Below are 70,480 nucleotides of genomic sequence, written 5' to 3'. Positions count from 1 at the left end.
TTTTTGTGGGGTGAAGGCAGCCAAAACCTACATCAGTCCTCCTGTGGGTGAAACTGGAGTGTGAGGTGGAATGAGGAGGTTCCCATAGAGGTGGACACCCACTGCTCATCCTTTACTTCATCTTTAGGTATTATACTGGCACCTAAAACTCAAAGGGGAACTGGCTGGGGTGCAGGGTACTGGGGTTGTGAGCCAGTCCTGCTGATGATTTGGGATCACTCAATTTCAACTTACACTCCATGAGATATTTAGTTCTCCCCTATTTCTGGCAACAACCCTTGGGGTGATTTAGGGATCCTTTCGTGCCACCAAACAGCTCTGGTATGATTTATGTTCCCACTGTGCATCAAATCCCCACCATGAACCTGGGGTTCCCATCACACCCACCATGCAGGATGAGCTGTTCATCCACTGGGATGAGTTTGGGTCCCCCAGAGATGTTCTGGGAGTCCCCGACAGTGGCTATCTGAGGCCCCGGATTATTAAGCCCCTTAAAGTATTCTGGACTTGCAATCGTTACCCCTGGCTCTAGGGGGATTTCAGGTGCCCAAGGTTGCAGCCCCCAAACCGTGGGATTACTTGGGATCCCCTATCACAGCCCTGCAAGCCAGAAGGAGTTGGGATCCCCAGATGAGGTGGGGGAGAACCAATCACAGCTCCTCCACCTCCCTGAAAAAGGTGGGGGGTCACCAATCCCACCACCCTCACACCCGGGGATAGTTTAGTTCCCCCCTTTCACCCATCCCCCTCCCTCCTCCATCTTGTGCTGCTCTCCCCCAGGTTGGGCAGTACTGGGATAACCACCCCCCTCCCATCACTCCCGGTACCTGCAGGGGGGCACAGCCCAGGCCGGTGGGCAGGGGGGGGCGATGCTCTGGCGGTCACCAGTTAGGGGGTCCCGGCTGCCGGGGCGGGGGGTGTGGGTGCAGCCCCGGGGAGGCAGAGAGAAACCTCCCGGGAGCTGCAGCGCGATCGCGGGAAGCGGCGGGGGGAGGAAGAAAAGGTGGGGAGGGGCCTCGGGGGGAGGGACCCGACCTGGGGGTGAGGTTGGAGTTGGCAGGGGAGGGGACACCAGGGTTGTGTCCTGGGGGGGTTGGGGACATCAGGCTTGTGGCTGTTAATTCACTGCTTTCAGGTGTCAACTCAGGGGGACAGTGACCAACCCAGGTCAGGGTTTCTGGCCCTGAAGGTTCTTCCTATTTTCATTTCCATTTCACACTCAGCTTCATTGGAACCAGAATTCACTCTGAAATAAGTTTTTTTCCTCTTCAGAGCACCTCGAATTTTGGGAAGCTGCAGACTCCAACTAAACAAGTGGCAGGGGAGATCAGAAGTGTTGTGTTGGGTTCTCCACAGCTCTGGAATGAGGGATCCATGTGACCATGATCTTAAGTCCAGGGCAGCTGCTCTGACCTGGCCAAACCCCAGTGTTCCACAGTATGACCACCAGTACCCTGCCTGTAGAGCAGGAAGTTGGACTGGATGACCTTTAGAGGGCCCTTCCAATCCTAATCATCCTCTGATTGAAGTTTGGGGGGATGGCTTGGTTTCTTCCATGGCTGCCTTCCCATCCTACCAGTGGGTCCCATCCTACCAGACAATCTTCCCATGCCTGGGACCTCCTCCTCCACTTGCTGTGGCCATCACCTTTCCACTGGAGGCATTGTAATCACCATTAATTGTAACTCATTATATTAATTTTATGCTATCAAAGCACTTTTAATTTCAACCCTCGGGGATTCATTCCTTCTCCCCTTTCCCCTCCAAGGGAGTTTCCAGTGATTAAAAAACCTTTTAAACTGCAAGGCTTCTCCAAAGGGGTCGTGAGCTTTGGGAATGATCCCTGGCACCCCCTTCATCACTTTTACACACATTTTATCACAGAATCATCAAATGAGGAGGGATGAGGATGAAATGTTGGCAAGGGCTTGGAGTGACCAGTCAAGGGGGAAGATTCAAGGCCAGGTTGGATTGGGCTTAGAGCATCCTGGTCAGGTGGGAGATGTCCCTGTCCATGCAGGGGGTTAGACCTAGATGATCTTTCAGTCCCCCTCAAACCCAAACCATTCTGTGATTCATGATGCTACAAGCACAAAAGTGAATGTTATGGGCTGTGTAAAAATACTTCCCAGGAGTCTCAAAGGGGGGATTTGTCCTTGAAAGAAAAGGATTAACAGCCACAAAAGTTATTCCAGGCTTAAAAACATGAAGGGCTGGTTTAATGTTGGTGGGGAGGAGGGAATGGAGGACACCCTTCCTGACCTGAGCACAAAACAAAGACCTCAGGAGCCTGGAGATAAGAAGCTGTTGAATCCAGTGCTGCCAGGTGTAAATCCAGGAGGACAGTGACCAAGGCTGCCTTTCCCTGCCCTGAAGGTTCTTCTGTGTCCTTTGGTCTGCACAGCAAACCCTAAAGTCTTCTCCAAAGGCTTCAGGCTTTGGGGAAAATGTTTCCTGGCACCTTTTCTGGGAAAAACTTAATAAACCAAATATCTGCACTCTGGGTGGGGACTGGTTTTTGAATCAGGAGACAACTGACAGAAGCCTGACTGCAGGCTGCTGGAGGCATCCTGTCTCATGTCCCATGGTGTCACAGAGCTTTTCAGGAGAGCTCATGAAGCATCCCTCCTGACAGGCAAGGAGCAGTAACGCTCCTCTGAAGAGCTGTGGCCAGCTCCTGGAGTCTACAGCCCGGCAGAAACCCCCGTGCCCCACGCTCCCCAGGCTCCCTGGCAGCAGGACTGAGCAGCCACCAGAAACACTGCCTGAACAAAAACCAGGGGATTTTGGGGAGGAAAAACCTCAGAATCAGCTCCTCAGACACCCAGAGCTTTTGCCAGCTGTGGCTACTCGAGCAATTCAAGCCACACCCAATGCAAACCCAGCTCTCACAGCAGCCACAGTGCCTCTGCCATGAACATCTTCAAGCAGGGAAAGGAACCGCTCTGAGAGCTGGCAGGGCAGAGGCAGAGGGGCAGCTGAGAGCAGTCCCCGAGGGGAGAGCAGTGCTGGAGCAGAGACACCTTCCCCTCTCGGGGAAAAGGAGAGAGGAGAAGGGAGAGAGACTGAGGGGCTTGGAAACTCAACTGCACAGCTGGCATGGAACAGCCCTGCTGGAAAGGAAAAGAAGGACATCTAGAGACAGAGAGACAAAGGCATCTCACCTTCCTGCCCCTTGCCCCAGCCATGCTCACGTTGCTCAAGTGTGGCTTTTTTCTAAAAATTGTATGTATTTTCAGTAAAAAACTGACATCACCCTGGTACAGAGTGCTCCCTCCATGAGCTGCAGATCCAACCTGCCCCTCCGTGCTCCTCCATGGGCTGCAGGGGACAGCTGCCCTCTCCCACCAGCCTGCAGGGGAACTTCTGTTTCTGGCCCTTCCTTCAGTCACTGACCTTGGGGTCTTGTGGAGGGCTGGCAAGCAGGCTTCCACCTCCTTCTCCAGGGACATCTTGGGCATTTTTCTGCCACAGACATTCCATGCGTCACCCAGGGCATCTGCTGACTCCTGAGGGAGGTGCCTCACCTGGTAAAGGGCACCCCAGCTCTCCACACCTCTTATGTAGTGGAACAGAGCGACGCAGGTGCCTCTGATCATCAGGAAGTGGGTGTGAGCTGCTATCAACTCCACCTGTGCCCAGCCAGGGCAGGGCCCCTATGGAGCATGTGCAAGACCATGGGGCCAATAAATAGTGAGGCTCACACCCACTGAGGCAGCTCATTCTAGAGCTAGCTTAGAGAGCGGCTGGTTTCTTCCATAGCAGCAGACCATCTTTTCAAGTTCCACTCTGTGGGCTATAGACTCGGATCACATCCTACGAGTCTGTCATCGTATCGACGCTTCATCCGGGACAAGGGACTCGTTTCCGGCTACATCTGGTGGAGAATGCGGGCAGAGACTTGGTCTAGTCCAAATTTCTGTCGGATCGAGAAAAGCAGGACCTGACCCAGGGGCAAACGACAACCGGCATTTGGGTAAGAAGATCCATTATCCTTCAATTATCACAAAAAATGGGACTCTCTTCCAGCACCCCCTCTGCACAGGGACCTTCCTACTCCCCATCCACTATTACTGCATGGGCACTTTGGAGGGAGATCAGAGACTTGCTGAATGAGCTCCACGATCAGGAGGTCCAAAAGAGTATAGCGGGGGTAGAGGCCACCTGGAAAGTGATGGCTAACGCCCTAGAAGGGATAAAGAATGAGGCAAGGGCTGCCGTCACCGCAATAGCGGCAATGCCACCAAACGGCAGCTTTATTAAAACACCGCTTCCTGAGGTAGAAACCAGCGTGGTTCCCTCGGCACCCCCCACTGCCACCCGAGGACGAAGGAGCCCAGAAGGCATTCCCTATCCTAAGTAACAACAGCTTCGCCGTCAAGGGCATGAGAGGGAAGGTACATCACACTATAAGCCGAGTTCCTCTCTTGACCTCGGATTAAAGGAAGAAAAGGCTCCAGACAATGTAAAGCCATCAACATGTGACCCTAGCGCGCGATGTAAAAACCTTCCCTACCATTACCTCCCAGCCAGAAAATAAGTGTGACAAAACAGCAGTCACTCCATCAGCCGTACCCGTTGGGCCAGAATCAACGATAAAAAACATTATTAGAACAATCCACCCAAGCAATGAAATCCTTAGAGAAGAGAATATTGAACCTAGAACAACGATTCATTTCACACCTACCGAGACCCACCCTCCCTCCCCGATGATGATGAGGAAAGCATACCAGCACCACTGTTGTCAAGGGCAGGCAACCAGGGCATTGGCAAATCCCGACCCGGGAAGATGGTCCGGCATCATTCGTGATGCCATCATCGAAGGAGATTGGGAGCCTAACACCGTAAGCCTACCCTATCTTGTATGATAACAACAGGCTGCCCATCTACGGAGCAACACAGCTGGAAGACGCTCCAACAGGCGAAAAAGACCCTGAGGGAGGGGGAACTGAGATCGGAAAGCGGCCAAGCCATCTTAGACTGGTTATTCACCGCGGACACAACTGTCCTCATGACTGCCGGAATCTAGCCAGGTACCTGCTCACTCCGTCCAACAGATTGTATGGGTAAAGGAGTGGGGAACGCCTGGCCCACGTAGAGGGCGAACCGCCCGCGAGGCAGCCGGTGACCCGTTAGTAGGGGTAACCGGTGAAATGCTCACGGGCGCAGGACAGTACGCGGACATACAGTCCAGCTCCAATTCCCGGCCGTACTACATCATATTACGGCGCGCTTGGCCCGCCAGGCGTTCCAACGTAGTCCCTGAGCCTACCCCGCTCCCTTCATTTACTGCCGTGAAACAAGGGATAAACGAGCCGTACCAACACTTCGTTGACAGACTCTGGCAGTCTGTCACGCTCAATCTGAACTAGGGGCCGAGCAAAGGGACTCAATGTTCAAACTTTTGGCATTTGAAAACGCCAACCCGAAAATGAAATCACTATTTTCTACATTACCAAAACAGCAGGGGTCTCGGACATGCTGGAGGTTGCTGCCAGAGCCACCCAGACGCAGCAGCACAAGGGATGGCCAATGGCTTTTTGCTGCCGCCTTAGAGCCCACTCAAAGCTTCTTGCGGCAGTAGCGCAAAAACTAGGTGGAAGAAAAAAACATTTTAAGAAGAGAAATCGACCGAGAAATCCCATCCCCGTCTGTTATCGCTGTGGGACATCGGGCCACTCAGCAAGGCAGTGTTCAGCCACCGTCTGGTGTGACCACTGCCAGATGGATAATCACAACGACCAGGCATGCTGGTACAAAAAAAAACGGACGGCACAGCGCGCAAGGCCCCCGCGCCATGACACAAGTGGCAGGGCCAGCGCTTTACAACAACTCACCGCCCCAGCCACAAGAGGGAGCTTGGGCTTCGATGTGCCCTGTGCAATAGATATTACATTGACAACAAACCAGGTCTACCAGCTACCGTCAGGGATTCACGGACCAATCCATCAAGAAAATGGCACGGTTGGGGCATTGCTAATAGGGCGTTCATCAACTGGAATGGCAGGACTTGTTGTGCTTCCTGGAGTCATAGACGCAGATTCAACAGGGGAGATAATGATTACATGTTTCACGTTAACACCTCCCCTAGTAATCAAGGCAGGGAACCCGAGTAGCGCAACTAGTCCTCCTTCCAAAAATGAACATAGGGAAGAACGCCCACACGACGCGAGCGACCGAGGTTTTGGGTCTTCGGGAGGCACGATAGTAAGCTTAGTACAACAGATGAAGACTAGACCCATTATTGTTATAAAAATGGTCGCCGAAAACGAGGCAAAGACACTTTCAGTGATGTTGGATACAGGAGCCGATGTCACAATTATCAATCTCAACGTATGGCCACGTCACTGGAAGCTCGTCACAGCCCGCGACGCCGTCCAGGGAGTGGGTGGTGGTTCCACCCCCAGCAAGCCTAGAACCGATTCAACTCCACTTTCCTGAAGGTCAAAAGATATCCGTGCGTCCCTATGTGCTAGCCTTGCCTGGGACAACTCGGAGGTTGATCGGGGAGAGAAGTGATGAGTCAACTCGGAGCCGTCCTTTCCATTCCCGAGCCCACCCGATCCCTCCAGAATTTTCAGTAGGGGCCACTGCAAGAGTGCCGCCAACACCCAGACTAAAATGGAAATCAGACACCCCTGTCTGGGTGGAAGCAGTGGCCTTTACAGAAGAGCGGCTACAAATTGCTAAAAACTTAGTAAAGGAACAACTGAATGCGGGGCACATCCAACCATCAGTAAGCCCATGGAACACACCAATATTCGTGGTTCCTAAAAAGTCAGGTAAATGGAGACTAATACAAGATCTACGAAAGGTCAATAACCAGATGTGGCCAATGGGCGCCCTCCAACCCGGGCTGCCCCTACTCACGATGTTACCAAAAGACTGGCACCTTCTGGTTATCGATCTCAAAGATTGTTTCTTTAATATTCCCCTGGATCCTAAAGACACAGCGCGCTTCGCGTTCACGATTCCGTCCATCAACAAAAGTGAACCTGCGGAAAGATACGAATGGGTTGTCCTGCCACAGGGGATGAAAAATTCCCCGACGATATGCCAGATGTACGTGGCCTGGGCATTATCGCCGATCCGCAATGAGATGCCAGATACATTAATATATCACTATATGGACGACATACTGTTTTTGCCAAAAAGCCCATTCCCCGAAGATTTCAGTCAAACAGTGACCAACCGACTAAAGACCAAAGGATTAATAGTGGCTCCAGAAAAGGTGCAAACGAAATCGCCTTGGAGCTACTTGGGGTGGAAAGTCACCCACGCGACGGCAAGACCTCAAAAATTGGAAGTGATAAGTTCAATCAAAACTTTGAACGATGCTCAAAAATTAGTGGGTGAACTCCAATGGGTCCGACCCATAATAGGTCTTACCAATACAGATATCCACCCCTTCTTGTCACTGTTACGGGGCACGCATCCAGGTACGTTAGTACGCTGGACAGATGACCACACCAAGGCATTAAAGCAGGTCGTCCATAAACTGGCAACCAGCTACGTGGATCGGCGGGATGCCGCACAACCCATTGGGATCTGGGTATGCAACCATCCATCATACCCATTCGCGCTACTACTCCAGGACTTCTGCTGGAATAAGGAAAATGGGGAATATTCTCACGCCACCGAAAAACGTCAACATAAGCAGAGGTCCCCAACTTCGGACTCTATAGCCATCTTGGAGTGGCTATTCACACCACACACTCCACAGAAGGGTGTTTGGCAGCAGACCGAAATAATAGCACTTCTGATACGGAAAGGACGGCAGCGTTGTTTAGAAGTAGACGGTCAGGAGCCGGGATGGATTAGCATCCCCATAAAAAACAGCTGATTTCGACTGGCTATTACAACGCTCCGAGCCTCTACAACTGGCACTATTCGGTTATTCTGGGGAAGTCCGCCACGGAGGCCCAAGACATAAACGTCTGCAAGCGATCAGCCAGTTCCAGTGGATCGAACGTCCATCGGTTTCAGAGCGCCCAGTGTCTGGCATTACGGTATTCACCGATGCCGGAAAAAGATCAAAAACGGCCGCCTGCGTATGGCAAGACAAAGGTCGGTGGAAACATCATCTGATTCCAGGCACTGCGGAAGACAATCTACAAACGCTGGAACTACTGGCCATCATTTGGGCTCTCACACAGTGGCAACGGGCTCCCCTCAACATAGTCTCCGACTCACAATATGCAGTCGGAGTGGCAAACCGTATTGAAGATGCTATTATTAAACCAGTACGGAACAAGCGTCTGCTAGAACTCTTTTACATGTTACACCGAGCACTAAAAGTCCGAACAGAGCCCTGCTGTATCCTTCATATTCGAAGTCATAAAACATCCCTGGGACTGGGTGAGGGAAATGCAAAGGCTGACTCCCTGGTCAGCCTAGGGATTCAGAGCCCGGTGAGACAGTTTGCAAAGGCTCGGGACAGCCACTCCCTATTTCATCAAAACGCCAGGGCATTAAAGCGCATGTTCTCTATACCATGGGAGGATGCTAAAGGAATTGTTAGAGCCTGCCCCCAATGCGCGCAATTTGTCCCGGCCCTGGGTATGGGAGTAAACCCGCGTGGATTGCAAGCTGGCGAGACGTGGCAAATGGACGTCACCCATGTCCCAGATTTTGGACGATTAAAGTATGTCCATGTAACAGTGGACACTTTCTCTGGAATGATTTGGGCAACAGCTCAAACGGGGGAGAAAGCTCTACATGTGGTCCGTCATTTAACAAACTGTTTTGCTGTCATGGGGGTCCCCCAAGTAGTAAAAACCGACAACGCACCCGCCTATACAGGTGGGAAAGTCCAACAATTCTTTGCTACTTGGGGGGTAAAGCACATCACGGGAATCCCCCATTCGTCTTCAGGCCAAGCGATCGTAGAAAGAGCTCATCGCACCCTGAAGACATACCTACAGAAACAGAAGGACAGCAAGGAGACGGACCCACAGATGCGGCTGGGCAAGGTACTTTTCACACTAAATTTTCTTAGCCCAAGCCGCGACTCAGAGCAACCCCCCGTGCTGTTGCACTATTCTTCACAGAAGATCAATCGCATGCCGGACGTACAGATCTATTATAAAGATCCTTCAACAGGCCAGTGGCTAGGGCCAAAACCGCTCCTGTTCACCGGGAGGGGTTATAGTTGCGTATCCACAGACCACGGACCCCTCTGGGTGCCCAATAAGTGGACGCGCCCTGCCACAAATAGACCTCCAAGGAACGACCAACATACCTAATTCATGACTTGTGATTATGCCCCCCCCCCCTTTTTAACAAAACCAAAAAAAAAAAAAGAGGAAAAAAAAAATATTTCCCCTTAAAATTGTCATTGTAAATAAAAAAAAAAAAAAAAAAAAAAAAAAGAGAGAGAGAGAGGGGGGGAAACGTAGTGGAACAGAGCGACAAGGTGCCTCTGATCATCAGGAAGTGGGTGTGAGCCGCTATCAACTCCACCTGTGCCCAGTCAGGGCAGGGCCCCTATGGAGCATGTGCAAGACCATGGGGCCAATAAATAGTGAGGCTCACACCCACTGAGGCAGCTCATTCTAGAGCTAGCTGAGAGAGTGGTTGATTGCTTCCTTAGCAGCAGAACATCTTTGCTAGTTACACACTGTGGGCAATAGATTCAGATCACATCCGAGTCTATATCACCGTATCAACGCGTCGACTCCGGACAAGAGACTCCTTTCCGGCTAGTTTCTATGATTCCATTCTTCCCCACCAGCATCTTCTGGAACACCTTCCAACAGCAGCTGGGAACGGTTCTTGGGATCATAATCCTAGAACCATGACAGGGTATGGTTTGGAAGGGACCTCTGAAGGGACCTGGCCATCCCAGCAACCATCCAGTCCAGCAGGAGCCAGGAGAGCAGTAAGGAGGGCAGCATGGGCAAAGCCGTGAGCCGGCCAGGCTGTTTCTGCTGGAACTGCTGTTGCCTGGGCAAGGGCCAGCAGGAGGATGAGGACTTTTAGGAGGAGTACATGCCCCAGAGGTTGATGCCGGCACCAGTTTCAACACAGAGCCAAGCAGAGCTCAACAAGAAGGCAGCCAGACGGCCATCATGGAAAGTCTGGAAAAGCAGGAGGGCTCCTGTGAGCCAGGTGTTGGAAGTGTCTGTCTCCAACCCTTCCCGGTGGGAGTCGAGCACCATGCTCACCCAGCATCGCCTGGGCCAGCCTGGTCCTGGCAGCCACCTCCATCCCACACCTCCTCCTCCTCCTCCTGCCCACAGGAGGTGGGCCACAGGCAGCAACCAGCAGTGCTGCAGGGTGGCAGCCAGAGCCAGGTCTCGTCCCTTGATGGGGACAGACTGCCAGAGCTGCCCTGCCCCAAGAACTCTCAAGGCAAGGCCACGGGGAGACACCACGTCCAGGTAGGGAGCCCAAGGGCAATGGGCATGGACATCTTCCCAGCCCAGGAGCTGTTGGGCAGCTGGGAGGTGCTGGAGGGAACAGGCTGGGCCGGGAGGCTGCAAGGGTATCCTGGCAGAAGGACCTTTCAGAACTGGGACGTGGAGCCACAGGAGCAAGGGCCAGAGTCATTGCAGTCTCTCCTTGGTTTCTCCTGCAGTCGGGCAGCCTGGTAGGCAGGGCGACAGAGGAGGAGACAGCTTGCCAGCCATGCCGGCTGCCTCTCCTCAGGCAGGATGTGGCACCCAGGCATGCACTCACAGCTCAGCCCTCAGGAGCTGCCAGCACTTGCTGTCAGAAGCCACGTCCCCCTCCAGCTGCACGCTCCACACCTTTAGGCAGGGGCAGAGACAAGGCTGCCAGCACCTGCTGCAAGCTGCCCCATCTGCCAGCTGCACCCTCTACATCATCTTCTTCCAGAAGCAGTTACAAGGCTGCCAGCACCTGCTGCAAGCTGCCTCCTCTGCCAGCAGCAACCTTTGCCAGAGGCAGAAACACAGCCAGCAGCGCTGCAACCAGTGGCCCCCAAGAAGTTGTCTCCCCTGCCCAGGGCACGTGGGGTGACCAGGGCACATCTGCCAGGGTGGAGAGCTGGAAGCCTGCCCTGCACGGCCCTGGAGCCTCTGCCCCAGCTGGAAAGGGGACAGCCTGGCACGTCCCCAGTGAGCCCCAGGACTAGGTTTTCACTGGGCAATGGCAATGCTGCAAGCAGCCAGCAGCAAGGCAGGACCGGGCTATACCAAGAAGAGCAGAGGAAGTCTGGGACGCTGATGAAAATGTCCCCTGCCTGATCTCCACAGACGTGGGAGCACTGGTGTTGCCTGCAGCACCCCTCGGAGAGCTTCCTTGGATTGGGACGCGGGACCAGCATGCTGTGGACAAACGGCACGACGTGTCCCAGAAAGGTTGACAGTGAGTGTCAGGTGCCAGCCCAATATCAGGTTATCCTGTGACCAAGGGGCTGCTGCAGATCGTTTGACCATCCGGTCTGTCCACACGGAGCATCTGGAGGACCAGGAGAGGAGCTGCCCGGCCCAGCCCAGCGCAGCCACCCAACAGTGTCAGCAGGGTGGCCTGGAGGCCAGGCAGCTCTGGTGGCAGGAGAGCGAGGAGCAGCAGGTCCTCCTGACAGAGTCGTGGCAGCTCAGTGTCAGATCCAGGAGGGTGAGTACCAAGTATAGCATGAGATTGGATGGGATGGGTTGGGTCTGGGCGGGACAGGACAGGACAGGGGGGATGGAGCCTCCCTCTGCCTGGATCACGCCGCTGCACCGCACAGCTCCGGCCCCATCATCTCCCGTCTCTGACAGCAGCCGCATCCAGGTGCTGCTGGGAGCCAGGCTGCTTTTACTAAACCCCTCTTTCCTTCCAGACCTGTAGAGTGAGCTTGAACCTGTGTCAGCCAGAGGCGAGGTGCAGGGAACTCCTGCATGATGCCACCAGCAGAGAGGACATGCTGGAATCATAGAATCATAGAATCATCAAATTGGCTGGGTTGGAAGGGACCTTAGAGATCATCGATTCCAACCCTTGAACCAGCGTTGTGGTTGCTAGACCATGGCACTCAGTGCCACATCCAGTCTCCTTTTAAATATCTCTAGGGACGGAGAATCCACTACTTCCCTGGGCAGCCCATTCCAATGCTTGATCACTCTCTCCGTAAAGAAATTCTTTCTAATATCTAACCTAAACTTCCCCTGGCACAACTTAAGACCCTGCCCTCTTGTCTTGTTGAAAGTCGTCTGGGAAAAGAGTCCAACCCCCACCTGGCTACAACCTCCTTTCAGGGAGTTGTAGAAAGCGATGAGGTCTCCCCTGAGCCGCCTCTTCTTTAGGCTGAACAGTTCCTAAGCCAGCACAGGGTGCTCGAGTCCAAGCTGCGGGCTGACAGCTTTTTCAGGAGGATGCTGTGGGAGATGGTGTCAAAGGCTTTGCTGAAGTCCAGGTAGACCACATCCACAGCCTTCCACTCATCCACCAGTCGAGTCACCTGATCATAAAAGGAGATCAGGTTGGTCAGGCATGACCTGCCCTTTCTAAACCCCTGCTGGCTGGGTCTAATCCCATGGAGTGCATGGAAGCCCCCGAACCCAGCCAGCAGCAAGTGGGGGCAAGAGGGAGGAGATTCCTGACAGTGCTGGAGAACAAAGCAGGGGACTTAGACCAGGAGGGGAAGAGGACAGTGACGGAGATGACATCATCTGGCCCACTTCCCAGGACTTCTTTCAGGACCTCAACTTTGTCCTCCAGGAGGAATCCAGCACATCCAGCAGCATGGGCACAGAGTCTGAAGGACAGGAAGATAATTACCAGCAGAGCACATTTCCTAAATCACTGGAGCTCACGGACATGGAGCCAGCAGGTTGTGACTGGGCCAGAGCTCTTGAGAAAGAGGGGCACCACTTGCCTCTGGCTCCTGTGGCACAACAGAAGGCAAAAGCACCAGCTTGTCTTGCCTTTAGTGAGCTAGACAAAGCAGTGGAGGCAGAGAGCCTGGCACCTGCCCCCTCCAGCCCCACAGAAGATGATCTGGCTCTGGTGGACACCGACCACTTCTTTGTTGGCAATGCTGTGGCCAAGGCTGTGCTTGTGACACAGGGACCAGACCAGCAGGACACCACAGCAGAAGCTGAGAGCCTGGCACCTGTCCCCTCCAAAACCACAGATGAGGATCTGGCTCTGGTGGACACACACCAGTTCATTGTCAGGGAGTCTGTGGCCAAGGCTGTGCTTGTGATACAAGGATCAGGCCAGCAGTCCACAGAACAGCAAGACCTCCTAGAAGGCATGGGCCATCATGGTGTGTGTCCTCCTGCTGCCATCCCCTCCATCCCTCTGCTCTTGCTCTCCCTGTGCACGTGGCCTCTAAGACCAGAGGTGACACTCCGCCCTCCTCCAGTCCCAGGGACATGCCCAAGGCTGACCCAGGTACGTCCCCGAGGCGAGGGCAGGCCTGGCCCAGCAGCCATCCTGGTGAGCAGCACTGGGCACACGGGGACTGGCGGTGCCCCGGCCACCTCTCCCTGGGGAAAGGCCACGCTGGCAGGGGCAGCCAGGAGCCCACCCATAACCCACCCAGCCCCTCACCTACAGCTCTCTTTCCTGCAGGCACGGCCACACCCCCACAGGCCACAGCGCGATGGAAACGGTTCTCCCTCTTCAGAAGGGTGTCCAGGGGCGTGCGCAGGGTTTTCCAGTTCTTTCGTAGAGCACGTCGGAGAAAGGAACCCAGCTCCCCTGCCAGCACCGGGAGGGTTCCTGGAGGTGGCCACCAGCCCTGAGCACGCCCCACCATGCTGCCAGCTGCCTTTTACCTGCCTGTGGTTTTTTTGAGCCTAATAAAAGCTGACAGCTCCCCACAGTGCTTGGCTGTGTCTGGTGCCTCCCGCGAGAAGTGCAGAGCAAGGGGAACCGCTTCCAGGCAGCTGCAGCAGGAGCTGGGCTGGCAGGAATAAGATTTTAACCCCTTGTACCCCAAAGCACAGCGGAGCCAGCAAAGGCAGGGTGGGGGTACCCTGGTGAGGCCAGGGATGCCTCCCCTGCTGGGGGACGCTTTCCCTGGAGACAGAGCAGCAACAGGGGCTGCTGGTTCCACGGTGTCCCATATTCTCAGGCACTGACAAAGTCACTCCTGCACAGACAAAGAGGCACTTGGTGAGACAGTGGCAGTGCCCTCACTTGGGGGTTCCCACTGTGCAGCCCATGCCCAGCAGCTGAGCCAGCAGCCTCACCTCAGCCTGGCTGAGGGTGGCCCAGGGGAAGCAGAGTGGCCCTGGTGCCATAACCAGGCTGGTCAAGGAGGACATCAGGCCACCACACCTGCAGCACCACAGCTTGTCTCTGCCTTCCTTAGCACCACGCAAACCCCCTTGACTGCTGCTCACCCTCCCTTCTTCCAGGCTAAAACCAGGACTTCTGTCTGGCTTTTTTTTTCCCTTCAGTCACCTCTCAAGACCCTGAATCAAGGTACAATGGGCTCTGCAGCACCATGCTCCTGTTGTACTTACACAAGCCCACACAACCCTCACTGCCCAGGTGCTTTGCTCAGGGTGTTAAGTATCAACAGCAGACTTAGAAGGGCCTTAATATCTCCATCCTCTGCTAGGGCAGGCAGAGGGGTGGCACTCTGCAGCGGGGGCCTCCTGGTAGGACAGGTGAATTTATGATTTGTTCTGCTCAATGAGCTGCAGCCCAGGGTGAAGAAGGAACATCTGAGGGATGAAATGGCCAAAAATGTCTGGTTTATGCACACACAGGGCAGGGAACCCTGGATATACAGTCTGGGCCACCAGAGTCCCCAGGAACTTGCTTTGTCATTCCACTGAAGTAGCTTGTGCCCTGAGTCCTCCAGACCTCCCAAAAGGTGCTGAGGAGCTTTCCTGAAGCCTTCCTTCTAGTGCAGACTTAAAGGAGGATCTCCTCTGCTCTTTCTGTACAGCTGCAGCTTTGCTGATGACATCAAGCATCCAACAGTTGCTGCTCTCGTCTGCTATCATCCCACCCAGCAAGCACTGGAGAAGTTGGGTATCATCAGGACTCTGTCATCACAAACAAAATCAATCACATGCTGCTAACGGGTACTCTCCTGACCAGATCAAGACACCCTGGGACCTGCAGACCAGAAGGACTTTCTTTGCTGTGTCTTTTGGATAAGGCAGCAGCAGAAGAGGAGGCTGAGTGTACCCCACTGCATGAGAATGAACAGTCCCATAAGGCAGCTGAAAGCAAGCAGCACCCCAAAGCCCAGCTGGTCCTTGCTATGGGCTGCAGGCATGACTTGCAAAAAAAGGGAAATACCGATCCTCTTGCCACAAAAATAAAACCCCAGATCCAATGCTAGTGCTGTGGAATCTCAAGCCCCCACTTAAGGAACAGCAGCAAGACACAGTCCCTCCAAGACATGCAGGTAGGACTGTGTCCCTCACACAGGCAGACGGATTGCTTGCCACAGTGGCCTTGTTCCACTCTGCAAGAGCAACTGGGCACATCTGTACGAGGTGGAGGATCACTGAGAGAGACCTCGGCTTCCATGGGAAGGCTGGCAGATTTCTGTTTCTTTTCCCCTTTCTGTAAGAAGAATCCTCCTGGATAAAGAGAACTGGAAACAAAGCAACTTTGTTATCTTGTGTTTCTGCTCTCAGAAGATCAGATGTGACTGTTTGGAATTAACAAACATGCAAGGAACACTTAGATTCCTCACAATAACTGTTCCCACAGCAGGGAATAAAAGCTCCATCAGTCAGTAGGGCTTTGCAAATAGGACACAAACACTCATCAGGGATGGGATTATCAGAAGAGGAGGAGGATGAGGAGGATGGCTCTTCGGATAAAGAGAAAGGCTTTTCCTTCTTTCCTCTGGCATATGCTTCCCTGGAAGCAGGATGGGGAAGGAAAAAGACAAAAGTTCAAGATGGGCACAAGGAAAAATTTTCCAAGCTTTGGATTGTATCAAAGGAAGTAAGAGATGGAATTTCTGGGTGAAATTTTATACTGGAAAGCCCAGTATCTCTCAGCCCAGGAAACCATATTTCTTCTTTGAACTTAGGACACATTGCTGGCTCACGATCAACTTGGTGCCCACCAGGATCCCTCCCAGCCTGTGCTGAAGGTACAGAGAGGATCCAAGGCTGTGTCATTAGATACAGATTATTTAAACTGGCAGACTGCAGGGCATGAAGAAGCAAGAGTGGAAGGGCTGGGACAACTGAAAAGCTATGAGACAACGTTTTCTGTCAGAAATGATAGAAATGAGGGACAGGCATCAGTGACAATGTTGATGTTCAGCAAAAAAAGCAAAACAATTCCCAAAGGGGCCACTGAGACATTTCACTTCACTGCTTGATAGGAGCTGGAAATACATCAAGAGTAAATTCACTGAAGAGATGTTTTTGTTGGTGGTGATTTTCACAGCTGAATCAGCTACTAGCTGCCTTTTCCTCGTGAAAATAGGGAGAGAAGAGGGAAAAAATATGAATGGGTGCCTGAGGGCTTCCTGTGGCAGGGCCGACTCAAGAGGGAGCTCCACGGCTCTTCCCAGCACCCGATGGATGTGGATTCTGAGGAGCAGGTGGCAGCTGCTGGGAAAGGAGCAGAGGGGAACAGCAGCCCAGCAAGGAGCAGGAGGAAAGGGGGATGGGCTGCTGGGCTGCCTGACTTTCTATAGGGTGTGGGCAGGAGATGGAAGGGAATAGTGACCCCTCTCAGATCCCTCAGGCTCACAGACCCTCCTTCTTTACTTCTCCAACTAGGACAGGTACCTTTCTTCCACTCAGTGGGAACCTCACCAGACCACCATCACCTCTCCAATAGGATGGACAGAGGCTCAGCAACTGCGTCTGCCAGCTCCTCAGGACCCGTGCATGGACCCCGTGAGGTCCCATAAACTTGTGCCCCTGCAGGTTCTTCAGATGATCACAAACCTCTTCTTCTCCCCCAGTGGGGGTCCTTGGTTGTCCCAGGCCCTGCTTTCCCCTGCTGTGGCCTCTGCAATGAGGCAATGAGCACTTCCCAGAGGAGACTGAGGCAAACAAGTCCTGGAGAACCTCAGCATTCTCAATATCCTGTGGAGCTAGGTCTGACATTTCCTTCAGGAGAGGGCCTCCATTTGCCTGGCTTCTCCTTTTATTCCCACCTAGGTACCTCTCAAAGCTTTTCTTCTTGCTCTTTCCATCCCTTTGGCCACAACAACCCCATGGGGAGCTCCAGGCTGGGCACAGAGTGGCTGGAGAGCAGCCAGACAGAGAGGGATCTGGGAGTTGGGATTGCCAGGAAGCTGAACATGAGCCAGCAGTGTGCCCAGGTGGCCAAGAAGGCCAATGGCATCCTGGCCTGGATCAGGAACAGCGTGGCCAGCAGGTCCAGGGAAGGGATTCTGACCCTGTGCTCAGCTCTGGTGAGGCCACAGCTTGAGTTCTGTGTCCAGTTCTGGGCCCCTCAGCTCAGGAAGGAGATTGAGGTGCTGGAGCACGTCCAAAGGAGGCAACTGGGCTGGCGAAGGGATCCAGCACAAGTCCTGTGAGGTGAGGCTGAGGGAGCTGGGGGTGTTCAGCCTGGAGAAGAGTAGGCTCAGGGGAGACCTCATCACTCTCTACAACTACCTGAAAGGAGGTTGGAGCCAGGGGGGGGTTGGTCTCTTTTCCCAGGCAACTCTCAGCAAGACAAGAGGGAAGGATCTCAAGTTGTGCCATGGGAGGTTTAGGTTGGACTTAAGAAAGAATTTCTTTAGGGAGAGGGTGATCAGACATTGGAATGGGCTGCCCAGGGAAGTAGTGGATCCTCCATCCCTGGAGATATTTAAAAAGAGCCTGGATGTGGCACTGAGTGCAATGGGCTGGGAACCATGGGGGGAGTGGATCAAGGGTTGGACTTCATGATCTCTGAGGTCCCTTCCAACCCAGCCAATTCTATGATTCTGAGATTCTATGAACAGCTGGAGTCATGGCCATCAGGACAGCTCAGTCTCTCTCTTCTCCATCAGCTCTATCTCCTACCTCTCCAGTCACTGTGCTGGAAGCTGCTTTACCCCAACCCCAGGGTGGGACAAAGAGAGGGGGCTTTGGGGAGGGAGCCCCAACCTCAGAGAACCCAAAGCATTCTTCAACCCTTTGCACCCCACCAGCCACGAGGGATTGCTCCTTTCTACATTTGTAACATTTTATTGAGTATCTTATTAATAAAAACAACCAAGTGGTATCGAACCTCAGGCTAGTGTGCCCCCACCCAGATATGCAAGACAAATTTATGGCTCTAAATAAAAAAGACCCTTGTGAAAAAGAATTCTTTTCACCTCAAAATCACACAGCTCACGTTTTCTTTCCAAGTCCCACTGCAAAGTCCCACTAAAATGTTCCACATGGCTGTTCCCTACCAAAAAACAAAAACAGACATGGTCCCATCCTGCCCCATCCCTTGAGGAGCGTCTCATAGTGATAATCACTTCCTTCATTGTGCTTTATCTGGGTAAAAAAGATGTCCAAGCATGGAAACTCTCAAGCTTGACCGTGCCCCTTCATTCCTGGTGATGGCTGAGGTGGGTTTGGTGGTGAGAGATGAGATCGCAGCTCTGGTAAAAACTCTTCTCACACTGGGAGCAGCTTTAGGGTCTTTCACCCCTATGGAGTCGCTGATGTCTCAACAAGTGGGAGCTTCCCCTGAAGCCCTTCCCACACTGGGGACACGTGTAGGGCTTTTCCCCAGTGTGGACATGTTGGTGACGAATCCAGGAGGTGCTGTTGTTGAAGGCTTTCCCACAGTGAGTGCAGGGATACAACTTCTCTCCTGTATGCTGTGACAATGCAGAACTGTGGGTAAACTCCTTCCCACACTCCAAACATTTATAGGGTTTCTCTCCTGTATGGATGCGGTGATGCTTTGATAAACTGGAACTCTGGGTAAACCCCTTCCCACACTCCAGACACTTATAGGGTCTCTCTCGCGTGTGGATGCGGTGATGCTGTGATAAATTGGAACTCTGGGAAAACTCCTTCCCACACTCAGAACATTTAAAGGGTTTCTCTCCTGTATGAATACGGTGATGCTGTGATAAACTGGAATTCCGGGTAAACTCCTTCCCACACTCCAGACACTTATAGGGTTTCTCTCCTGTATGGATGCGGTGATGGTTTGATAAATGGGAACTCTGGGTAAACTCCTTCCCACACTCCAAACATTTATAGGGTTTCTCTCCTGTATGGATGCGGTGATGCTGTGATAAATGGGAACTCTGGGAAAACTCCTTCCCACACTCAGAACATTTAAAGGGTTTCTCACCAGTATGGATACGTTGATGCTGGATAAAATTACTTCTCCTGCTAAAACCTTTCCCACAGTCAGGGCAGGTGTAGGACATGGTGTCTGTGTGATGGTGTCACCGTTGGACCAGATCCGAGCTGTCGCTAAACCGTCTCCTGCAGTCAGGACATCTCTGGGGTCTCTCACCCCGATGGATTTTCTGATGATGGAGATTGGCCAAGAGGATCCTAAACCTTTTCCCACATTCCTGGATGATGTCAAATGCTTCTCCTGGATGGATTCAATGATTTCTCAGTAATGTGCTTTGACCAAAAGCTGTCTGATCTTTGGGGTACCCAGAGAGGTTTATGCCCAGATGGAGTCACCCTGTGCCTGTGAAAGAAGCCATAGTGCAGTGACAAAGTCGGGGTGGGCTTTTTGTGGGGTGAAGGCAGCCAAAACCTACATCAGTCCTCCTGTGGGTGAAACTGGAGTGTGAGGTGGAATGAGGAGGTTTCCCATAGAGGTGGACACCCAGTGATCATCCTTTACTTCATCTATAGGTATTATACTGACACCTAAAACTCAAAGGGGAACTGGCTGGGGTGCAGGGTACTGGAGTTGTGAGCCAGTCCTGGTGTGATTTGGGATCCCTCATTTCAACTTACACTCCATGAGATATTTTAGTTCTCCCCTATTTCTGGCAACAACCCTTGGGGTGATTCAGGGATCCTTTCGTGCCACCAAACATCTCTGGTATGATTTATGTTCTCCACTGTGGCATCAAATCCCCACCATGACCTGGGGTTCTCCCATCACACCCACATGCAGGATGAGCTGTCATCCACTGGCATGAGTTTGGGTCCCAGTTTGGGAGTCCCCGACAGTGGCTTCTGAGGCCCGGGATTATTAAGCCCCTTAAAGTATTCTGGACTTGCAATCGTTACCCCTGGCTCCAGGGGGATTTCAGGGTGCCCAGTTGCAGCCCCCAAATCGTTGGGATGACTTGGGGATCCCCTATCACAGCCCTGCAAAGCAGAAGAAGTTGGGAATCCCCGGATGAGGTGGGGGAGAACCAATCACAGCTCCTCCACCCTCCTGAAAAAGGTGGGGGGTCACCAATTCCACCACCCTCACCCCGGGGATAAGTTTAGTTCCCCCCTCTCACCCATCCCCCTCCCTCCTCCATCTTCTGCTGCTCTCCCCCAGTTGGGGCAGTACTGGGATAACCACCCCCCTCCCATCACCTCCCGGTACCTGCAGGGGGGGCACAGCCCAGGCCGGTGGGCAGGGGGGGGCGATGCTCTGGCGGTCACCAGTTGGGGGGTCCCGGCTGCGGGGCGGGGGGTGTGGGTGCAGCCCCGGGGCGGCAGAGAGAAACCTCCCGGGAGCTGCAGCGCGATCGCGGGAAGCGGCGGGGGGAGGAAGAAAAGGTGGGGAGGGGCCTCGGGGGGGAGGGACCCGACCTGGGGGTGAGGTTGGGAGTTGGCAGGGGAGGGGACACCAGGGTTGTGTCCTGGGGGGGTTGGGGACATCAGGCTTGTGGCTGTTAATTCACTGCTTTCAGGTGTAAACTCAGGGGGACAGTGACCAACCCAGGTCAGGGTTTCTGCCCTGAAGGTTCTTCCTATTTCATTTCCATTTCACACTCAGCTTCATGGAACAGAATTCACTCTGAAATAATTTTTTTCTCTTCAGAGCACCTCGAATTTTGGGAAGCTGCAGACTCCAACTAAACAAGTGCAGGGGAGATCAGAAGTGTTGTGTTGGGTTCTCCACAGCTCTGGAATGAGGGATCCATGTGACCATGATCTTAAGTCCAGGGCAGCTGCTGTGACCTGGCCAACCCCAGTGTTCCACAGTATGACCACCAGTACCCTGCCTGTAGAGCAGGAAGTTGGACTGGATGACCTTTAGAGGGCCCTTCCAACCCTAATCATCCTCTGATTGAAGTTTGGGGGGATGGCTTGGTTTCTTCCATGGCTGCCTTCCCATCCTACCAGTGGGTCCCATCCTACCAGACAATCTTCCCTTGCCTGGGACCTCCTCCTCCACTTGCTGTGGCCATCGCCTTTCCACTGGAGGCATTGTAATCATCATTAATTGTAACTCATTATTATTATTACGCTATTAAAGTACTTTTGATTTCAACCCTCGGGGATTCATTCCTTCTCCCCTTTCCCCTCCAAGGGAGTTTCCAGTGATTAAAAACCTTCCAAACTGCAAGGCTTCTCCAAAGGGTTGTCAGCTTTGGGAATGATCCCCTGGCACCCCCTTCACCACTTTTATCACACATTTTATCACAGAATCATCAAATGAGGAGGGATGAGGACGAAATGTTGGCAAGGGTTTGGAGTGACCAGTCAAGGGGGGAAGTGTTCAAGGCCAGGTTGGATATGGCTTAGAGCACCCTGGTCAAGTGGGAGATGTCCCCATGTAGGGGGTTGGAGCTAGATAATCTGTCAGGCCCCCACAAACCCAAACAATTCCGTGATTCATGGTTCTACAAGCACGAAAGTGAAGGTTATGGGTTGTGTAAAATACTCCTAGGAGTCTCAAAGGGGGGAATTGTCCTTGAAAGAAAAGTGTTAAGAGCCACAAAATTTTTTTTTTTTTTTCCAGCTGTGCATTTCAAGCACACCCAATCCAAACCCAGCTCTCACAGCAGCCACAGTGCCTCTGCCATCCACATCTTCAAGCAGGGGAAAGGAACCGCTGTGAGAGCTGCAGGGCAGAGGAGAGGGGCAGCTGAGAGCAGTCCCCGAGGGGAGAGCAGTGCTGGAGCAGAGACACCTTCCCCTCTGGGGAAAGGAGAGAGGAGAAGGGAGAGAGACTGAGGGGCTGGAAACTCAACTGCACAGCTGGCATGGAACAGCCCTGCTGGAAAGGAAAAGAAGGAAATCTAGACACAGAGAGACAAAAGCCATCTCACCTTCCTGCCCCTTGCCCCAGCCATGCTCACGTTGCTCAACTGTGGCTTTTTTCTAAAATTGTATGTATTTCAGTAAAAAGCTGACATCACCCTGGTACAGAGTGCTCCTCCATGAGCTGCAGATCCACACCTGCCCCTCCGTGCTCCTCCATGGGCTGCAGGGGACAGCTGCCCTCTCCCCACAGCCTGCAGGGGAACTTCTGTTCTGGCCCTTCCTTCAGTCACTGACCTTGGGATCTTGTGGAGGGCTGGCAGCAGGCTTCCACCTCCTTCTCCAGGGACCTCTTGGGCATTTTCTGCCACAGACATTCCATGGTCACCCAGGGCAGCTGCTCACTCCTGAGGGAGGTGCTCACCTGATAAAGGGCACCCCAGATCTCCACACCTCATATATACCCCGAGGCTCCCCACAGAGACCTCCATGACAATGGTGTCCAGGCACCAGACCCTGCATCACAAAGCCCTGGTGGTGGCTGTGGAGATGCCCCAGGCCTGGAACTGGCTGGGACTGTGTCACAGAACAATGGAATCATGGAATGGGTTGGGTTGGAAGGGTTAAAGATCATCTAGTTCTAACCCAACCCATTCCATGATTCCATGATTCCACTCAACTGAAGCCAACCCTGCCCCTGTCACCATGGAACTCCCTTCTTAATCCCACCCACAGCATCAGCCTCACTCAGCAGTAGTGTCTCTTGGAGCTGCAGGAGGATGAGCTTCCCATGCTCCTCCTGCTCCATGATCCTACAGATCATTCCCATGACCCTCCAGATCATTCTGAATCCCAGAATACCTCAGGCTGGAAGAGACCCCTGAGCATCTCCTTGTCTGAGTGCCCTGCTCAAGGCAGGATGAACCAGATGAGGTTGCTCAAGGGCTTCCCCAGCGTGGCTTCATCCACAAAGGGCCTGAAAGTGCCTTTTGTCCCAGCCCACATGGGGATTATAAAGACACCAAACAGTGTTGGCACAAGTGCTGGACACTGAGGCACCGTCACTGCGTGCCAGGAGGACTTTGGATCCCTGATGGCACTGTGACCCTCATCATCTCGTGAACTTCCCACCCACCACATCACCCACCTCTTCAATCCAGACATCCCCAGTCTGGCTACAACAGGACAATGGTAGAGCATGGCAAAGGGCTTGCTAAAGGCCAGGTGCACCCCATGCCTTTCTGTGCCCTGCCCACTCTGCTTCAGCAATCCCCTCTTTGTCTTTTCACCTGCAGAACACAGCACTACTCACAGAATACCTCACAGAATACCTGAATACCAACCCTTTGAAATTTCCCAAGGCAAGGGTCTCATTTCCTTGCAGAGGAGCCCTCTGGATTTCCTCACACTGGAGTTAGAATTATCTCCCTTGGAGACCTGGGTTCTTCAAGGGGTGGACTTGATCTCAGAGGTCCCTTCCAACCCAGACGATTCTATGATTCTATGATAAAATTAGTCAAAATCTGAAGTGGGCTGGAGAGAATTAGCTAAAGTCATGTTGAGCCCAAAAATCTATCACGGTTTAATGCTGGGCCAGCAATTAATCAAATTACAGATGCTCTCTATTAATCCCCCCTACAGTTCCAGATAAAGAAAGGAGAGAGGGTAACGGAGAGAGACTGATGGGTTGGGAACTGAACTGCACAGCTTGAAATGAAACTGTAATGAAAGAAAGGAAAAATTTCTAAATCTACACAAATAGACAGGAAAATTGATACCACGGTCCTGCCCCCCTCTCCCCCAAGAACTCTCACGTCACCACCGAGGCTGCAGGGCGGCCCTGGGAAAGTCCAGCCTGGACTCCTGGACTCAGCAGTGCTCGGGAGCTGGAGGAAAGAACACAGAGATTCAGGCTGGCACAGCTCAGGAACTCCCAGGATGCTGAAGCAAACAGGGAGAGGAGAAGGGAAGGGAGCATCACAAAGCCCTGGTGGTGGCTGTGGAGATGGCCCAGGCCCGGAACTGGATGGGACTCTGTCACAGAATCATGGAATCATGGAATGGGTTGGGTTGGAAGGGTTAAAGATCATATGGTTCCAACACATTCCATTATTCCATGATTCCATTCAATTGAAGCCAACCCGGCCCCTGTCCCCATGGAACTCACTTCTTCATCCTCATGCCAGTATTGCCATGTCAGGCCCTGTGAGCCATGGGAGGTTCCCCCACTTCTGGTGGGTGAGTGTGTGGACACTGGGGGCCTGGGCTGCCCACGCCAGGAGGCAGCAGCCAGGGACCCAGCCCCGTCACAGCATCCCCGAGCAGGGACCCTCCCTGCCTCCCCTACCAGCGCATCCCTCTCTCCGGCGTCCCGGGGCCCCCTCCCTCCCTGTGCTGCCATCCCTCATCACACCCTCATCACACCCAAGGCTGAGGGGGGTCAGAGGCAGCAGCACAGCCCTCAGGGCAGGGGAGACCTTGGCTGGGCAGGGGGATGCCCAAGAACACTGCTCCAGCTCTCTGTCCTTGGGGATGCTCCAAAGACACCTGGGTGGCCCAACTGGATCCAGGACTTGGACCCAACACCACTTATAGGTCCCTAAGTCAGCTTGTGGTTCTGGGATGGGCACAGCCCTTCCCACCACAGACCCTGGGACCTCTGGGTGCTGACTGGGGAGGGGGTGCCAGGGGTAAGGCTCCCGGGCTCTGCCAGCCCCTCGGGCTCCTGCTGAGCAAAGGAGACTGCCCCATCCTGACCTGTCCCACCCAGCTCTGCTCCCCAGGAGCTGCTGGAGGAGAAGCCCATTGGCCTGGACACCACAGTGAAGCCATCACCTCCATGGGCTACCTGCCCCAGCCCCCAGTTTGGTCCCCCTGGTGCCCAGTGGCCCCAGCAGCACAGGGCCCAGGAGGGGGCATCCCCAATTCCTTGATCCAAGAAGGAGGCAGACACTGGGCCAGGGGGTCCCACTGGGTGTTCCCTCCAGAGATGACTGTCAATGCCATGGCCATTGAGATGTCCCCCACGGCATGGGGATCAGCCCAGATCTCCAAGTCTGGGGTCTGTCTCCTCCTTGCCTGCTCTGAAGAGCATCTCTCTGTCCCTGGAGCAGAGAGGGGCAGCCTCCTGCAGGCCTGCTTCTCCAGCATCTTCCGTGTGAACACCCAGGGCCCCGAGGCTGTCCTCTGCTCCAAGGGATGCCATGGGTTTGTCCAGCTTTGAGGACAACTCTTCCCTTTCCCTTTCAGGGAGAGAAGAAGGGTGAATAGAGAGCACCTGTCATTCCTTTAAGTGCTGGCTCAGCCTTAAACCGTGACAGGGATGAACCACAGGGAGCTCCCCAGGACTGAGACCCCTTCCTGGGCACACTCACAGCTGCCCCCATGCCCGAGGATTCCAGGGCTGTCCCCAAGCCTCTGATCCTCAATGTCCACACTGGAAACCATGCTGCAGAGCTGGGACACAGCACTGGTGACTGCTCCACCCTGGTTCTGCAGAACTTCTCCCAGCTCTGGCCTCAGCACAGGGAACCACCTCCCCAACCCTGCCCAGCTCCTGGTGCAAGGAGGGGGACAGAGAACATCCCTCCTTCCCTACCAGCCCCCTGTCCCCCGACTGCTGCCAGAGCCCTTTCTCCTCCCTCTTCAGTGCCCCCCACCCATGCACCATGACCCCCTCCCAGATGGACTCTGCCTCACTAGCAAGGGGACCCCAGCCCCGGGGCTTTCCCCCTCTGCCTTTACCTCTGGCCAGAGCCAAGAGCCCCCACCACAGGTCCCCAGGGAGGTGGACACCCCTTGGGAAAGCCTTGGGGGATGTTTCTGGGGGCAGTGAGTGGCTGGCAGCAGAGGCAGCAGCAGCAGTGGGATGCAGTGACCCGTGCCCCATCCCAGGCACATCAGCACCTCCCAGCTCCTGCTGCCCTTCACCACGTCCCATCCAGAAGATGGCTCTGCCAGCGACTTTTCTGCCCGGGGCTCTCCCTCTCAGCATCCCGGTTTTCCTCCTCCCCTGGAAGGTCTTCCCGGCTGCCTGACCCAGGGCTGCTGCAGCTCCAGCCCTGTGGAGAAGCCTCGCAGTCCTGGCAGCCTCTGGAAGTTGAACATTCCTGAGAAATGCTCTGGGTAAGAAATGCCTTTGGCTCCTCCTGGTCTGGTGGGACAGTGTGAGCGAGGGGACCCCCAATGGATGAGTGGGGATGTTGGGGACTCACCCTGCTCCAGAGCAGGGCCCAGGCAAAGTCTCCCAGCAAGCTCCAGTTCCCCATGGGATCCTGACCCCCATTTTCTGTCTCCTCCCCAGCAGAGCCTGGCTCTCCATCCCAGTCTCATGACAACGGTGAGATGTGCTGGGTGATGCTCGAGGTGACAAAGCTCCTCTCTCCTTCCTCCCACAAATGTTCATGAAATAGCTCCAGCCCTCCCATCGAGTAGACATCATCCTCATGGCCATAAAGAACATGAAAGGCCCAGGGCAGTACAGCAGGAGCTGTCTACCTACATGGTAGACATCCTTGTGAGCCAACCTGTCTTCCATACACAGCATGTGAGTAGCCCGTGGGGGGCAGAGCTGATGCTCCAGCCCACTGGGGACGTCTCCTTCCCTGGCTCCATGCCTGGCCAGCACTGGGATCCTCTCAAGCCGGTGGACTGCAAGGGGAATGGAAGCAGCTCCCTGTGGCAGCTGGGGAAATGGTTGTGCTCTCCCTGCTGCACCAAAGGCCTGATGCACAGGGCCCTGGGGAGGAGGAGCAGCAGCAGGGTCCTTTCCCCCCAAAACTGCCCTGGCACCTCCTGCCCTGTCTTGGCCTCTTGCAGGGATCAGCAGCTGCAGCCGTGGCTGCCCTGCAGTGGGTGAGGACAGGGCTGGGCACCCTGCCTGGGGCACCAGGGCTCAGCCTGTCCCTCCAGCATGCCAGGCTGGCACTGGAGCAGGACTGGAGCACAGAGGAGCCAAGGAACAGAAACCTGCTCTGAGCCGGGGGAACAGAATGAGCAGAGCTGTCTGCTTGTCCAAGGGAGACTGCTGGACAAGCACAGTATCCTCAAGACTCTCCTGGTTCCTGTATGTCCACATGTAGCCCCAGCTGGTCCCACTATTGCCCACGTACTGTAGGAGCCTGTCTACATGGGGCTCAGGTGGGCAGCACCTGAGTGCCACCATGAGGAGATCCACCAGGAGACCCCACAATGATGCTCAGCTCACACTGCCCCCTGACACAGGGCACCCCTATGCTGGGACAGAGCACGTGGAGACCTCTGTGTCCAAGGATGCTGCTGCCACAAACACAGGGGAGGGCAGGCACAGGGATGAATTCATGTTGGAAAGGGATCTGTTTGGACTCTTTTTCCCCCAGGGATGACTTCCCCTCCACCAAGCAGCCCATGCCCATGCCAGCAGCTATGGGAGCAGAGGCAGAAACCAAGACCTTGCTCCTCCCGTAGCCGCTTTCACTCCACCTGGCTCAACCTGGACTTGCTAAAAGCCATTCAACCTGCCAGGCTTTGGCAGGATGGATTTTACCATCCACCAGAGTCAGTCTCCTGCAGCATCCTCTCCTTTCTTGACCTGCCTTCTTCCATGGCACACAAGCCAACACAGCTCCAACACCAGCACAGCACAACCCCACAGCACCGTGTCTGCTGGGGATGCAACCACCACGCGCTGCCTTGGACCATCTCCTGAGGCCCCAGAGAGGTGGACACAAGTCCAGGGCCCAGATTAAGGACATCCAGGAGCAGTGCTTACTTCTTTACTGTACCCCTCACATCCTCATCAGTACTGAGGGGCTGTTTTTCACAGCTTCAGCCACTGATTGCATTCTCCAGCACTAACAGTGCAGTGAAGAAGAGGCCTTTCAAGACTGCTGTAGCTGGAAGGGAACCTAGCAATTATTTTTAAAACCTTGAAAACACTGATTTCATCGGCTTAAAAATAAATTCTTCCTAACCTATGTCTCCTATTTTGTTTTTCTTTTCTCTTCTAAACAGTTTCCGCCTTTTCTCCATCTTGTGCCTTGCCACTTAAACACTGTACACTGGTAAGGATGAAAGCAAGACCCCAAAACTATTTTTTTCTTCATTTCCAATTTTGTCAACATGGAAACACAAGAAAAAGGCTCTCCCAGAGTTTTTTTATTTTTTATTTTTTTCCATTTAATGAAAGGCACTGGAGCAAGGGAACCATAACTGAGCAGCTGTGTTTCCACATCCTTGCCACACAGCCATGTCTCACTCTTTGGCATCATCAGTGGGAAATCACCCACTGCATCTGGCATTTGCTGCCCCAAAGGGTCTGGGTGGTGACATGGTGACACCAGGCTGGCTGTGATCACCTGGAGCCCCTGTGTTGTCCAGAACAGAAACCTGTCCCAAGCCCCACGCAGCAGCAGCACGGGTCTGCAGCTGGCCCAAGGGGTGTCCATGGACGACCACGGTTCCCAACACTCCTCCTGGCTCCTGGGAGTCAACAGGCAGCCCCACTGCAGCTCCTCTGGCCAAGGTGCCCTTCTGCCCCAGTGTTCCCTGAAGAGCAACCCCGGGGTGATGGGCTGCAGGCCCCCCTGCTCCCCAGGTCCCCCACAAGCTCCACTCCCCTCAGTCCCCCTGCTTCCCCTGCTCCCCCACAGGCTCTGCTCCCCCATGGGCACGGTGCTGCTGAAGCTGCCAAGTGGGGACTCTGGGGGCTGCCACATCCTCCTCACCACCCATGGCCACACGTGGGATGGGGTAAGCAGGAGGAGTGGCAGGGGTCTGCAGGGGGCATGGCAGCCCCAGCATGGCACAAGTTGCTCCTGGGAAGATTCCAGGTGGACAACAGGAAAATTTTCCACTGGCAGGACAGTGGAACATTGGAATGGTCTCCCAGGGGAAGTGGTGGATTCTCCCACTGGGAACAGTTTCAAGTCTCAGCCCAACAGCGTGCTGAGACATCTCATAGGAACTGCACTATTACCTAGAGGGCTTGGACCAAAGGATCCTTGAGGTCCCTTCCAACCTGACATTCTATGATTCCATTCTTCCCCACCAGCATCTTCTGGAACACCTTCCAACAGCAGCTTGGGAACGGTTCTTTGGATCATACTCCTAGAACCATGACAGGGTGTGGTTTGGAAGGGACCTCTGAAGGGACCTGGCCATCCCAGCAACCATCCAGTCCAGCAGGAGCCAGGAGAGCAGTAAGGAGGGCAGCATGGGCAAAGCCCTGAGCCGGCCAGGCTGTTTCTGCTGGAACTGCTGTTGCCTGGGGAAGGGCCAGCAGGAGGATGAGGACTTTGAGGAGGACTACGTGCCCCAGAGGTTGGTGCCGGCACCAGTTTCAACAAAGAGCCAAGCAGAGCCCAACAAGAAGGCAGCCAGACGGCCATCATGGAAAGTCTGGAAAAGCAGGAGGGCTCCTGTGAGCCAGGTGTTGGAAGGGTCTGTCTCCAACCCTTCCTGGTGGGAGTCGAGCACCATGCTCACCCAGCATCGCTCGGGCCAGCCTGGTCCTGGCAGCCACCTCCATCCCACACCTCCTCCTCCTCCTCCTGCCCACAGGAGGTGGGCCACAGGCAGCAACCAGCAGTGCTGCAGGGTGGCAGCCAGAGCCAGGTCTCGTCCCTTGATGGGGACAGACTGCCAGAGCTGCCCTGCCCCAAGAACTCTCAAGCCAAATCTACGGGTAGGGAGCCCAAAGGCAATGGGCATGGACACCTTCCCAGCCCAGGAGCTGTTGGGCAGCTGGGAGGTGCTGGAGGGAACAGGCTGGGCCGGGAGGCTGCAAGGGTATCCTGGCAGAAGGACCTTTCACAACTGGGACGTGGAGCCACAGGAGCAAGGGCCAGAGTCATTGCAGTCTCTCCTTGGTTTCTCCTGCAGTCGGGCAGCCTGGTAGGCAGGGCGACAGAGGAGGAGACAGCTTGCCAGCCATGCCGGCTGCCTCTCCTCAGGCAGGATGTGGCACCCAGGCATGCACTCACAGCTCAGCCCTCAGGAGCTGCCAGCACTTGCTGTCAGAAGCCACGTCCCCCTCCAGCTGCACGCTCCACACCTTTAGGCAGGGGCAGAGACAAGGCTGCCAGCACCTGCTGCAAGCTGCCCCATCTGCCAGATGCACCCTCTACATCATCTTCTTCCAGAAGCAGTTACAAGGCTGCCAGCACCTGCTGCAAGCTGCCTCCTCTGCCAGCAGCAACCTTTGCCAGAGGCAGAAACACAGCCAGCAGCGCTGCAACCAGTGGCCCCCAAGAGGTTGTCTCCTCTGCCCGGGGCACGTGGGGTGACCTTGGCACATCTGCCAGGGTGGAGAGCTGGAAGCCTGCCCTGCACGGCCCTGGAGCCTCTGCCCCAGCTGGAAAGGGGACAGCCTGGCACGTCCCCAATGAGCCCCAGGACTAGGGTTTCACTGGGCGATGGCAATGCTGCAAGAAGCCAGCAGCAAGGCAGGACCGGGCAATACCAAGAAGAGCAGAGGAAGTCTGGGTAGCTGATGGAAACATCCCTTGCCTGATCTCCACAGACGTGGGAGCACTGGTGTTGCCTGCAGCACCCCTGGGACAGCTTCCTTGGAGAGGGACGTGGGACCAGCATGCTGTGGACAAACGGCACGACGTGTACCAGAAAGGTTGACAGTGAGTGTCAGGTGCCAGCCCAATATCAGGTTATCCTGTGACCAAGGGGCTGCTGCAGATCGTTTGACCATCCCGTCAGTCCACATGGAGCATCTGGAGGACCAGGAGAGGAGCTGCCCGGCCCAGCCCAGCGCAGCCACCTGGCAGTGTCAGCAGGGTGGCCTGGAGGCCAGGCAGCTCTGGTGGCAGGAGAGCGAGGAGCAGCAGGTCCTCCTGACAGACTCCTGGCAGCTCAGTGTCAGATCCAGGAGGGTGAGTACCAAGGACGGCATGGGATGGGATGGGATGGGATGGGATGGGATGGGATGGGATGGGATGGGATGGGATGGGATGGGATGGGATGGGGTGTGATGGGTTGGGACTGGGCGGGACAGGACAGGACAGGGAGATGGAGCCTCCCTCTGCCTGGATCACGCCGCTGCGTTGCACGGCTCCGGCCCCATCATCTCCCGTCTCTGACAGCAGCCGCTGCTGGCAGGGTCCTGGCATCCAGGTGCTGCTGGGAGCCAGGCTGCTTTTACTAAAACCCCTCTTTCCTTCCAGACCTGCAGAGTGAGCTTGAACCTGTGTCAGCCAGAGGTGAGGCGCAGGGAACTCCTGCATGATGCCACCAGCAGAGAGGACATGCTGGAATCATAGAATCATAGAATTGGCTGGGTTGGAAGGGACCTCAAAGATCATCAAGTCCAACCCTTGAACAGTAGTTGCAGTTGCTAGACCATGGCACTCAGTGCCACATCCAGGCTCTTCTTAAATATCTCCAGACACGTAGAATCCACTACTTCCCTGGGCAGCCCATTCCAATGCTTGATCACTCTCTCCGTAAAGAAATTCTTTCTAATATCTAACCTAAACTTCCCCTGGCACAACTTAAGACCATTCCCTCTTGTCTTGTTGAAAGTCGTCTGGCAAAAGAGTCCAAATCCCACCTGGCTACAAACTCCCTTCACGGAGTTGTAGAGAGCAATGAGGTCTCCCCTGAGCCTCCTCTTCTTCAGGCTGAACAGCCCCAGCTCCCTCAGCCTCTCCTCATAGGGTCTGTGCTCGAGTCCCTTCACCAGCCTGGTTGCCCTCCTTTGGACCTGCTCCAGGACCTCAATATCCTTCCTAAACTGAGGGGCCCAGAACTGGACACAGTACTTGAGGTGTGGCCTCACCAGGGCTGAGTACAGGGGCAGAATCACTTCCTTGGACCTGCTGGTCACGCTGCTCCGGATACAGGCCAGGATGCCATTGGCCTTTTTGGCCACCTGGGCACACTGCTGGCTCATGTTCAGCAATCCAGACTCCCAGGTCTCTTTCTGCCTGGCTGCTCTCCAGCCACTCTGTCCCCAGCCTGTAGCGCTTCATGGGGTTGTTGTGACCAAAGTGCAGGACCCGGCACTTGGCCGTGTTGAACCTCATCCCATTGGAATCAGCCCAACTCTCCAGTCTGTCCAGGTCCCTCTGCAGAGTCCTCCTGCCTTCCAGCTGATCCACACTCCCCCCCAGCTTAGTGTCGTCTGTGAATTTGCTGATGATGGACTCAATCCCCTCATCTAAATCATCAATGAAGATATTGAACAGAACTGGGCCCAACACTGATCCCTGGGGGACACCACTAGTGACCGGCCGCCAACTGGATGCAGCCCCGTTCAGCACCACTCTCTGGGCCTGGCCCTCCAGCCAGTTCCTAACCCAGCACAGGGTGCTCCTCTCCAAGCTGCAGGCTTCCAGCTATCGTAGGAGGATGCTGTGGGAGACGGTGTCAAAGGCTTTGCTGAAGTCCAGGTAGAACACATCCACAGCCTTCCCCTCATCCACCAGTTGAGTCACCTGATCATAAAAGGAGATCAGGTTGGTCAGGCATGACCTGCCCTTCCTAAACCCGTGCTGGCTGGGTCTAATCCCATGGAGTGCATGGAAGCCCCCGCACCCAGCCAGCAGCAAGTGGGGGCAAGAGGGAGGAGATTCCTGACAGTGCTGGAGAACAAAGCAGGGGACTTAGACCAGGAGGGCGAAGAGGACAGTGACGGAGATGACATCATCTGGCCCTCTTCCCAGGACTTCTTTCAGGACCTCAACTTTGTCCTCCAGGAGGAATCCAGCACATCCAGCAGCATGGGCACAGAGTCTGAAGGACAGGAAGATAATTACCAGCAGAGCACATTTACTGAATCACTGGAGCTCATGGACATGGAGCCAGCAGGTTCTGCCCGGGCCAGAGCTCTTGAGAAAGAGGGGCACCACTTGCCTCTGGCTCCTGTGGCACAACAGAAAGCAAAAGCACCAGCTTGTCTTGCCTTTAGTGAGCTAGACACAGAAGTGGAGGCAGAGAGCCTGGCACCTGCCCCCTCCAGCCCCACAGAAGATGATCTGGCTCTGGTGGACACCGACCACTTCTTTGTTGGCAAAGCTGTGGCCAAGGCTGCGCTTGTGACAGAGGGATCAGGCCAGCAGTCCACAGAACAGCAAGACCTCCTAGAAGGCATGGGCCATCATGGTGTGTGTCCTCCTGCTGCCATCCCCTCCATCCCTCTGCTCTTGCTCTCCCTGTGCACGTGGCCTCTGAGACCAGAGGTGACACACCGCCCTCCTCCAGTCCCAGGGACATGCCCAAGGCTGACCCAGGTACGTCCGCGAGGAGAGGGCAGGCCTGGCCCAGCAGCCATCCTGGTGAGCAGCACTGGGCACACGGGGACTGGCGGTGCCCCGGCCACCTCTCCCTGGGGAAAGGCCACGCTGGCAGGGGCAGCCAGGAGCCCACCCATAACCCACCCAGCCCCTCACCTACAGCTCTCTTTCCTGCAGGCACGGCCACACCCCACAGGCCACAGCGCGATGGAAACGGTTCTCCCTCTTCAGAAGGGTGTCCAGGGGCGTGCGCAGGGTTTTCCAGTTCTTCCGTAGAGCACGTCGGAGAAAGGAACCCAGCTCCCCTGCCAGCACCGGGAGGGTTCCTGGAGGTGGCCACCAGCCCTGAGCACACCCCGCCATGCTGCCAGCTGCCTTTTACCTGCCTGTGGTTTTATTGAGCCTAATAAAAGCTGACAGCTCCCCACAGTGCTTGTCTGTGTCTGGTGCCTCCCGGGAGAAATGCAGAGCAAGGGGAACCGCTTCCAGGCAGCTGCAGCAGGAGCTGGGCTGGCAGGAATAAGATTTTATCCCCTTGTACCCCAAAGCACAGCGGAGCAAGCAAAGGCAGGGTGGGGGTACCCTGGTGAGGCCAGGGATGCCTCCCCTGCTGAGGGGCCCAGAACTGGACACAGGACTCAAGCTGTGGCCTCACCAGGGCTGAGTACAGGGTCAGAATCCCTTCCCTGGACCTGCTGGCCACGCTGTTCCTGATCCAGGCCAGGATGCCATTGGCCTTCTTGGCCACCTGGGCACACTGCTGGCTCATGTTCAGCTTCCTGGCAATCCCAACTCCCAGATCCCTCTCTGTCTGGCTGCTCTCCAGCCACTCTGTGCCCAGCCTGGAGCTCCCCATGGGGTTGTTGTGGCCAAAGGGATGGAAAGAGCAGGAAGAAAAGCTTTGAGAGGTAGCTAGGTGGGAATAAAAGGAGAAGCCAGGCAAATGGAGGCCCTCTCCTGAAGGAAATGTCAGTCCTAGCTCCACAGGATATTGAGAATGCTGAGGTTCTCCAGGACTTCTTTGCCTCAGTCTCCTCTGGGAAGTGCTCATTGCCTCATTGCAGAGGCCACAGCAGAGGAAAGCAGGGCCTGGGACAACCAAGGAGCCCCCACTGGGGGAGAAGAAGAGGTTTGTGATCATCTAAAGAACCTGCAGGGGCACAAGTTTATGGGACCTCACGGGGTCCACGCACGGGTCCTGAGGAGCTGGCAGACGCAGTTGCTGAGCCTCTGTCCATCCTATTGGAGAGGTGATGGTGGTCTGGTGAGGTTCCCACTGATTGGAACAAAGCTCTCAGGCACCCATTCATATTTTTTCCCTCTTCTCTCCCTATTTTCAGGAGGAAAAGGCAGCTAGTAGCTGATTCAGCTCTGAAAATCACCACCAACAAAAACATCTCTTCAGTGAATTTACTCTTGATGTATTTCCAGCTCCTATCAAGCAGTGAAGTGAAATGTCTCAGTGGCCCCTTTGGGAATTGTTTTGCTTTTTTTGCTGAACGTCAACATTGTCACTGATGCCTGTCCCTCATTTCTATCATTTCTGACAGAAAACGTTGTCTAAGAGCTTTTCAGTTGTCCCAGCCCCTCCACTCTTGCTTCTTCATGCCCTGCAGTCTTGTCCTGGTTTGTGCCAGGATAAAGGTGATTTTCTGTCTTGTACTTTTGCTTTTAGCCAAGTCTCTTGTAAGTAGTTGCACTTGCTGAAATTAACAGCAAGTTTCTCAGACAGTGTGTGCTTCTAGGACTGATAACACTCGATGTTTATAGTTACTGCTAGAGACTGGTATGCAGAGCCAAGGACACTGCTCAGCTCTGAGGAAAACATTTTACCGTCCAGGAGGATAAAGAGGTCCCACCTGAGCCCTCCTTTGGGGAGGAACAGACAAGATAGATGCCAGAATTGACTAAACAGAGTATTCCATCCCATATACGTCACACTCAGTATAAATTTGAGGCATCACGAGGGCCGAGCCAGATTTCCTGACTTCTGGATTTCCAGACTTCTGGATTTCCTGATTTCCTGCTTCCCTTCACCCGGCATCCTGGAAGGATCCCGTCCGTTCGTCTGCCTGTGGTCCTGATCCGTGCCAGCCCATATCTGTTTGTTCCTGCCTCCAGTTCTCGACTGCTGCCGACTCCAGGAGTCCAGCCTGGACTTTCCCAGGGCTGCCCTGCAGCCTCGGTGGTGACGTGAGAGTTATTGGGGGACAAAGGGGTAGGAACATGGTATCCATTTTCCTGTATATTTGTATATATTTAGTAATTTTTCCTATTTATCATTACTGTTCATTAAAGCTGTGTAGTTTAGTTTCCAACCCATGTCTCTCTCCCTTATTCTCTCTCCTTTCTTTATCGAGGAGGAGAGAGACATTAATAGAGAGCATCTGTTATTCGGTTTAATTGCCGGGCCAGCGTTAAACCCTGACACCTGGCTAGAGAGTTCTTGGGGCAGGGCAGCTCTGGCAGTCTGTCCCCATCAAGGGACGAGACCTGGCTCTGGCTGCCACCCTGCAGCACAGCTGGTTGCTGCCTGTGGCCCACCTCCTGTGGGCAGGAGGAGGAGGAGGAGGTGTGGGATGGAGGTGGCTGCCAGGACCAGGCTGGCCCGGGCGATGCTGGCACAGGAGCCCTCCTGCTTTTCCAGACCTTCCATGATGGCCGTCTGGCTGCCTTCTTGTTGGGCTCTGCTTGGCTCTGTGTTGAAACTGGTGCCGGCATCAACCTCTGGGGCACGTACTCCTCCTAAAAGTCCTCATCCTCCTGCTGGCCCTTGCCCAGGCAACAGCAGTTCCAGCAGAAACAGCCTGGCCGGCTCAGGGCTTTGCCCATGCTGCCCTCCTTACTGCTCTCCTGGCTCCTGCTGGACTGGATGGTTGCTGGGATGGCCAGGTCCCTTCAGAGGTCCCTTCCAAACCACACCCTGTCATGGTTCTAGGATTATGATCCCAAGAACCTTTCCCCATCTGCTGTTGGAAGGTGTTCCAGAAGATGCTGGTGGGGAAGAATGGAATCATAGAATGTCAGGTTGGAAGGGACCTCAAGGATCCTCTGGTCCAAGCCCTCTAGGTAATAGTGCAGTTCCTATGAGATGTCTCAGCACGCTGTTGGGCTGAGACTTGAAACTGTCCCCAGTGGGAGAATCCACCACTTCCCCTGGGAGACCATTCCAATGTTCCACTGTCCTGCCAGTGGAAAATTTTCCTCTTGTCCACCTGGAATCTTCCCAGGAGCAACTTGTGCCCATTACCCATTGTCTTAATCCATGTGACTCCTTGAAAATGGGGAATCTTCATCAGAATGCTTTGACTTGCTGGGGGAGACCCAATCCATGCTGGGGCTGCCATGCCCCCTGCAGACCCCTGCCACTCCTCCTGCTTACCCCATCCCACGTGTGGCCATGGGTGGTGAGGAGCATGTGGCAGCCCCCAGAGTCCCCACTTGGCAGCTTCAGCAGCACCGTGCCCATGGGGGAGCAGAGCCTGTGGGGGAGCAGGGGATGCAGGGGGACTGAGGGGAGTGGAGCTTGTGGGGGACCTGGGGAGCAGGGGGGCCTGCAGCCCATCACCCCGGGGTTGCTCCTCAGGGAACACTGGGGCAGAAAGGCACCTGGGCCAGAGGAGCTGCAGTGGGGCTGCCTGTTGACTCCCAGGAGCCAGGAGGAGTTTTGGGAGCCGTGGTCGTCCATGGACACCCCCTGGGCCAGCTGCAGACCCGTGCTGCTGATGCGTGGGGCTTGGGACAGGTTTCTGTTCTGGACAACACAGGGGCTCCAGGTGATCACAGCCAGGCTGGTGTCACCATGTCACCACCCAGACCCTTTGGGGCAGCAAATGCCAGATGCAGTGGGTGATTTCCCACTGATGATGCCAAAGAGTGAGACATGGCTGTGTGGCAAGGATGTGGAAACACAGCTGCTCAGTTATGGTTCCCTTGCTCCAGTGCCTTTCATTAAATGGAAAAAAAAATAAAATAAAAATACTCTGGGAGAGCCTTTTTCTTGTGTTTCCATGTTGACAAAATTGGAAAAGAAGAAAAAACTAGTTTTGGGGTCTTGCTTTCATCCTTACCAGTGTACAGTGTTTAAGTGGCAAGGCACAGGATGGAGAAAATGAGGAAACTGTTTAGAAGAGAAAATAAAAACAAAATAGGAGACATAGGTTAGGAAGAATTTATTTTTTAAGCTGATGAAATCAGTGTTTTCAAGGTTTTAAAAATAATTGCTAGGTTCCCTTCCAGCTACAGCAGTCTTCAAAGGCCTCTTCTTCACTGCACTGTTAGTGCTGGAGAATGCAATCAGTGGCTGAAGCTGTGAAAAACAGCCCCTCAGTCCTGATGAGGATGTGAGGGGTACAGTAAAGAAGTAAGCACTGCTCCTGGATGTCCTTAATCTGGGCCCTGGACTTGTGTCCACCTCTCTGGGGCCTCAGGAGATGGTCCAAGGCAGCGCGTGGTGGTTGCATCCCCAGCAGACACAGTGCTGTGGGGTTGTGCTGTGCTGGTGTTGGAGCTGTGTTGGCTTGTGTGCCATGGAAGAAGGCAGGTCAAGAGAGGAGAGGATGCTGCAGGAGACTGTGTCTGGTGGATGGTAAAATCCATCCTGCCAAAGCCTGGCAGGTTGAATGGCTTTTAGCAAGTCCAGGTTGAGCCAGGTGGAGTGAAAGCTGCTACAGGAGGAGCAAGGTCTTGGTTTCTGCCTCTGCTCCCATAGCTGCTGGCATGGGCATGGGCTGCTTGGTGGAGGGGAAGTCATCCCTGGGGGAAAAAGAGTTCAAACAGATCCCTTTCCAACATGAATTCATCCCTGTGCCTGCCCTCCCCTGTGTTTGTGGCAGCAGCATCCTTGGACACAGAGGTCTCCACGTGCTCTGTCCCAGCATAGGGGTGCCCTGTGTCAGGGGACAGTGTGAGCTGAGCATCATTGTGGGGTCTCCTGGTGGATCTCCTCATGGTGGCACTCAGGTGCTGCCCAGCTGAGCCACATGTAGACAGGCTCCTACAGTACCTGGGCAATAGTGGGACCAGCTGGGGCTACATGAGGACACCCAGGAACCAGGAGAGTCTTGAGGATGCTGTGCTTGTCCAGCAGTCTCCCTTGGGCAAGCAGACAGCTCTGCTCATGCTGTTCCCCCGGCTCAGAGCAGGTTTCTGTTCCTTGGCTCCTCTGTGCTCCAGTCCTGCTCCAGTGCCAGCCTGGCATGCTGGAGGGACAGGCTGAGCCCTGGTGCCCCAGGCAGGGTGCCCAGCCCTGTCCTCACCCACTGCAGGGCAGCCACGGCTGCAGCTGCTGATCCCTGCAAGAGGCCAAGACAGGGCAGGAGGTGCCAGGGCAGTTCTGGGCGGCAAGGACCCTGCTGCTGCTCCTCCTCCCCACGGCCCTTTGCATCAGGCCCTTGGTGCAGCAGGGAGAGCACAACCATTTCCCCAGCTGCCACAGGGAGCTGCTTCCATTCCCCTTGCAGTCCACTGGCTTGAGATGATCCCTGTGCTGGCCAGGCATGGAGCCAGGGGAGGAGAGGTCCCCAGTGGGCTGGAGCATCAGCTCTGCCCCCCACGGGCTACTCACATGCTGTGTATGGAAGACAGGTTGGCTCACAAGGATGTCTACCATGTAGGTAGACAGCTCCTGCTGTACTGCCCTGGGCCTTTCATGTTCTTGATGGCCATGAGGATGATGTCTACTCGATGGGAGGGCTGGAGGTATTTCATGAACATCTGTGGGACGAAGGAGAGAGGAGCTTTGTCACCTCGAGCATCACCCAGCACATCTCAGCTGTGACATGAGACTGGGATGCAGAGCCAGGGTCTGCTGGGGAGGAGACAGAAAATGGGGGTCAGGGTCCCATGGGGAACTGGAGCTGGCTGGGAGCCTTTGCCTGGGCCCTGCTCCAGAGCAGGGTGAGTCCCCATAATCCCCACTCATCCATTGGGGGTCCCATCGTTCACACTGCCCCCCCAGACCAGGAGGAGCCAAAGGCATTTCTTACCCAGAGCATTTCTCAGGAATGTTCAACTTCCAGAGGCTGCCAGGACTGCGAGGCTTCTCCACAGGGCTGGAGCTGCAGCAGCCCTGGGTCAGGCAGCCGGGAAGACCTTCCTGGGGAGGAGGAAAACCGGGATGCTGAGAGGGAGAGCCCCGGGCAGAAAAGTCGCTGGCAGAGCCATCTTCTGGATGGGACGTGGTGAAGGGCAGCAGGAGCTGGGAGGTGCTGATGTGCCTGGGATGCGGCACGGGTCACTGCATCCCACTGCTGCTGCTGCCTCTGCTGCCAGCCACTCACTGCCCCCAGAAACATCCCCCAAGGCTTTCCCAAGGGGTGTCCACCTCCCTGGGGACCTGTGGTGGGAGCTCTTAGCTTTGGACAGAGGTAAAGGCAGAGGGGGAAAGCCCTGGGGCTGGGGTCCCCTTGCCAGTGAGGCAGAGTCCATCTGGGAGGGGGTCAGGGTGCTGGGGTGTGGGGCACTGAAGAGGGAGGACAAGGGGCTCTGGCAGCAGTCGGGGGGGCAGGGGGGTGGTAGGGAAGGAGGGATGTTCTGTGTCTCCCTTCTTGCACCAGGAGCTGGGCAGGGTTTCGGGCTTGGTTCCCTGTGCTGAGGCCAGAGCTGGGAGAAGTTCTGCAGAACCAGGGTGGAGCAGTCACCAGTGCTGTGTCCCAGCTCTGCAGCATGGTTTCCAGTGTGGACATTGAGGATCAGAGGCTTGGGGACAGCCCTGGAAGCCTCGGGCATGGGGGCAGCTGTGAGTGTGCCCAGGAAGGGGTCTCAGTCCTGGGGAGCTCCCTGTGGTTCATCCCTGTCACGGTTTAAGGCTGAGCCAGCACTTAAAGGAATGACAGGTGCTCTCTATTCACCCTTCTTCTCTCCCTGAAAGGGAAAGGGAAGAGTTGTCCTCAAAGCTGGACAAACCCATGGCATCCCTTGGAGCAGAGGACAGCCTCGGGGCCCTGGGTGTTCACACGGAAGATGCTGGAGAAGCAGGCCTGCAGGAGGCTGCCCCTCTCTGCTGCAGGGACAGAGAGATGCTCTTCAGAGCAGGCAAGGAGGAGACAGACCCCAGACTTGGAGATCTGGGCTGATCCCCATGCCGTGGGGGACATCTCAATGGCCATGGCATTGACAATCATCTCTGGAGGGAACACCCAGTGGGACCCCCTGGCCCAGTGTCTGCCTCCTTCTTGGATCAAGGAATTGGGGATGCCCCCTCCTGGGCCCTGTGCTGCTGGGGCCACTGGGCACCAGGGGGACCAAACTGGGGCTGGGGCAGGTAGCCCATGGAGGTGATGGCTTCACTGTTGTGTCCAGGCCAATGGGCTTCTCCTCCAGCAGCTCCTGGGGAGCAGAGCCGGGTGCGACAGGTCAGGATGGGGCAGTCTCCTTTGCTCAGTAGCAGCCCGAGGGGCTGGCAGAGCCCGGGAGCCTTCCCCCTGGCACCCCCTCCCCAGTCAGCACCCAGAGGTCCCAGGCTTTGTGTTGGGAAGGGTTGTGCCCATCCCAGAGCCACAGGCTGACCAAGGGTTCTATAAGTGGTGTTAGCTCCACGTCCTGGCTCCAGTTGGGCCACCCAGGTGTCTTTGGAGCATCCCCAAGGACAGAGAGCTGGAGCAGTGTTCTTGGGCATCCCGCTGCCCAGCCAAGGACTCCCCTGCCCTGAGGGCTGTGCTGCTGCCTCTTACCCCCCTTGGGTGCCTTACCCCCCTCTTACAGCCTTGGGTGTGATGAGGGTGTGATGAGGGAGGGCAGCAAAGGGAGGGAGGGGGCCCCGGGACGCCGAAGCGAGGGATGCTCTGGCAGGGGGGGCAGGGAGAGTCCCTGCCCAGGGATGCTGTGACAGGGCTGGGTCCCTGGCTGCTGCCTCTTGGGGTGGGCAACCCAGGCCCCCGGAGCCCACACACTCACCCACCTGCAGTGTGGGGACCTCCCACGGCTCACAGGGCCTGGCATGGCAATACTGGCACGGGGGGATGAAGAAGTGAGTTCCATGGGGACAGGGGCCGGATTAGCTTCAATTGAGTGGAATCATGGAATGGGTTGGGTTGGAACTAGATGATCTTTAACCCCTTCAACCCAACCCATTCCATGATTCCATGATTCTGTGACACAGTCCCAGCCAGTTCCAGGCCTGGGGCATCTCCACAGCCACCACCAGGGCTTTGTGATGCTCCCTTCCCTTCTCCTCTCCCTGTTTGCTTCAGCATCCTGGGAGGATTCCGTCCGTTCCTCTGCCTGTGTTCCTGAGCTGTGCCAGCCTGAATCTCTGTGTTCCTGCCTCCAGCTCCCGAGCACTGCTGAGTCCAGGAGTCCAGGCTGGACTTTCCCAGGGCCGCCCTGCAGCCTCAGTGGTGACGTGAGAGTTCTTGGGGGAGAGGGGGGCAGGACCGTGGTATCAATTTTCCTGTCTATTTGTGTAGATTTAGAAATTTTTCCTTTCTTTCATTGCAGTTTCATTTCAAGCTGTGCAGTTTAGTTCCCAACCCATCAGTCTCTCTCCGTTATCCTCTCTCCTTTCTTTATCTGGAAGTGTAGGGGGGATTAATAGAGAGCATCTGTAATTTGATTAATTGCTGGCCCAGCATTAAACCATGATAGATTTTTGGGCTCAACATGATTTTAGCTAATTCTCTCCAGTGCGAGGAAATCCAGAGGGCTCCTCTGCAAGGAAATGAGACCCTTGCCTTTGGAAATTTCAAAGGGTTGGCATTCAGGTATTCTGTGAGGTATTCTGTGAGTAGTGCTGTGTTCTGCAGGTGAAAGACAAAGAGGGGATTGCTGAAGCAGAGTGGGCAGGGCACAGAGAGGCATGGGGTGCACCTGGCCTTTAGCAAGCCCTTTGCCATGCTCTACCATTGTCCTGTTGTAGCCAGACTGGGGATGTCTGGATTGAAGAGGTGGGTGATGTGGTGGGTGGGAAGTTCACGAGATGATGAGGGTCACAGTGCCATCAGGGATCCAAAGTCCTCCTGGCAAGCAGTGACGGTGCCTCAGTGTCCAGCACTTGTGCCAACACTCTTTGGTGTCTTTATAATCCCCCTGTGGGCTGGGACAAAAGGCACTTTCAGGCCCTTTGTGGATGAAGCCACGCTGGGGAAGCTCTTCAGCAACCTCATCTGGTTCATCCTGCCTTGAGCAGGGCACTCAGACAAGGAGATGCTCAGGGGTCTCTTCCAGCCTGAGGTATTCTGGGATTCAGAATGATCTGGAGGGTCATGGGAATGATCTGTAGGATCATGGAGCAGGAGGAGCACGGGAAGCTCATCCTCGAGCAGCTCCAAGAGACACTACTGCTGAGTGAGGCTGATGCTGTGGGTGGGATCAAGAAGACAGTTCCATGGGGACAGGGGCAGGGTTCGCTTCAATTGAGTGGAATCATGGAATCATGGAATGGGTTGGGTTGGAACTAGATGATCTTTAACCCTTCCAACCCAACCCACTCCATGATTCCATTGTTCTGTGACACAGTCCCATCCAGTTCCAGGCCTGGGGCATCTCCACAGCCACCACCAGGGCTTTGTGATGCAGGGTCTGGTGCCTGGACACCATTGTCATGGAGGTCTCTGTGGGGAGCCTGGGGGTATATAAGAGGTGTGGAGACCTGGGGTGCCCTTTACCAGGTGAGCACCTCCCTCAGGAGTGAGCAGCTGCCCTGGGTGACCATGGAATGTCTGTGGCAGAAAATGCCCAAGATGTCCCTGGAGAAGGAGGTGGAAGCCTGCTGCCAGCCCTCCACAAGACCCCAAGGTCAGTGACTGAAGGAAGGGCCAGACCAGAAGATCCCCTGCAGGCTGTGGGGAGAGGGCAGCTGTCCCCTGCAGCCCATGGAGGAGCACGGAGGGGCAGGTGTGGATCTGCAGCTCATGGAGGAGCACTCTGTACCAGGGTGATGTCAGTTTTTTACTGAAATACATACAATTTTAGAAAAAAGCTACTTGAGCAACGTGAGCATGGCTGGGGCAAGGGGCAGGAAGGTGAGATGGCTTTTGTCTCTCTGTGTCTAGATTTCCTTCTTTTCCTTTCCAGCAGGGCTGTTCCATGCCAGCTGTGCAGTTGAGTTTCCAGCCCCTCAGTCTCTCTCCCTTCTCCTCTCTCCTTTCCCCAGAGGGGAAGGTGTCTCTGCTCCAGCACTGCTCTCCCCTCGGGGACTGCTCTCAGCTGCCCCTCTCCTCTGCCCTGCAGCTCTCAGAGCGGTTCCTTTCCCCTGCTTGAAGATGTGGATGGCAGAGGCACTGTGGCTGCTGTGAGAGCTGGGTTTGGATTGGGTGTGCTGGAAATGCTCGAGTAGCACAGCTGGCAAAAGCTCTGGGTGTCTGAGGAGCTGATTCTGAGGTTTTTCTCCCCAAATCCCCCTGGTTTTGTTCAGGCAGTGTTTCTGGTGGCCGCTCAGTCCTGCTGCCAGGGAGCCTGGGGAGCGTGGGGCACGGGTGTTTCTGCCGGGCTGTAGACTCCAGGAGCTGGCACAGCTCTTCAGAGGAGCGTTACTGCTCCTTGCCTGTCAGGAGGGATGCTTCATGAGCTCTCCGGAAAGCTCTGTGACACCATGGGACATGAGACAGGATGCCTCCAGCAGCCTGCAGTCAGGCTTCTGTCAGTTGTCTCCTGATTCAAAAACCAATCCCCACCCAGAGTGCAGATATTTGGTTTATTAAGTTTTTCCCAGAAAAAGGTGCCAGGAAACATTTCCCCAAAGCCTGAAGCCTTTGGAGAAGACTTTAGGGTTTGCTGTGCAGACCAAAGACACAGAAGAACCTTCAGGGCAGGAAAGGCAGCCTTGGTCACTGTCCTCCTGATTTACACCTGGCAGCACTGATTCAACAGCTTCTTATCTCCAGGCTCCTGAGGTCTTTGTTTTGTGCTCAGGTCAGGAAGGGAGTCCTCCCATTCCCTCCTCCCCACCAACATTAAACCAGCCCTTCATGTTTTTAAGCCTGGAATAACTTTTGTGGCTGTTAATCCTTTTCTTTCAAGGACAAATCCCCCCTTTGAGACTCCTGGGAGTATTTTACACAGCCCATAACCTTCACTTTTGTGATTGTAGCATCATGAATCACAGAATGGTTTGGGTTAGAGGGGGCCTGAAAGATCATCTAGCTCCAACCCCCTGCATGGACAGGGACATCTCCCGCTTGACCAGGATGCTCTAAGCCCAATCCAACCTGGCCTTGAACACTTCCCCCCTTGACTGTTCACTCCAAGCCCTTGCCAACATTTCGTCCTCATCCCTCCTCATTTGATGATTCTGTGATAAAATGTGTGATAAAAGTGATGAAGGGGGTGCCAGGGGATCATTCCCAAAGCTGACAACCCTTTGGAGAAGCCTTGCAGTTTAGAAGGTTTTTAATCACTGGAAACTCCCGTGGAGGGGAAAGGGGAGAAGGAATGAATCCCCGAGGGTTGAAATTAAAAGTGCTTTAATAGCGTAATAATAATAATGAGTTACAATTAATGATGATTACAATGCCTCCAGTGGAAAGGCGATGGCCACAGCAAGTGGAGGAGGAGGTCCCAGGCATGGGAAAATTGTCTGGTAGGATGGGACCCACTGGTAGGATGGGAAGGCAGCCATGGAAGAAACCAAGCCATCCCCCCAAACTTCAATCAGAGGATGATTTGGGTTGGAAGGGCCCTCTAAAGGTCATCCAGTCCAACTTCCTGCTCTACAGGCAGGGTACTGGTGGTCATACTGTGGAACACTGGGGTTGGCCAGGTCAGAGCAGCTGCCCTGGACTTAAGATCATGCTCACATGGATCCCTCATTCCAGAGCTGTGGAGAACCCAACACAACACTTCTGATCTCCCCTGCACTTGTTTAGTTGGAGTCTGCAGCTTCCCAAAATTCGAGGTGCTCTGAAGAGGAAAAAAATTATTTCAGAGTGAATTCTGTTCCATGAAGCTGAGTGTGAAATGGAAATGAAATAGGAAGAACCTTCAGGGCAGAAACCCTGACCTGGGTTGGTCACTGTCCCCCTGAGTTTACACCTGAAAGCAGTGAATTAACAGCCACAAGCCTGATGTCCCCAACCCCCCCAGGACACAACCCTGGTGTCCCCTCCCCTGCCAGCTCCCAACCTCACCCCCAGGTCGGGTCCCTCCCCCCGAGGCCCCTCCCCACCTTTCTTCCTCCCCCCGCCGCTTCCCGCGATCGCGCTGCAGCTCCCGGGAGGTTTCTCTCTGCCGCCCCGGGGCTGCACCCACACCCCCCGCCCCGCAGCCGGGACCCCCCAACTGGTGACCGCCAGAGCATCGCCCGCCCCTGCCCACCGGCCTGGGCTGTGCCCCCCCTGCAGGTACCGGGAGGTGATGGGAGGTGATGGGAGAGGGGTGGTTATCCCAGTACTGCCCAAACTGGGGGAGAGCAGCACAAGATGGAGGAGGGAGGGGGATGGGTGAGAGGGGGGAACTAAAGTTATCCCTGGGGTGAGGGTGGTGGGATTGGTGACCCCGCAACTTCTTAAGGAGCGTGGAGGAGCTGTGATTGGTTCTCCCCCACCTCACCCGGGCATTCCCAACTCCTTCTGGTTTGCAGGGCTGTGATAGGGGATCCCCAAGTCATCCCAACAGTTTGGGGGCTGCAACTGGGCACCCTGAAATCACCCTGGAGCCAGGGGTAACGATTGCAAGTCCAGAATACTTTAAGGGGCTTAATAATCCCGGGCCTCAGAAGCCACTGTCAGGGAGTCCCAGAACATCTCTGGGGACCCAAACTCATCCCAGTGGATGACAGCTCATCCTGCATGTGGGTGTGATGGGAGAACCCCAGGTCATGGTGGGGATTTGATGCCACAGTGGAGAACATAAATCATACCAGAGATGTTTGGTGGCACGAAAGGATCCCTAAATCACCCCAAGGGTTGTTGACAGAAATAGGGGAGAACTAAAATATCTCATGGAGTGTAAGTTGAAATGAGGGATCCCAAATCACAGCAGGACTGGCTCACAACCCCAGTACCCTGCACCCCAGCCAGTTCCCCTTTGAGTTTTAGGTGCCAGTATAATACCTAAAGATGAAGTAAAGGATGAGCAGTGGGTGTCCACCTCTATGGGAAACCTCCTCATTCCACCTCACACTCCAGTTTCACCCACAGGAGGACTGATGTAGGTTTTGGCTGCCTTCACCCCACAAAAAGCCCACCCCTACTTTGTCACTGCACTATGGCTTCTTTCACAGGCACGGGGTGACTCCATCTGGGCATAAACCTCTCTGGGTACCCCAAAGATCAGACAGCTTTTGGTCATTACTGAGAAATCATTGAATTCATCCAGGAGAACCATTTGACATCATCCAGGAATGTGGAAAAAGGTTTAGGATCCTCTTGGCCAAGCTCCATCATCAGAAAATCCATCGGGGTGAGAGACCCCAGAGATGTCCTGACTGCAGGAGACGGTTTAGAGACAGCTTGGATCTGGTCCAACGGTGATACCATCACACAGACACCATGTCCTACACCTGCCCTGACTGCGGGAAAGGTTTTAGCAGGAGATGGAATATTATCTAGCATCAACGAATTCATACTGGTGAGAAACCCTTTAAATGTTCTGAGTGTGGGAAGGGGTTTTACCATAGTTCCAATTTATCAAAGCATCACCGCATCCACACGGGAGAGAAACCCTATAAGTGTCTGGAGTGTGGGAAGGAGTTTACCCAGAGTTCCCATTTATCACAACATCACCGCATCCACACAGGAGAGAAACCCTATAAATGTTTGGAGTGTGGGAAAGAGTTTACCCATAGTTCCAGCTTATCAGAGCATCATCGCATCCATAGAGGAGAGAAACCCTATAAGTGTCTGGAGTGTGGGAAGGAGTTTACCCAGAGTTCCAGTTTATCAAAGCATCACCGCATCCACACGGGAGAGAAGCCCTATAAATGTTTGGAGTGTGGGAAGGAGTTTACCCAGAGTTCCCATTTATCAGAACATCACCGCATCCACACGGGAGAGAAACCCTATTGTTGCCTTCGGAGAAGGCGAGGCGACCTGGTTCAAGAACAACTCAGCAACCAACCTCAGGTTGCTTGGACCATCAGCTCACAGACATCAATATGATGGATGGCAAAATGGCGTTTATTCTTTGGAAGCACCTTGTTTTATAGCCTAGGTTTGCACCGTCACTTCCGCCTGCTTGCGTCAGGGGTCCATAAATTTATTGGCTGTCCGGGGGTCTAATCTTTCCGTACAGCGCGAGATCTTCCGGTCGCCAGACCCTAACTCCCACATTTCCCCCTCTCCCCATGCTTAACTAAATGGGCAGAAGTACAGACGGCTTAAAACATTAAAAATATAAAAATGTAGTGGTTAGTAGGTTTGTGTAAAACATAAGGCACACCAAACAAGTGTGTTAGTAGAGGTATCGCGGACAATCAAAATCACACGAAGGCATTGCTGCCTCCCCCTGTGAAGGCTATTTTGCCCCTGCTTGGAGGTTCAGGTGTGGGCAGCACATGAAGGCATTGCTGCCTCCCCCTGTGAAGGCTATTTTGCCCCTGTTTGGAGGTTCAGGTGTGGGCAGGATGCCTGCCAACTGGTTGTCCTCTCTTCCTACAGCTACTCGAAGCTGCTAAGCGAAGGTGAGAACCCTCTGGCTGTCTTCCCTTCCTGCAGCTATTAAGATTGCCCATTGTGAAGCCAGAAAGGGACGAACTGGAGTAATGATATACTGTGAAGCCAGAAAGGGACGAACTGGAGTTATGATATATGCAGGGGAAGCTGGCAACCACATTGCAGCAATCCACTGTGAAGCCAGAAAGGGACGAACTGGAGTTAGCGGCGCTATGTGTACTATTATAGCTACCGTACAGACATCTGTTCCGGAAAATGCGGACACTAGACATGCAGGCAGATAGAGGAGGCTTGCCAAAGGAAATGGAATTTCGAATCTCTCCGCATTCTACTAACAAAGAGATTTGTATCACAGCTTATACTCTATTGGCTACAGGAAGAGGGGCCTCTGACTTCACATTTCCCCCCTCCCTATGCCCAAAGATACATTAATAATGTTAGTTAGGAATCTATCATTCCTAATCATTCAGTGAAAATCACACTATCTATAAAAACTTGTGCAAAATTATCCCTTATCCCTAAGTTACAAAGTTAAAGCACCATGTTAGAATCAGTTAGTAAAACATAAAAAAAATCAGAGGTAGTTTAAAGCTATCTAAACGACACTGTAGGAATGTTTGCTTAGAGTAGCTGCCTACGTTCTAAAAAGAGAATATTAACTCTCTCAAGTCGGCTTTTGACGAACGACACTAATCTGTTCAGGATACAGGGTCCGAAGATTAATGTCAGGACGAGTATCGCAATTGGACCTATCAAGGTTGATATCAGGGTTGTTAACCACGGAGATTGGTTAAACCATGACTCAAACCATCCCTGTTGGGTTTCCCTATCCTTTTTCCGTTGAGCCAGTCTCTCTCTCAATTTTGCCATGGAGTCTCTAACGACTCCGGTGTGATCGGCATAAAAGCAACATTCCTCTTTCAAGGCGGCACAGAGGCCTCCTTGATGGAGAAACAGGAGATCTAATCCCCGTCTGTTTTGCAACACGACCTCAGAAAGCGAAGAGACAGACTGCTCCAGAAAGGACATGGATTTCTCAATCTTCTCCAGGTCTTCATCAATGGCAACTTGCAGCTGGGTCAGGCCTCGCTGCTGACTTGCCAGGGAGGCCACTCCCGTGGCTGTACCGGCAATTCCCAGGCCAAGCAGAGTTGCCAAGGTAATGGCTGTCAGCACCTCTCGTTTTTGCAGGCTGTAGCCCGTCTGTTCCCACAGATGGTACAGATCTTCTTCTGGGTGGTACAGGACCCTGGGGGCAATCAGAATCTGAACACAAAAGTCATTAGCAAAATCGAAGCGTTTAAGGGACACGCATGGCGTTATTCCCAGTTGGTGGCAAATCCACATCCCTGGTGCGAATGGGATTGCCCACGCACGGGTCTTATCTATCGCAACGACTTTTGCACAGGCAGAGTAGCCCCGGCTTGCTAGGTCAGTGTTGCCGAAGCATACCCCTCTGCCACTGACTTGGCTCAGGGTGATTCCCTTTCGTGGTGTGTCCCATTTACATTGGGCAGGGTCACTGTCAGACGAATACGTGAAGGAGGCATTGATTGCGATACCCTCATAAAAGGGAGGATTCACATCATAGCACAACCAACAGGAATCCGTCAAGTTGGGATCGGATTGGTTCAGTGACTGGAAGGCAGCGTCCAACACGCCAAAAAATGGTTTACCAACCACATGTTGGGCGTCTTCAACCGGTCGTTTGGGGAGAACTGTTTTCTCAAGTGACAGGGGACTTGTTGCTATGGAGGCGGAGGTTGGCAAGCTGCTTCTCCTCCGCTGATCATCACTTTTAATTACAATGTTGGGGCCAACCGCTGTATTGCTCTTAATTTCCCGCTTTTTGATAAAGAATAGACCTCCCCTATCACCTCCAGTCTCCCGGTACCTGAAACCCCATGTCTTACCGACTGCCCACCCCAGGTCATTTTCTTCGGTGACAGTCAACATAAGATATCTGCACCACCCCTTGTCTCTGAGTTTAAACCACACCGCAAGATTGTGACCCCGGTGTGGACGAGGTATGCGTCTAGCGCAGTTGCTGGGACCCCATTGTACCCTTAAGAATTTGTCTGGCCCTGCTCCTGGTGCCCAATCAGAGGCTATGGTCTCACAACCCCAAGAGGCGCAATAGAATTGGTCAGGGGCATGGCAGTAAGACCTACCAGGATTGGAGCTAGGGCACATATAGTACTGCACGTGAGTCAAACAAGGGTTCGTGGGGACCAATTCACAGGGAGTTACCCTGAAGGTAGGAGGCCCTGAGGTGACGATCGTCTGTAAGATTTTTTGGTCCTCCCATCTACCCAGCACCCATTCCCATGGTTGATGCTCATACCAACCGCTGGAAGGCATTACGAGTCCCAACAGCAAGATTGTACAAAAGCACCGTGCCCCCCACCCGCGGGGGCTGGTCCGCCTTTGTACGGGCTCTGCAGATGTGGGTGCTTGAGATGTGGGCGGGGAGGTTGCTGCCGTGTTGTCGTCGTCCCCTGCTACCGGGAGATACGGATTTCGAGGGCGTCCGACAAGCCGGTCCTGTGAACAGAAACTTACAGTTTTTGTTAGTTTAACTCTACTATTATTATTGTTATTATTATTACTATTACCGTCAGTCTGAAGGTCTGGTTTGATGGACTTAAGTGGACACCACTTAACTTTACCATCTTTTTTGACAGCTGCATACCCTCGCCCTGTGAGAAGTAATCTCCATCCCTGTTCCCATTCACCTAGCTCATTTCTGACTACAATTAGTGGGCCCTCCTCCATTGTTCGAGTGGCCCAGTGTTTGTGGGCCGGGCTATTTGCTTCTTCTCCTCTGGGGTACTGATTAAGGGCTAATAGAGCTGTTGCCAGCAGGCGCGCTTGGTCTCTCGAAGGAATGGAGTTGTCGAAGCCTTCTGCTTTTGCTAATACCTCTAGTTTAGATTTCAGAGTCTGGTTCGCGCGTTCGACTATGGCCTGGCCTGTGCTGTTATATGGGATACCGTGTACCAGCGTAATGCCCCACTTCTGGACGAAAGCTTGTACAGATTTGGACACGAAGTTTGGGCCATTGTCAGTTTTGATCTGATTAGGAATGCCGAGCCATGCCATAGCTGTCAGCCAGTGCTGGATAGTCGCTTTGGAGTCAGTCTTAAGATGCTGAGTGGCTACGATCACTCCACTGTATGTGTCCACGGTTACCGCTAGCCATGCTCTAGGTTTTAGCAGCTGGCAGAGTGTAAAATCTGTCTGCCACACTTCGGAGGCTTTGAGACCTCTGGGGTTTACTCCGCTGGACCACAGTGGTGCTTTCTGGCAGTAGGGACATGTGGCTACGATGTGTTTTGCGTCAGTGACTGAAATCCTGCATTTCTTCGCCAGCGCTTTAGCTCCAATGTGGAGAGACTCGTGCAGTTGACGGGCATCTTTTAATGTCCACAGTCCTTTTGCAGCAGCATCTGCTTTGTCATTGCCGATCTGGAAGAACCCTTTAATTGGGCTGTGACTGTTGACGTGGATGACTGATATAGTGCCCTGTCGGGAAAGAAGCGCTTCTTCTAGCATTAGAGCTACTGTAGATGTTGACACACCGGGCCCAGACATGGCCAGGCAAAGTTTGGCCACAAACATAGAATCAGTTACTATGTTGAGATGTTCTGTTGGGAACAGTCCACACGCTAGTGCTACAGCCGACGCTTCTAGCTGTTGGACTGAAAGAGCAGGATCGGTCATTTTAATGCAGTGCCATTCTCCTCCTGACTGCCAGACTGCTGCCGCAGTTGAGGTCACTGAGGATGCGTCTGTGAAGACCGTTGGTCCCGGTTGAGGCCGGTCCATGATCTTCAGCGGGATGTCAATGTCTACAATTGTCAGCATTTGGGTCCAGGGGGGCTTTGTAGCATGTCGAACTTCTCCTCCAAATCCGAGGAGAGCTATGGCTAGATGCTCTGACATCGCCACTGATTGTGCTGGGAGCTGCTTGCGGAAGGGTAGGTATATCCTGGCAGGTTCGATGCCTAGGTGTCTTAGGGCGAGTTTCCTACCTTTCATGATGAGGCTACCGAGGCATTCAAGTCCTGGGCAGAATGCACGTGATGGCTTTCCTAGAACTATCCATTGTACTGGCTTGGCTGTTTCTGGAGAGCCCTGGGCCAGAGCTCCTACTCCCCCTCCTTTTGTGAAGTGCACATACAGATCAAGTGGTATGTTCGGGTTCCACCTGGCAAGTGTGCTTGAGGATACCTGTTGCTCAATGAAATCGAGAGAGCTCATTGCTTTTGGTGTCAGAGTTTTCTGCTCCCATGAGTTCCTTCCTTTTAAGAGATCGTATAGGGGGGCCATGATTTCAGGAGGGATTAGGACTATGTTGCGCAGCCATTGCAAAGATCCCACCAACTGCTGCATATCGTGGAGTGTCTTGATGTTTCGACGGATCTTCATCTGCGGGGGGGTAACATAGGTGTTTGTGATCTCCACTCCCAAGAAGCTCACACAGGGTCCTCTCTTAATTTTCGCACTCGCAATTTCGAACCCATGTGCTTTCAAAGTGTTCGAAATTGTTGACACCAGGTGGTCTACTTGAGTTCCTGACGGCGCGGCAATCAAGATGTCATCCATGTATTGGATGATGGTCGCAGACGGGTCAATATGCCGGATCGGCGTTAGTGCTTGATCCACTGCGATCTGACAGATGGTAGGTGAGTTGATCATTCCTTGGGGTAGCACTTTCCACTGGAAGCGTAGGTTGGGACGTTGGCTGTTTGGAAACACGACAGAGAAAGCAAACCGCTCTCTGTCCTCCTCATGCAGGGGTATTGAAAAGAAACAGTCTTTGATATCAAGGACAGCACAAGGTTGTCCCTCTGGTATCATAGAGTTCATAGGTAGCAGCGTTTGGACAGGACCCATTGGTTGGATTACTTTGTTTACTTCGCGTAGGTCATGAAGGAGACGAAACCCCTCACCAGTTCGTTTGTGTATTACAAAAACTGGGGTGTTCCATGGGCTAGTGGAAGGCTCTATGTGACCTCGCTGTAGTTCGCGGTCAACTAGCTCAAGAAGAGCATCCATTCGAGGCTTTGACAAGGGCCACTGCTCGACCCACACTGGATTGGATGATTTCCATGTCAGCTTGATCGGCAGGAGCGGGTGTGCGGCAGTGGCCCTCAGGGTAAATTTGTCACCCTGGCATTTAACAGGGCTAGAGCATCCCTTCCCAGTAGAGGTGGAACTCTTGGCAGGACATACGGAAAGAGAGTGATGGTTTTCTCTGGTCCCTTTTCAGTGTGAAGCGTAATCGCTACCAATTGAGCGCTTTTTCGAGCTTGGCTTACTCCCCCGACCCCACCCACCATGGGCGCCTCTTCCAGTTTCCAGCTTGGGGGCCAAATTGACTTAGGAATAACTGTAACGTCTGCTCCTGTATCGATCAAAAAGGATACGCTGATGGCGGTGCTATTTGGAACCCTATAGAGGGAGCAGACCCCCCACACCATTGGTGGGTCGTTGCAGCTTACTGCCAGGGCCACCTTGGGGTCTCGCCCCCAGAAGGTGGTACCGGCTGTCCCTGAAGCGTGGGTGGATTCGGTTGGACCACTGGTTGGGCCGGGTAGTTGGTTGTTGCTCGCTGGGGCGGTGGGTTCGGGAGTGCCTGGTTCCATCCAGGGTTGGTATAGTTGGGCCGCGTCATATCCCAAGTGGGAGAGGGCTGTGTGCAGCCCGGGCGCCCCCTCCCCGTCCCGTTTCCCCGCTTTTTGGATTTGCAGTCCTTAGCAAAATGCCCTTTCTTTCCACAGACCCAGCATGGTCCCCTGCATTGCCTCTGGCGCGGATTAGATGTTGGTGGCTGGTTCACTAGTTGGGGACAGTTTGCCACCACATGGCCCGCTTGGCCACACTTATAACATGCCATCACATCAGCTATTGCAGTGCGGACAGCTACCTGAATCGGGGCTAGATTCTCTTCATTCATGACACGTTTAATCATGTCACCAATACTTGCCTCCGCTGGCAGTGATCGAAGGATTTCTTTGGCTTTTGAATTACACTGCTGACGTATGCAGTCTAGAAGTACCGGGTTTTTTACATCTGCAGGCAGGGACGAAGAGTCCATGGCCGCCTGCAGGCGGTCCACAAATTGTGTAAAGCTCTCACTTTCATTCTGTTTTATTGAGGTCCATGGTGATGACTTGTCTACAATCCTACTGGTAGCACGAATGGCCTCTCTAGCTGCACGGGTGGTTGTCATGATTTCATGGGGTCGCATACCTTGGGCTTGTGCTTGGGGGGTAATCATTGATGCGTCTCTGCCCATCAGTCGCTGCAGGTTGGAGCCATGCAGTGGGTGATCTGCCCCGACTGCTCGGGCTAGTTGCTTTGCACAGTTATCTTCCCATTCTTCTTTGAAAACAAACATGCCTGCCCCATCAAAAATTAGTCTGCCAATTTGTTTTATATCAAATGGGATCATGTCATCTCCCCCAAAAAGCCCATCTATAAGGGTGTTAACTATGGCAGAATTAAGTCCCTTTTCTGCAATTGCTTTAACGATCGCCTGTACATCCTTATAATTTACAGGGGTGTATATTGTTCGTGCCTCATCACCCTCTCCTATCACCCTGACCGGGAATGCTAATGCTGCCGAAGGGACCCAATCTGCACATGCATTGTTTATTTTCCTCCAGTCCGTAACGGAAATACCCTCCTGCAATCCTCCTTTGCTACATCCACAGATGTGTCGGGTTCCAATCCCTCCCTTACTACCATTTGAATCTGAGTCTGCCCGGGGCCACTCGTCCCCGGGACTGTCCGACTCAGAATCGGAACTCGACTGACTGGCTACTTCTGGGCTCCGATGTTTTTTCTTCCGACTCCGGTGCCGCCCACTTTCCTTTTTGGGGCTCCGACCCCTCCCACCTCCTTTGTGGGCGGGCAGTTCCCTCCCCTTCGGCTCGCCCCAAGGCCTGCCTGGGGAGGAGTTTGCCCTGCAGTGGCAGATCTGTGGGCGGACCCAACCACCCTTCTCCTCCTTACTCTCCTTATTAGGGCGTAGAGCCGGATAGGCGCTCTGATTGGTTTCTGCTGCCTGGTTTGTGTTTCCCGCCGCCCAGCTCGCGATCCCGCCCCCCTCCTGGTTATCGGCACCGCCCCCTTTCTCCTTTTCGCTCGGCGCGGTCGGCGCGGCGCCGACGGCGGGGTAGAGCGGGCTGGGACCGAGCGGGTACGCTGCCCCCCCTTTTCTCGCCCCGCCTGGCGCGGTCGGTGCGGCGCCGATACCGGGGTGGAGAGGCCTGGGGGCAAGCGGGTCCGCGTCCCCCCCCTTTTCCGCCTCGCTCGGCACGGCACCGGCGGCGGGGCGGAGCGGGCTGGGGCTTGGTGGGTTCGGACCGCCCCCTTTCTCCTTTTCGCTCTCCCCGCCTTCCCGTCCGCGCACGCCCATCAGTTCTGGCGCCCCCCCCTCGTCTCCGGCAGAGGCATTTTCGCCCCGCCCTCCCCCTTGGGGATCGGCGCCATCTTTGGGCGAGTAAGGAGGCGGTCTGTGCCACGCGTCATCGGCTTTTGATTTTTCGGCCGCTTCCCTAGCTTCCTCAATTAGACCGCTCCAAACGGATTCTGTTTGTTTTGTCTCTTCCGCGGGCGGGATAGGGTTTGCAGGCTGGGGTGGGGCGTTCCCCTCCTGCCGGTCCGCCTGGGGACCGTCATCGGTTGGGGGTGCGGTCTGCGTGGCTGCACCGACCCCGATTTTCGGGACTATTAGTAAACAGTCCCTTGCCTTCGTCCATGTCTCCTGCTCTTTTAGGGCTTTTTCTAAGGCGCCCCTGACCCTCCCCCATGCCTTGAGGGATTTTCCCGTGCCTGAGGATATGGTCTCCTCGGCCATGGCCTTAGTACATTTGTCCCACACCTCTGGGTGGAGGATATCCACCGCCTGGGCAATGACCCCAATCTCTAACAGCCTCGAAACTGCGAGGGTAAAATCTTTGGGCCTACACTCAATTCCCCACTGTCTATGTAACTCAGATACGACCTTTACAAGGGCTTCCATCCTCCTTGTCGGTCCGGGAGCGTCCTCCCCGCCGGGCTGGTCCTGCCGCTCCGGCCGCTGTTCACCCGAATCCAGGTGAATTTCCCGAACCCGAATTCGACTCCGGTTCTGGCCTCAATTTTCTTCTTTCCCGGGTTTCGGCACCATTTGTTGCCTTCGGTGAAGGCGAGGCGACCTGGTTCAAGAACAACTCAGCAACCAACCTCAGGTTGCTTGGACCATCAGCTCACAGACATCAATATGATGGATGGCAAAATGGCGTTTATTCTTTGGAAGCACCTTGTTTTATAGCCTAGGTTTGCACCGTCACTTCCGCCTGCTTGCGTCAGGGGTCCATAAATTTATTGGCTGTCCGGGGGTCTAATCTTTCCGTACAGCGCGAGATCTTCCGGTCGCCAGACCCTAACTCCCACATATGCCCAGATGGAGTCACCCCGTGCCTGTGAAAGAAGCCATAGTGCAGTGACAAAGTCGAGGTGGGCTTTTTGTGGGGTGAAGGCAGCCAAAACCTACATCAGTCCTCCTGTGGGTGAAACTGGAGTGTGAGGTGGAATGAGGAGGTTTCCCATAGAGGTGGACACCCACTGCTCATCCTTTACTTCATCTTTAGGTATTATACTGGCACCTAAAACTCAAAGGGGAACTGGCTGGGGTGCAGGGTACTGGGGTTGTGAGCCAGTCCTGCTGTGATTTGGGATCACTCATTTCAACTTACACTCCATGAGATATTTTAGTTCTCCCCTATTTCTGGCAACAACCCTTGGGGTGATTTAGGGATCCTTTCGTGCCACCAAACATCTCTGGTATGATTTATGTTCTCCACTGTGGCATCAAATCCCCACCATGACCTGGGGTTGTTCCATCACACCCACATGCAGGATGAGCTGTCATCCACTGGGATGAGTTTGGGTCCCAGTTTGGGAGTCCCCAACAGTGGCTTCTGAGGCCCGGGATTATTAAGCCCCTTAAAGTATTCTGGACTTGCAATCGTTACCCCTGGCTCCAGGGTGATTTCAGGGTGCCCAGTTGCAGCCCCCAAACTGTTGGGATGACTTTGGGATCCCCTATCACAGCCCTGCAAGCCAGGAGTTGGAAATCCCCGGATGAGGTGGGGGAGAACCAATCAAGCTCCTCCACCCTCCTGAAAAAGGTGGGGGGTCACCAATCCCACCACCCTCACCCCGGGGATAAGTTTAGTTCCCCCCTCTCACCCATCCCCCTCCCTCCTCCATGTCTACCTGGACTTCAGCAAAGCCTTTGACACTGTCTCCCACAGCATCCTCCTGAAAAAGCTGTCAGCCCACAGCTTGGACAGGAGCACCCTGTGCTGCGTTAGGAACTGGCTGCAGGGCCGGGCCCAGAGAGTGGTGCTGAACGGGGCTGCATCCAGTTGGCGGCCGGTCACTAGTGGTGTCCCCCAGGGATCAGTATTTGGCCCGGTTCTGTTCAATATCTTCATTGATGATTTAGATGAGGGGATTGAGTCCATCATCAGCAAATTCGCAGACGACACTAAGCTGGGGGGGAGTGTCGATCAACTGGAAGGCAGGAGGACTCTGCAGAGGGACCTGGACAGACTGGAGAGTTGGGCTGATTCCAACGGGATGAGGTTCAACACGGCCAAGTGCCAGGTCCTGCACTTTGGCCACAACAACCCCATGGGGAGCTCCAGGCTGGACACAGAGTTGCAGAAAGGGACCTGGGAGTCTGGATTGCCAGGAAGCTGAACATGAGCCAGCAGTGTGCCCAGGTGGACAAGAAGGCCAATGGCATCCTGGGCTGGATCCGGAACAGCGTGGCCATCAGGTCTAAGGAAGTGATTCTGCCCCTGTACTCAGCCCTGGTGAGGCTACACCTCGAGTACTGTGTCCAGTTCTGGGCCCCTCAGTTTAGGAAGGATATTTAGGTATTGGAGCTGGTCCAAAGGAGGGCAACCAGGCTGGTGAAGGGACTCGAGCACAGACCCTATGAGGAGAGGCTGAGGGAGATGGGGCTGATCAGCCTAAAGAAGAGGTGGCTCAGGGGAGACCTCATCGCTCTCTACAACTCCCTGAAAGGAGGTTGTAGCCAGGTGGGGGTTAGACTCTTTTGCCAGACGACTTTCAACAAGACAAGAGGGCATGGTCTTAAGTTGTGCCAGGGGAAGTTTAGGTTAGATATTAGAAAGAATTTCTTTAGGAAAGACTGATCAAGCATTGGAATGGGCTGCCCAGGGAAGTAGTGGAGACTGGATGTGGCACTCAGTGCCATGGTCTAGCAACCGCAACGGTGGTTCAAGGGTTGGACTCGATGATCTGTGAGGTCCCTTCCAGCCCAGCCAATTCTATGATTCTATGATTCCAGCATGTCCTCTCTGCTGGTGGCATCATGCAGGAGTTCCCTGCGCCTCGCCTCTGGCTGACACAGGTTCAAGCTCACTCTGCAGGTCTGGAAAGAAAGAGGGGTTTAGTAAAAGCAGCCTGGCTCCCAGCAGCACCTGGATGCCAGGGCCCTGCCGGCAGCGGCTGCTGTCAGAGACGGGAGATGATGGGGCCGGATCAGTGCGATGCAGCGGTGTGATCCAGGCAGAGGGAGGCTCCATCCCCCTGTCCTGTCCTGTCCCGCCCAGTCCCAACCCATCACACCCCATCCCATCCCATCCCATCCCATCCCATCCCATCCCATCCCATCCCATGCCATACTTGGTACTCACCCTCCTGGATCTGACACTGAGCTGCCACGACTCTGTCAGGAGGACCTGCTGCTCCTCGCTCTCCTGCCACCAGAGCTGCCTGGCCTCCAGGCCACCCTGCTGACACTGCCGGGTGGCTGCGCTGGGCTGGGCCTGGCAGCTCCTCTCCTGGTCCTCCAGATGCTCCGTGTGGACAGACCGGATGGTCAAACGATCTGCAGCAGCCCCTTGGTCACAGGATAACCTGATATTGGGCTGGCACCTGACACTCACTGTCAACCTTTCTGGGACATGTCGTGCCGTTTGTCCACAGCATGCTGGTCCTGCGTCCCTCTCCAAGGAAGCTGTCCCAGGGGTGCTGCAGGCAACACCAGTGCTCCCACGTCTGTGGAGATCAGGCAAGGGACGTTTCCATCAGCTGCCCAGACTTCCTCTGCTCTTCTTGGTATTGCCTGGTCCTTCCTTGCTGCTGGCTGCTTGCAGCATTGCCATCGCCCAGTGAAACCCTAGTCCTGGGGCTCATTGGGGACGTGCCAGGCTGTCCCCTTTCCAGCTGGGGCAGAGGCTTCAGGGCCGTGCAGGGTAGGCTTCCAGCTCTCCATCCTGGCAGATGTGCCCAGGTCACCCCACGTGCCCCAGGCAGAGGAGACAACCTCTTGGGGGCCACTGGTTGCAGTGCTGCTGGCTGTGTTTCTGCCTCTGGCAAAGGTTGCTGCTGGCAGAGGAGCCAGCTTGCAGCAGGTGCTGGCAGCCTTGTAACTGCTTCTGGAAGAAGATGATATAGAGGGTGCATCTGGCAGATGGGGCAGCTTGCAGCAGGTGCTGGCAGCCTTGTCTCTGCCCCTGCCTAAAGGTGTGGAGCGTGCAGCTGGAGGGGGACGTGGCTTCTGACAGCAAGTGCTGGCAGCTCCTGAGGGCTGAGCTGTGAGTGCATGCCTGGGTGCCACATCCTGCCTGAGGAGAGGCAGCCGGCATGGCTGGCAAGCTGTTTCCTCCTCTGTCACCCTGCCTACCAGGCTGCCCAACTGCAGGAGAAACCAAGGAGAGACTGCAATGACTCTGGCCCTTGCTCCTGTGGCTCCATGTCCCACTTGTGAAAGGTCCTTCTGCCAGGATACCCTTGCAGCCTCCTGGCCCAGCCCGTTCCCTCCAGCACCTCCCAGCTGCCCAACAGCTCCTGGGCTGGGAAGATGTCCATGCCCATTGCCCTTGGGCTCCCTACCTGGACGTGGTGTCTCCCCGTGGCCTTGGCTTGAGAGTTCTTGGGGCAGGGCAGCTCTGGCAGTCTGTCCCCATCAAGGGACGAGACCTGGCTCTGGCTGACACCCTGCAGCACTGCTGGTTGCTGCCTGTGGCCCACCTCCTGTGGGCAGGAGGAGGAGGAGGAGGTGTGGGTTGGAGGTGGCTGCCAGGACCAGGCTGGCCTGGGCGATGCTGGGTGAGCATGGTGCTCGACTCCCACCAGGAAGGGTTGGAGACAGACCCTTCCAACACCTGGCTCACAGGAGCCCTCCTGCTTTTCCAGACCTTCCATGATGGCCGTCTGGCTGCCTTCTTGTTGGGCTCTGCTTGGCTCTGTGTTAAAACTGGTGCTGGCATCAACCTCTGGGGCATGTAGTCCTCCTCAAAGTCCTCATGCTCCTGCTGGCCCTTGCCCAGGCAACAGCAGTTCCAGCAGAAACAGCCTGGCCAGCTCAGGGCTTTGCCCATGCTGCCTTCCTTACTGCTCTCCTGGCTCCTGCTGGACTGGATGGTTGCTGGGATGGCCAGGTCCCTTCAGAGGTCCCTTCCAAACCACACCCTGTCATGGTTCTAGGATTATGATCCCAAGAACCATTCCCCAGCTGCTGTTGGAAGGTGTTCCAGAAGATGCTGGTGGGGAAGAATGGAATCATAGGATGTCAGGTTGGAAAGGACCTCAAGGATCCTCTGGTCCAAGCCCTCTAGGTAATAGTGCAGTTCCTATGAGATGTCTCAGCACGCTGTTGGGCTGAGACTTGAAACTGTCCCAAGTGGGAGAATCCACCACTTCCCCTGGGAGACCATTCCAATGTTCCACTGTCCTCTCAGTGGAAAATTTTCCTCTTGTCCACCTGGAATCTTCCCAGGAGCAACTTGTGCCCATTACCCATTGTCTTAATCCATGTGACTCCTTGAAAATGGGGAATCTTCATCAGAATGCTTTGACTTGCTGGGGGAGACCCAATCCATGCTGGGGCTGCCATGCCTCCTGCAGACCCCTGCCACTCCTCCTGCTTACCCCATCCCACGTGTGGCCATGGGTGGTGAGGAGGATGTGGCAGCCCCCAGAGTCCCCACTTGGCAGCTTCAGCAGCACCGTGCCCATGGGGGAGCAGAGCCTGTGGGGGAGCAGGGGAAGCAGGGGGACTGAGGGGAGTGGAGATTGTGGGGGACATGGGGAGCAGGGGGCCTGCAGCCCATCACCCTGGGGTTGCTCCTCAGGGAACACTGGGGCAGAAGGGCACCTTGGCCAGAGGAGCTGCAGTGGGGCTGCCTGTTGACTCCCAGGAGCCAGGAGGAGTGTTGGGAACCATGGTCATCCATGGACACCCCTTGGGCCAGCTGCAGACCCGTGCTGCTGCTGCGTGGGGCTTGGGACAGGTTTCTGTTCTGGACAACACAGGGGCTCCAGGTGATCACAGCCAGCCTGGTGTCACCATGTCACCACCCAGACCCTTTGGGGCAGCAAATGCCAGATGCAGTGGGTGATTTCCCACTGATGATGCCAACGAGTGAGACATGGCTGTGTGGCAAGGATGTGGAAACACAGCTGCTCAGTTATGGTTCCCTTGCTCCAGTGCCTTTCATTAAATGGAAAAAAAAATAAAATAAAAATACTCTGGGAGAGCCTTTTTCTTGTGTTTCCATGTTGACAAAATTGGAAAAGAAGAAAAAACTAGTTTTGGGGTCTTGCTTTCATCCTTACCAGTGTACAGTGTTTAAGTGGCAAGGCACAGGATGGAGAAAAGGAGGAAACTGTTTAGAAGAGAAAATAAAAACAAAATAGGAGACATAGGTTTGGAAGAATTTATTTTTTAAGCTGATGAAATCAGTGTTTTCAAGGTTTTAAAAATAATTGCTAGGTTCCCTTCCAGCTACAGCAGTCTTCAAAGGCCTCTTCTTCACTGCACTGTTAGTGCTGGAGAATGCAATCAGTGGCTGAAGCTGTGAAAAACAGCCCCTCAGTCCTGATGAGGATGTGAGGGGTACAGTAAAGAAGTAAGCACTGCTCCTGGATGTCCTTAATCTGGGCCCTGGACTTGTGTCCACCTCTCTGGGGCCTCACGAGATGGTCCAAGGCAGCGCGTGGTGGTTGCATCCCCAGCAGACACGGTGCTGTGGGGTTGTGTTGGGGCTGTGCTGGTGTTGGAGCTGTGTTGGCTTGTGTGCCATGGAAGAAGGCAGGTCAAGAAAGGAGAGGATGCTGCAGGAGACTGACTCTGGTGGATGGTAAAATCCATCCTGCCAAAGCCTGGCAGGTTGAATGGCTTTTAGCAAGTCCAGGTTGAGCCAGGTGGAGTGAAAGCTGCGACGGGAGGAGCAAGGTCTTGGTTTCTGGCTCTGCTCCCATAGCTGCTGGCATGGGCATGGGCTGCTTGGTGGAGGGGAAGTCATCCCTGGGGTAAAAAGAGTTCAAACAGATCCCTTTCCAACATGAATTCATCCCTGTGCCTGCCCTCCCCTTTGTTTGTGGCAGCAGCATCCTTTGACACAGAGGTCTGCACGTGCTCTGTCCCAGCATAGGGGTGCCCTGTGTCAGGAGGCTGAGTAAGCTGAGCATCATTGTGGGGTCTCCTGGTGGATCTCCTCATGGTGGCACTCAGGTGCTGCCCAGCTGAGCCCCATGTAGACAGGCTCCTACAGTACCTGGGCAATAGTGGGACCAGCTGGGGCTACATGTGGACACCCAGGAAGCAGGAGAGTCTTGAGGATGCTGTGCTTGTCCAGCAGTCTCCCTTGGGCAAGCAGACAGCTCTGCTCATGCTGTTCCCCCGGCTCAGAGCAGGTTTCTGTTCCTTGGCTCCTCTGTGCTCCAGTCCTGCTCCAGTGCCAGCCTGGCATGCTGGAGGGACAGGCTGAGCCCTGGTGCCCCAGGCAGGGTGCCCAGCCCTGTCCTCACCCACTGCAGGGCAGCCAGGGCTGCAGCTGCTGATCCCTGCAAGAGGCCAAGACAGGGCAGGAGGTGCCAGGGCAGTGCTGGGGGGCAAGGACCCTGCTGCTGCTCCTCCTCCCCACGGCCCTTTGCATCAGGCCCTTGGTGCAGCAGGGAGACCACAACCATTTCCCCAGCTGCCACAGGGAGCTGCTTCCATTCCCCTTGCAGTCCACTGGCTTGAGATGATCCCAGTGCTGGCCAGGCATGGAGCCAGGGGAGGAGAGGTCCCCAGTGGGTTGGAGCATCAGCTCTGCCCCCCACGGGCTACTCACATGCTGTGTATGGAAGACAGGTTGGCTCACAAGGATGTCTACCATGTAGGTAGACAGCTCCTGCTGTACTGCCCTGGGCCTGTCATGTTCTTGATGGCCATGAGGATGATGTCTACTCGATGGGGGGCTGGAGGTATTTCATGAACATCTGTGGGACGAAGGAGAGAGGAGCTTTGTCACCTCGAGCAACACCCAGCACATCTCAGCGGTGACATGAGACTGGGATGCAGAGCCAGGGTCTGCTGGGGAGGAGACAGAAAATGGGGGTCAGGGTCCCATGGGGAACTGGAGCTGGCTGGGAACCTTTGCCTGGGCCCTGCTCCAGAGCAGGGTGAGTCCCCATCATCCCCACTCATCCATTGGGGGTCCCCTCGCTCACACTGCCCCCCCCAGACCAGGAGGAGCCAAAGGCATTTCTTACCCAGAGCATTTCTCAGGAATGTTCAACTTCCAGAGGCTGCCAGGACTGCGAGGCTTCCCCACAGGGCTGGAGCTGCAGCAGCCCTGGGTCAGGCAGCCGGGAAGACCTTCCTGGGGAGGAGGAAAACTGGGATGCTGAGAGGGAGAGCCCCGGGCAGAAAAGTCGCTGGCAGAGCCATCTTCTGGATGGGACGTGGTGAAGGGCAGCAGGAGCTGGGAGGTGCTGATGTGCCTGGGATGGGGCACGGGTCACTGCATCCCACTGCTGCTGCTGCCTCTGCTGCCAGCCACTCACTGCCCCCAGAAACATCCCCCAAGGCTTTCCCAAGGGGTGTCCACCTCCCTGGGGACCTGTGGTGGGGGCTCTTGGCTCTGGCCAGAGGTAAAGGCAGAGGGGGAAAGCCCCGGGGCTGGGGTCCCCTTGCCAGTGAGGCAGAGTCCATCTGGGAGGGGGTCAGGGTGCTGGGGTGGGGGGCACTGAAGAGGGAAGACAAGGGGCTCTGGCAGCAGTCTGGGGGCAGGGGGCTGGCAGGGAACGATGGATGTTCTCTGTCCCCCTCCTTGCACCAGGAGCTGGGCAGGGTTTGGGGCTTGGTTCCCTGTGCTGAGGCCAGAGCTGGGAGAATTTCTGAAGAACCAGGGTGGAGCAGTCAGCAGTGCTGTGTCCCAGCTCTGCAGCATGGTTTCCAGTGTGGACATTGAGGATCAGAGGCTTGGGGACAGCCCTGGAAGCCTCGGGCATGGGGGCAGCTGTGAGTGTGCCCAGGAAGGGGTCTCAGTCCTGGGAAGCTCCCTGTGGTTCATCCCTGTCACGGTTTAAGGCTGGGCCAGCACTTAAAGGAATGACAGGTGCTCTCTATTCACCCTTCTTCTCTCCCTGAAAGGGACAGGGAAGAGTTGTCCTCAAAGCTGGACAAACCCATGGCATCCCTTGGAGCAGAGGACAGCCTCGGGGCCCTGGGTGTTCACACAGAAGATGCTGGAGAAGCAGGCCTGCAGGAGGCTGCCCCTCTCTGCTGCAGGGACAGAGAGATGCTCTTCAGAGCAGGCAAGGAGGAGACAGACCCCAGGCTTGGAGATCTGGGCTGATCCCCATGCCATGTGGGACATCTCAATGGCCATGGCATTGACAATCACCTCTGGAGGGAACACCCAGTGGGACCCCCTGGCCCAGTGTCTGCCTCCTTCTTGGATCAAGGAATTGGGGATGCCCCCTCCTGGGCCCTGTGCTGCTGGGGCCACTGGGCACCAGGGGGACCAAACTGGGGGCTGGGGCAGGTAGCCCATGGAGGTGATGGCTTCACTGTGGTGTCCAGGCCAATGGGCTTCTCCTCCAGCAGCTCCGGGCGAGCAGAGCTGGGTGGGATGGGTCAGGATGGGGCAGTCTCCTTTGCTCAGCAGGAGCCCGAGGGGCTGGCAGAGCCCGGGAGCCTTCCCCCTGGCACCCCCTCCCCAGTCAGCACCCAGAGGTCCCAGGCTTTGTGGTGGGAAGGGCTGTGCCCATCCCAGAGCCACAGGCTGGCCCAGGGACCTAAAAGTGGTGTTGGGTCCAAGTCCTGGCTCCAGTTGGGCCACCCAGGTGTCTTTGGAGCATCCCCAAGGACAGAGAGCTGGAGCAGTGTTCTTGGGCATCCCCCTGCCCAGCCAAGGTCTCCCCTGCCCTGAGGGCTGTGCTCCTGCATCTGACCCCCCTCAGCCTTGCTGTCCATCTCCTCACCTTTATGATCTCCAACAATTCCTCCTGGCAGTAGTAGAGCCAGACCCACACAGTGGTGTGTGGGCTGCTGATGCTGCAGATGGAGGACAGAAACTGCAGCTTCTGGGCCTCTTGCTGCCAGGCAGAGAGGGGACAGATGGACAAAGAGTGTCAAATGGGAAAGAGGGGGGGACCCAGCAAAGCTCCCATCCCCTTCTGAGCATGGGATGGGGGCAGAAGGAGTGGCCAGGAGAGGCAGGCACACGTGTCCTGGCAGGAGTGTCCATGGGTACCTGTGTTCTGAGCCCTCTGCCCAGCTGCCAGGGGTGTCAGCAGCCACAGCTCAAGGCTGGGACACTGCTGAGCCCTGTGGGCCCCAGGGCTGAGGGTGTGATGAGGGAGGGCAGCAAAGGGAGGGAGGGTACCCCGCAACGCCGGAGCGAGGGATGCGCTGGCAGGGGGGGCAGGGAGGGTCCCTGTCCAGGGATGCTGTGACGGGGCTGGGTCCCTGGATGCTGCCTCCTGGGGTGGGCAGCCCAGGTCCCCGCTGCCCACACACTCACCCACCCGCCGTCGGGGGACCTCCCATGGCTCACAGGGCCTTGGCACAGAGCTGCAGGACAGGGCAGCTCTGTTCTCCTCCCAAGCCCACCTGGGCTGGCTGGGGGGTCACCTGCACTCCATGCTGCGAGAGGGATGGAGGGGAAATGGGTGGAAGTGGAGAGGCAAACCCAGGCTCTTCTCTCTGATGCTGGAGTCCCAAGACAAGCCGTGGGATCCCCAGACAGATTTATTGGCACCCAACATGGGGATTAAGCTAATCAGCTAGAGTGCAGTTCACAGTTCAGCTGATTTGCCTGAATACCTTGAATTTCAGCTTCAGTGCAAGGGTACCCAGATGGCTCTGAGGAGTGGGAATCGAACTATTTCACAGGGCTGGAAATTAAAGAGATCATTCTGCACCTTTTATATTCAGGGTATGTGATCTGTGGCTTTTTAGCTGGGATTAGTGTTGCTCTGTGGTTCATTCTTGGTAAGAGCTGCTTAAGAACCACAGTTGTGATGTGGCCTTCAATACTGGCATGGGGGGATGAAGAAGTGAGTTCCATGGGGACAGGGGCTGGGTTGGCTTCAATTGAGTGGAATCATGGAATCATGGAGTGGGTTGGAACCAGATGATCTTTAACCCCTCCAACCCAACCCATTCCATGATTCCATGATTCTGTGACACAGTCCCATCCAGTTCCAGGCCTGGGGCATCTCCACAGCCACCACCAGGGCTTTGTGATGCTCCCTTCCCTTCTCCTCTCCCTGTTTGCTTCAGCATCCTGGGAGGATTCCATCCGTTCCTCTGCCTGTGTTCCTGAGCTGTGCCAGCCTGAATCTCTGTGTTCCTGCCTCCAGCTCCCGAGCACTGCTGAGTCCAGGAGTCCAGGCTGGACTTTCCCAGGGCCGCCCTGCAGCCTCGGTGGTGACGTGAGAGTTCTTGGGGGAGAGGGGGGCAGGACCGTGGTATCAATTTTCCTGTCTATTTGTGTAGATTTAGAAATTCTTCCTTTCTTTCATTGCAGTTTCATTTCAAGCTGTGCAGTTTAGTTCCCAACCCATCAGTCTCTCTCCGTTATCCTCTCTCCTTTCTTTATCTGGAAGTGTAGGGGGGATTAATAGAGAGCATCTGTAATTTGATTAATTGCTGGCCCAGCATTAAACCATGATAGATTTTTGGGCTCAACATGATTTTAGCTAATTCTCTCCAGTGCGAGGAGATCCAGAGGGCTCCTCTGCAAGGAAATGAGACCCTTGCCTTTGGAAATTTCAAAGGGTTGGTATTCAGGTATTCTGTGAGGTATTCTGTGAGTAGTGCTGTGTTCTGCAGGTGAAAGACAAAGAGGGGATTGCTGAAGCAGAGTGGGCAGGGCACAGAAAGGCATGGGGTGCACCTGGCCTTTAGCAAGCCCTTTGCCATGCTCTACCATTGTCCTGTTGTAGCCAGACTGGGGATGTCAAATTGAAGAGGTGGGTGATGTGGTGGGTGGGAAGTTCACGAGATGATGAGGGTCACAGTGCCATCAGGGATCCAAAGTCCTCCTGGCAAGCAGTGACAGTGCCTCAGTGTCCAGCACTTGTGCCAACACTGTTTGCTGTCTTTATAATCCCCCTGTGGGCTGGGACAAAAGGCACTTTCAGGCCCTTTGTGGATGAAGCCACGCTGGGGAAGCCCTTGAGCAACCTCATCTGGTTCATCCTGCCTTGAGCAGGGCACTCAGACAAGGAGATGCTCAGGGGTCTCTTCTAGCCTGAGGTATTCTGGGATTCAGAATGATCTGGAGGGTCATGGGAATGATCTGTAGGATCATGGAGCAGGAGGAGCACAGGAAGCTCATCCTTGAGCAGCTGACACTACTGCTGAGTGAGGCTGATGCTGTGGGTGGGATTAAGAAGGGAGTTCCATGGGGACAGGGGCAGGGTTGGCTTCAGTTGAGTGGAATCATGGAATCATGGAATGGGTTGGGTTGGAACTAGATGATCTTTAACCCTTCCAACCCAACCCACTCCATGATTCCATTGTTCTATGACACAGTCCCAGCCAGTTCCAGGCCTGGGGCATCTCCACAGCCACCACCAGGGCTTTGTGATGGAGGGTCTGGTGCCTGGACACCATTGTCATGGGGGTCTCTGTAGGGAGCCTGGGGGTATATAAGAGGTGTGGAGACCTGGGGTGCCCTTTACCATGTGAGCACCTCTCTCAGGAGTCAGCAGCTGCCCTGGGTGACCATGGAATGTCTGTGGCAGAAAATGCCCAAGATGTCCCTGGAGAAGGAGGTGGAAGCCTGCTGCCAGCCCTCCACAAGACCCCAAGGTCAGTGGACTGAAGGAAGGGGCCAGACCAGAAGTTCCCCTGCAGGCTGTGGGGAGAGGGCAGCTGTCCCCCTGCAGCCGCATGGAGGAGCACCGGAGGGGCCAGGTGTGGATCTTGCTAGCTCAATGGAGGAGCGACTCTGTACCAGGGTTAGATGTCCAGGTGTGTTGAGCGTGAAATATCATAAAATTTTAGAAAAAAGCCCACAACTTGAAGCAACCGTGAGCCATGGCTGGGGCAAGGGGCAGGAAAGGTGAGATGGCTTTTGGTCTTCCCCTGTGTCGAGATTTCCTTCCTTTTCCTTTGCCAGCAGGGCTGTTTCCATGGCCAGCTTGTGCAGGTTGAGTTTCCAGCCCCTTCAGTCTCCTGCTCCCTTCTCCTCTCTGCCTTGTCCCCAGAAGGGGAAGGTGTCTCTGCTTCCAGCACTGCTCTCCGCCTCGGGGACTGCCTCCTCAGCCCTGCCCGCTGCTCCTCTTCCCTGCACGCTTCATAGAGGCGGTCCCTTTCCCCTTGCTTGAGAGGATGTTCCATGGCCAGAGGGCACCTGTGGCTGCTGTGAGAGCTGGGTTTGGATTGGGTGTGCTTGAAATGCTCGAGTAGCACAGCTGGCAAAAGCTCTGGGTGTCTGAGGAGCTGATTCTGAGGTTTTTCTCCCCAAATCCCCCTGGTTTTGTTCAGGCAGTGTTTCTGGTGGCCGCTCAGTCCTGCTGCCAGGGAGCCTGGGGAGCGTGGGGCACGGGTGTTTCTGCCGGGCTGTAGACTCCAGGAGCTGGCACAGCTCTTCAGAGGAGCGTTACTGCTCCTTGCCTGTCAGGAGGGATGCTTCATGAGCTCTCCTGAAACCTCTGTGACACCATGGGACATGAGACAGGATGCCTCCAGAAGCCTGCAGTTAGGCTTCTGTCAGTTGTCTCCTGATTCAAAAACCAATCCCCACCCAGAGTGCAGATATTTGGTTTATTAAGTTTTTCCTAGAAAAAAAAACACTGAGTGCCATGAGCTGGGAACCATGGGGGGAGGGGATCAAGGCTTGGACTTGATGATCTCTGAGGTCACTTCCAATCCAGCCAATTCTATGGATTTCTGAGATTCTTGATTGAAGCAGCTGGAGTCATGCCATCAGGACGCTCATCTCTCTCATCTCCATTCAGCCTCTATCTCCTACCATCTCCCAGTCACTGTGCTGGAAGCTGCTTTACCCCCCACCCAGCGTGGACAAAGAGAGGGGGCTTTGGGGAGGGGGCCCCAACTCAGAGAAACCAAAGCATTCTTCAACCCTTTGCACCCCCACCAGCCACGAGGGATGTCTCCTCTTTCTACATTTGTAACATTTTATTGAGTATCTTATTAATAAAAACAACCAAGTGGTATCGAACCTCAGGCTAGTGTGCCCCCACCCAGATTTGTAGCAACAACCCATCTGGATACTGAAGTGTAAGACTCATTTATGGGTCTAAATAAAAAAAATCTTAGTGGAAAAAGAATTCTTCTTCACCTCAAAATCACACAGCTCACGTTTTCTTTCCAAAGTCCCCACTGCAAAGTCCACTAAAATGTTCAGCACATGGCTGTTCCTACCAAAAAACAGAAACAGACATGGTCCCATCTCGATGCCCATCCCTTGAGGAGCGTCTCATAGTGATAATCACTTCCTCCTTTGCCTTATCTGGGAAAAAAAAAGATGTCCAAGCATGGAAAATCTCAAGCTTGACCGTGTCCCCTTCATTTCTGGTGATGGCTGAGGTGTCTCGGTGGTGAGAGATGAGATCGCAGCTCTTGGGTAAAAACTCTTCTCACACTGGGAGCAGCTTTAGGGTCTTTCACCCCTATGGAGTCGCTGAATGTCTCAACAAGTGGAGCTTCCCTGAAGCCCTTCCCACACTGGGGACATCGTGTAGGGCTTTTTCCCCCGTAGTGGACATGTTGGTGACGAATCCAGGAGGTGTGTTGTTTGAAGCTTTCCCACAGTGAGTGCAGGGATACACGTTCTCTCCTGTATGGATGCGGTGATGCTGTGACAATGCAGAACTGTGGGTAAACTCCTTCCCACACTCCAAACATTTATAGGGTTTCTCTCCTGTATGAATGCGGTGATGCTCTGATAAACTGGAATTCCAGGTAAACTCCTTCCCCCACTCCAGACACTTATAGGGTTTCTCTCCCGTGTGGATGCGGTGATGTTCTGATAAATGGGAACTCTGGGTAAACTCCTTCCCACACTCCAAACATTTATAGGGCTTCTCTCCCGTGTGGATGCGGTGATGCTTTGATAAACTGGAACTCTGGTTAAACTCCTTCCCACACTCCAGACACTTATAGGGTTTCTCTCCTCTATGGATGCGATGATGCTCTGATAAACTGGAACTATGGGTAAACTCTTTCCCACACTCCAAACATTTATAGGGTTTCTCTCCCGTGTGGATGCGGTGATGCTTTGATAAATTGGAACTATGGTAAAACCCCTTCCCACACTCAGAACATTTAAAGGGTTTCTCACCAGTATGGATCTGTTGATGCTGGATAAAATGACTTCTCCTGCTAAAACCTTTCCCGCAGTCAGGG

The 70,480-nt window shown here is 54.7% G+C and overlaps 2 protein-coding genes and 1 long non-coding RNA gene across 3 annotated transcripts; 1 reads left to right on the top strand and 2 right to left on the bottom strand.

Annotated features, from left to right (window-relative positions):
• Positions 1-18,454: 18,454 nt before the first annotated feature.
• On the bottom strand, positions 18,455-70,476 carry LOC103538213 (zinc finger protein 665-like; the record flags this gene model as incomplete). The annotated part of the gene is made up of 3 exons (XM_030468469.1): positions 18,455-19,236; positions 27,125-27,133; positions 69,885-70,476. Coding segments are annotated over 3 exons (1,323 nt in total), but the record flags the coding sequence as incomplete, so codon positions are not given.
• LOC115600203 lies at positions 37,916-39,274 on the bottom strand. The gene is made up of 3 exons (XR_003988864.1): positions 39,226-39,274; positions 38,805-38,953; positions 37,916-37,993 (listed from the first exon to the last, which is right to left on the bottom strand). It is a non-coding gene; the product is annotated as an uncharacterized LOC115600203 (long non-coding RNA).
• LOC115600202 (gastrula zinc finger protein XlCGF49.1-like) lies at positions 46,518-47,274 on the top strand. The gene is given in 2 exon segments (XM_030468467.1): positions 46,518-46,529; positions 46,564-47,274. Coding segments are annotated over 2 exon segments (723 nt in total).
• Positions 70,477-70,480: the final 4 nt, after the last annotated feature.

The sequence above is a fragment of the Calypte anna genome, unplaced genomic scaffold (genome assembly GCF_003957555.1).
Source record: "Calypte anna isolate BGI_N300 unplaced genomic scaffold, bCalAnn1_v1.p scaffold_138_arrow_ctg1, whole genome shotgun sequence".
Classification (NCBI taxonomy): Eukaryota; Metazoa; Chordata; class Aves; order Apodiformes; family Trochilidae; genus Calypte; species Calypte anna.
The sequence above is the reverse complement of the archived record's forward strand: the minus strand, read 5'-3'. Positions and strand labels throughout refer to the sequence as shown.